The following is a 72,089-nucleotide window of genomic DNA, read 5'->3' on the forward strand; positions in this document are numbered from 1 at the left end:
AGCAATTTTTCCAGCTTTCAATGAGTTTCTAATTTCCTGGTAATCTGTTTGAATCTGTGTCATGTATTCTAGATTTTTTTATATTCTTCATCAAAGGTTTCCCTCCTTTTTCTGTGCTCCTCCATTCTTCCATCTGTGTCTTCTTGAGGAGGTGCTTAGCATTTCTTTTATTAATTTTCTTATATCTTGATTTACTTGTATAAGTATTTCTGTTAAAACTTCCCAAGCATAGGAAAAGGAAATGCTATTCAGATATATGAGGCATACAGAACTCTAGCCAGCTACAACCAAAACATATCTACACCCAGACATATAATAATCAAGATACCAGAAATTCCATACAATAACAGAATATTAAAAGCTGTCAGAGAAAAGAAACAGATCACCTGTAAAGGAAAACCCATGAAAATTATGACAAACTTCTCAACACAAATCATCAAATCAAGATGAGCTTGGAGCAAACTATTCCAAGCCCTGAAAGAAAATAACCTCCAACCCAGATTGATGTACCCTGAAAAACCATCTCTCAAAATTAATAGAGAAACATGACAAAGAGGACCTAGGGGAATTTGTGACTACTAATACAACCCTACAAAAAATACTGAAGGACATTCTACAAAGAAAAAAAAAAAAAAAAACATGGTTTCAGGAACAGTGGCAGAGAGACCTCAATGAACAGACAGACAGTGTAATGAAAAGGAAAAGGAGATAAGCAACAGCAGAAAAACAGCATAACAGAGATGAGATAAAAGAGGTTGGCTATAATCACTAACATAGACAGCCTTGATGCACTAACAAAAAGAAGCACAGGCAGAGTAGAACAAGAGATAGGGTCCATCAAGATGCTCTGTATAGGAAATATAAACAATCAAAGAGGGTTTAGGGATTGAAAGTCAAAGATGAGTAAATGCTCTATGTGACAAGGAATCAAAGAGGAATAGGGGCAGCTCGTCCAGCAGCTGCAGATAGGTTGGAAAGTCATGACACTTTTGTGCAGTGGAGAACTACTCAGCTATTAAGAGGGAAAACATTGAGGCTTTTGTAGGTGAAGGAATACTTACAAAAACATAGGATACCTATGTTTGATAGTATGAAGTCTGAGAGTATAGGCAACTACTCTAAAGATGGTAAGATTCACTAGGATACCTATTCTAGTTTGACTATTACCTGCTTTTGAAGTCCTATAATGTCTCCGACGTTTTGTTTTTATTGATATTGTTGTATACTGCTATTTTCAATTTTAATATGCCTAATGATATAGACAATTCTATGGAAGATAACGAGAGATATCATAGTAACCATTGTAGATCATCTTATATTGTGGCTTTCATCATGTGCTATGTCCATCCTTTTGCTTTGAATTACCCTATTTTGTTTTCTTCCTCATTTGGTTTTGTGCTTTTCAAAATAAAATTTAAATTTTTTTTCATAAAAATCATGTAATTCCAAACAGTGATCAAACTCTGAATGTTTCTAATCTAACAAGCATAAGATAAGATGTGACAATTTGAATTTCTGATAAAAGTGTTGGCTCTGCTAATGCTATGGTTCTGAGTTATAAGAATAGTTTAGATCTAACCCATATTCTTTGTGATTATTTCATTATCAGCTCTTGTCTCATATATTTCTTTTAAATGTAAGTAAAATGTGTGTCTCTATTTTAACTCATATAATGTTAAAAAGATAAATGGGATGTTATCAGAAACCCTTATTTGTGGTGCCATTTCTCAGGGCCTCCTACAGTGAATCCCTGATGTCCTGCCCAGAGTCATGGCCCATGACAAGGAAAAAAAGTGCAAGAGAAAAGAATTAAAGAAAATAGGGCTATGGGACAATCTTTGTTATCTGGGAACAAAACTAAAGACTCTCCAGCCCTTACTTTACTAGCCAGTGCAGTAGGAGTGATATGGTACGCTTCCTGGAACAGAATAAGTAAACAAGTTACGATTCATCCCCACATTTGACTTCATCCTGCTCTATGAGCTCCACAGCCTCATGAACCATCAAGAACTCAGCAAAGACTGAAACCAAACAAGATTTATGGGTTCCAAAATCATTCCACAAAGGTGGGGCAAGGAGACCTTCAGACAGATACTATGTCAATTTGCAATTCATAGCCCCCCCCACAGGTTGTTACTCTCATTGCTGTATTATCATATATATATATATATATATATATATATACACACACACACACACACACATATATATTTATACACACACACACACACACACACACACACACACACACACACACACACATATATATATATATATATATGACTCCTTGCTAGCTGAAAAGATAAAAATTCTTCTGTTGGCTTTGATCAAATGGACAGAATTGTTGTGAATCACCTATACAGAAGGCAATGGGACAGAGATGTGAGTGTGTCTCTAAAACCTGAAAGCAGTCTCCAACAATAGCTAGTTAAAAGCTGAGAATGTTGGTCATAAAACCTCAAGGAAATAATATTCTACCAACATGTTAAATGAACTTGAATAGCAGAGTTTTCTACAGTTGAGCATCCAGGTGAAGATAATTCCCAGAGAGCAGCACCTTCCTTGTAACCCTGGGAGATGTTGAGAAAAAGACCTTGTCATTAGTCTTGCCTGGAAGCCTAAAAAGCATGAGATAATAAATATGCATTGCTTAAAATTTCTGTTTGCAGTAAATTTTGCTGGATACAACATCATCTAAAAACCAATCTCCAAACTTCCATTGCATATCAGAATTAAATAATTTAGTAATACCTACATCCCTAAATATAAACGGAGTCCTGCTCCCTTTTGCCACTTCACATTTTTGTCCAATAATTGAAACTAGGTCATTTAGCTTTCCTTTTCAAACTTGGAACATGCTGTAGTAGATGTTCCTTTGAATTCTCATATATCTTTCTTAAGAAATTCTGAGTGCCTTTTCACACAAAATTCATTTTCTACTGTTTCTGTCTTCCAAGTGTATTTTTAATAATTTTCCTGTTTTTAATTCTTCATTGAAGGTTTCCTTCTTTCTTCTATACACCATTCCTCCATCTGTGTTCTCTTGGGAGGTGCTTAGCATTTTGTTTATTATTTTTCTTATATCTTCCTTTACTGTTATTAGTATTTCTGTTTTGAGTACTTCTATAATGTCACAAAGATATTTCTTTATGGCAGATACTGCTTCTTCAGATGCTGCAGGTGTGCAACCCCTAATGTCTTCTGTGTTTACCTCTCCTGGGCTAGTACTTTTTGGATTGAGGCTGGAAACTTCCTTTTGTTTCTTCTCTTGTCATGTTTCTGGTTTATTCCAGAGAAGTGGAAAGTAAGGGTCCCTGGCACTTTCTGTATTGGTTACAATTACTCTGAAGCAGGCTAGCTACAAATTGCTGCCCTCCCTTATCTGCTGGTGAACACTTAAGTACAAGTAGGGGCAGTGTATTCTGGCCCCTCCCTTCTAATCTGGTGAACCACTGGGCATCTTTACCATGTTACTGTGTGCCACACAGATTGGACTGGTTAGGGACAGCTTCAGAGAAACTTCAGATTGGATCATGCACGGGGTGGGACTCAGTGCAAGAAATTCTCACCAATCTGCTCTGCACTAGAAGTAGATGATTAAGCTCCTGCAGTTCTGGTTCTGGGATTATCCTGCCCGACTCCTAAATGTCACCCAGCCAATTGCCCACTCCAGCAGGAGGACTGAGTTCCCCACCTGAGCCCATGCTGCTCTCTGCTCCACCACTGCCCTCTGTGACTGCATCCTCCCACTGAGTCCCTTGGGCTTGTCAACCCCCAACTTCAATGCAACTGCACATCTTTGGATTCCATCAGCATTTAGTATACAGTGGGACCAGCTCTGGTGAGAGAGCATCTGGCAACAGCCTTCCATCCATGTCTTTCTTTTCTTTCTGTTCTTTTCTGTCTTTTTTTTTCCTTTAGCTTATTCCTGGGTCAAGAGAATCCAGCTCCTTCCATCTGGTCTTCTCCAGGATGTTACATTACAGCATTTGAGCTGTTTCTCTCAGAGAGTCTCTTTACTTTGCTGCTTATTGATCCACCGTCTTCCCAACTCCCTTGCTGTTCTGTCTCTTTATGGAGATCTCTGAATGTGGAACTCAAGCATAACCCACTTAACTTGAGTGTCAGATGACTACCATATACTATATATTCAAAGGTCCCATTAATACTGCATTTATTCAAATGTTATTGATAAAAATGTTAGAAGTGTTGCTGAGAGGAAAAACATGCAGTACATGAAATCATCACGATGTGACAACCCCTGAATGTGTATGAGAGATAAAGAATGATGAGAATGTGTGGTCCTGTTCTGTAGGGCAAACCCTGAGGTCTACATACTTTTCAGATACTCCATGATGCTAACCTACAATATGCTGTTTTTCCCTGATCTAGAGCCACATCTGCTATATACAGCTCCACTTGGATATACTTCTTGGTGAATCAACTGTTGTCATTACTTTTGATGGAAAATATTATTTTGATTACTAAATGAATAAATCATCATCAATTTAATAACAAACCATTTTAAAAGGTGCTACGGCATGAACACAGTACAGGTATTTCAAAAAAACCAATCATCTATAACATTTTCTAATTCATTACAATCTCTTTTTATAGTTTTTCCTCATTTTTTGAAGACATTAGTTTTAACCAATTTGATAGCATTTATGTTTATGTTCAGAGACAACTTGTGGAAAAAAGCTTTCATGTATAATTCTTTGCTCCTTTGGGATCAACATTTTCCTTTAAAGTTATCATTCTGCACAGTAGTCACATTAAAGTCTTTTTTCTTTTGTCCATTATGTTTTAGCAAAGTAAAAGCCTAAGTTAACATGATGTTCCTAATAAATACAATCTATAATTCATAAACAATTACACACAAATTATAAATCATTTACATAAAGTAGGTAATATAATCATAATTTAAATGAGAACCACTTGAATAAATCAAATCTATGTACATTTAAGATAATAATACCACAAAGACTCTTTCAACAAGATCTCCAAAACCTTTTTTCTTAAAAAAAAAAAAAAAAAAAAAAAAAAACAGAATTTATTGTAGTAATTCATTGCAAAACACAAGTGGAAAATGACCGCATGACTTGGGTTGAGCTACTGGCACTCTGTTACACAATGAGCTGTTAGCCAAATATTCATATATTGAAAATGACGTCTGTTGAAGAACTAGCTCTTAGCATCTCAGAAAGTCAAGATACTTTCTGATAGTACATTTACAGGAGTAATTCACTTAAAATAAAGTCTTTCAATTGTACAGTAATCTGTAAAAGAGGTCCAAAAGAGATTAGGATGTACAGAGAATTATTTGAGATACACTGAATAAAGGCTTTGTGAGGACAAATGAGAGCCTGGTCATCTGTGAAGCAGAGAGAGGTTTCAAGGGAAACCAAACTTGCCTTCACACAATCTTGGCAGGCATCTACTTTTCACAAGTGTGAGAAGATGAATATCAGTGGCATTTTGTTATAACAGTCATAGGAAACAAATAAAATGCCTACTTCTATTAACAAGGACATAGTGATAAAATAAAAAATAATTTAACACATTTTTACTCTTTAGAAAAAGAAATGAAAAAAAAAAACTTCTTGGGTGATACTTTAGGGAAGCAGTTTAAAAATGATTAACTAAAATTGATCCTTACTAATATTGGTGCTGTCCCCCCCTTTTTTTTTATTTTTTGCCTTTACCTAAATCTATCTTGCAGGAAAACTAATCTGAGTGTATTAAAATAAAATTATGTCAAAATTACAACCATATTTCAAATATTGTTAAGTACTTACTTTAGCAATAAAAGGGGAAGAGATAATTTAGTTGTAAAAATTATGCTCAGATATTATAAAACAAATAGACTACATAAGGTTTAAGATTATAAAAAAAATTCATTGTTAAACACAACTATAAAAACAACTTGACATTTGATCTTTATAATTAGAATGAAAGTACCAGATTAAGAAACTCCAAAGTACCTCCTTGTTTATAAACAGTTATGCAATTTAATACCTAAAAAATTCCTTTACCTTGGCAACCTTTATTATGCCTGCCATGATTTAATTATTGCAAAATGAAAAATACATGATTCTAGGTATTTTTACTGAATAGTTTTTTCTAGGCCTACAATTCAACTATAAAATTATGTAATTATTCAGATAAAAATGAACATATTGTTATCTATTAATACACCACAAACCTGAAGTCATTTGTTATATTTTTTTACTTTTTTATTCCCCTATGAACAAGAACAATTCACGATTTATCTTGTTATATCTCAATACAAAGCACCAGTATTTTGTGATCATTGTTAGAAGAAGATACCTACTCTATACAAAATTTGACTCTTCTAGGCACAGATCATTTTTAAGGTACTTAGGCTACTGTGGTAGCAGATATTATATTTTGGAGTCATTAAACACATACCAGCTGACAAGTTAACAGAAAATTGAAGGATAATTTTCAATATTATGCTCCAACTAAATGCCAATTTAGAAACTAAATATAACTCCTGGATTCTGTTTGCACTTTTAAAATTGCATTCCAAAGCTTAATGGTAGAATGAAATTTTCTGTAACTTCTACATTCACATTCTTCAACATTATGGCTTAGACAAAGCATGTTTCAAAAAGCATACACATTGTAATTTTAAATGCAAAATAAAAACAACCTTTATCTAAAGTTATACATAATTATAATACTTCTTAGATAAGATAAAATTTGAATTTCCTCAAAATTAGGGTAACTGGGAAGAGATTAGATTAAAAAAAAAAACTAGGACTTCTTAGCCAGCAGAGGCAGAAAGAAACAGCCAGGTATGCTCTGTACACCCACAGGCTGCCATTGGAGATGTTTGCTTCCTGAAGGCAACCTGGACAGGTGAGGAGACTCAGACAAACATCCCTGTGTGCCTACTGCCATCAGGGGAGTCCTGCTGTAGGGTGAGAGAAAAAGTAGCCCCACCACCAAGCACCCATGGCCATCAGGGAAGCCTCAATGTAGCTGCAAGGCTCTTGAGAAGCCTGATCCATGCCCCACTGCCTTTCTGGTTTAGAGAACCAGAGAAACATAAGTCTTTGGAGAAACTTAGGTGTCTGGTCCATAGCAATTGAAGCAAACAAAAAATTTCATGAAGCTATAGAAGTAATAAGTTCAGAAATAATATTTCAGGTAAAAGAAGAAATCAAAACTATAATGAAAGAATTACTGAGCATATCTAAAGAAGAGCAGCATCGGAAAATGATGGAAACATTGAATGAACAATATAGAAAGAAATTACAATTCATGAAACAGATTCAAAGAAATATCTGGGAAATTAAACCTCCATTGAGAGCTGGCAAAACTGCTTGAAAGAGACTGAAGACAAATTTTCAAACCTTGAAGACAACTTGCAATTGTGAAAAAAAATCTTAAAAATAACAAGAAAATGGGAAATAACAATTCAACTGCTGCAGGATGGCTCAAAAAATAATTGAAGAGTGATAGGTATCAGCAAAAAAGTGGGCACTAACACAAATGACATGGAAAGACTCTTTAAAGAAGTAACAGTACCTAACTTCCCAAGCATAAGAAAAGGACCTTGCATACTGATAGATGAGGGATATGTCCATAACCAAAATAAATCTACACCCGGACATATAATAGCCAAGATTCCAGAAATTCAGCACAAGAACAGAATATTAAAGGCTGTTAGTGAAAAGAAACAAATCATTTATAAAAGAAAACCCATCAGAATCATGGCAGAAGTCTCACAAACCACCAAGTCAAAACGAGTTTGTAGTGAAATGTTTCAAATCCTGAAAGAACACAACATCCAACCTAGATTGATGTACCCTGAAAAAGTATCTTTCAAAACTGATGGAAAAATAAGATACTTTCATGATAAGAACATGATAAGAAATTCATGACTACCACACCAACACTACAAAGAGTGCTGAAGGATATTCCAGAGAGAGATAAAGTTGAATATGGTTCCAGGAATAGGAGTGTGTGTGTGTGTGTGGGGGGGGGGTAATGTAGCAGGTTTGGCAATTAAATAAAAGGGAAAAGTGAGGGGCCAATATTAGGAGGATAGCATGACAGTTATAACCATTAATGTAGCTGGACTCAATTCACCAATAAAAACAAACACAGGGAGTGTTGATCAAGATCCATCAATCAAGTGAAAAGGACTCATCAATATGCTGTATACAGGAAACACATTTAATTCACAAAGGAAATTCATAGGACAAAAATCAAAGCAGAGAAAAATAAATGTTCCATGTGACAAGAAGCAAAAAAAAAAAAAAAAAGCAAGAGTAACTTACCCATCAACCCCAGAACGGATAAGAAAGATGTAGTATTTTCATACAATGGAAGGCTACACAGCTATAAAGAAGAATGATTCTGTGTCTCTTATAGGTAAATAGATACAAATTGAGATTGTGCTCACAGATGAAATGGTTTGGAGAGGTGAACATGCTGTTATCTGTTAGTGTAAAAAACATAAAGGAGTTAATGAGGTCCAAAATTATGAAAGTGATGGGGGAGGAAACGTCTAAAAAGTGAAGGTGATAACCACTGTTAATTTCCTATTATTTGTTTTGAATTCTTTTACTGTTTTCATAGTTTTGTTAGTCTTGGTTTAATTCCATGTTGTTCTGCTTGATTTTACTATTTTTGATGGTGTGAACAGCTATTTTGAAGGTAACAGGTTGTATTATAGAAGCCATTGTTGATTTCCTATTATCTGGTTTTGAAGTCCTATAGTTCTTTCATTATTTTGTTTTGATTGGTTTTATTCTGTTTTGTCATTTGATTTTATTATGTCTGATGCTATGGACAGCTATGTTGATGAAAACGAGACATTATGGTAGCCATTGTTGATCTCCTATTATATTGTTTTGAGATTCTGAATCATTTTCATTGTTCTGTTCTGATTAGCTTTATACTGTTTTTTTGTTTGGTTTGGTTTATATTTTCTTAAAATGAGTAATTTTTTAAAACCTGACTTCTCTTGTTAGCAAGAAATAAGTACTGTTTGCCACATAACTTTGGGTGATTCACTCCACAAACATTTACAGAGGTCAAGAAACAGTCAGTGAACTGGGATGTCTTATAAACTACAGGGAGGCAGTGAAACAAATGACAGCCCAGTGTAGCAAAAGATAAGCAAGGATGATTTGAAAAGTTATAAATAAAGATTCGTCACAGACAGTGCATTGTTACCATGAGTGGTGATGTCTCAGACAGATTCCTACATTGTCCTAGAGAAGAAGAAAGAATAGGACATGGGATGCCCAACGGTAAGGAAAGAACAGCAAAGTTTAATCAATCAGGAAACAGAATGGAGTAAGCCTACCCATGCAGGAGGAAAGGAAAATGCAGAAGCCCTGAGGGCAATGGATTGAAGGATTTAAAATGCTGCATTGGATCTAAGGCCCTTTCTGTATCAAGTGAACATGACCTTTCCCAGAATTCACTGTGTTAAAATTGAGTGTATGAGATGCAGTGCATATACATGAACTTTTTATGTGTAAGTTAATACCATAAAAGGAGTTTTACCCTGACAACCTCATCTAAATCTAATTACCTCCCAAATGGTCGCATTGAAGGGTGGGGCACAAACATTCATTCCATAGCAGGAAGTGAGAAAGTTTTGACTGAGTGTCTGAAAAGTAATAAGTTGTAGAGTGATTTGAAGACTGTTAAGCAGAAGTTACACAGCCTGATGACCTAATAAAATAAATGGGAATGGAAAGTGAAAGATTACTTCCAAATGTGTGCAGGTGTTATTCACTAGTAAGAAACACTGGAGGAAATAAGGAATTATGAGTTCAGTTTTAGAACTTGTTTTGCTTTAAGTAGCTGCAAAACTTAGGAACAACAGTTGGACTGGCATTTTAAAAATTAAATAACAATCAAATACTTCCAGGTTCTTTGAATTAATATAAATTCTTCCAGATTCCTTGAATTAATATTAATAAAAACATGATACAGCTTCCATTTAATGTATAGTTAAAAGGCTTTCCAAAATGTGCAGGATTATTTTCATATTGATGCCTTCTTATTAATTTTGATTCTAATGGATTGTTGACATGTATGCATTTCCCTCTATTTAATACCACGTTTTCACTAGTCATTTGGTCACTTTTTTTTTTTTCAATTCCCAAAGCTCCATCAACAAAACTTTGTGGTGTACCTACTTGTAATGAGTATGTTTGATAAATTGAACATAGATTCAATTTAGACATAAATTGAAGCAATCATATCACAATCTAAAATGAAATCAATTAGAACTTTAGTATCATTGTTTGAAATTATCTAACACATCTGTACCACAGGAAATGAGTTCACAACTATGTTTCTTCTTAGGTGTCACCATGTCACTGATTATCTGAATCAATTTTTTCTGTTTTAAAGATTTTTTTCCATTTTTCTTTTAATCTTACTCTTATAAGAATCTTAAATCATTCTTTTTAGTAGCTAAAATAACACAGGAAGAAATCTCCTATTTCACCACTTACAGAATGAGTCTATGCTCAATCCATTTCTTCTTTGCCTTTAGAGGAGTGGAATAAGAGTATAAACAGATTACCCCATTTTTCTAAAACAAAAATTTGATCTATCTTAGGGTTTCACTTTATGTAATACCCAATATCAAGAATACACTTTATTTGCCCTTGACTTCTCATAATTTGATTTCTTAAGAGGATCATTGTTCCCTAACAACTTGGATTTGTCTTGACACTAAAGTGTGCAGTTCAAGTCAGGGGAAGGAGAAAATGAAGAGTGACCTGGTGGATTAAAATTTTGCCCTGACATATTTAATGACAGAAAAAATAATTCATCAAATTCTGAGATATAGGAAGAAGTACTTCAGAAGAAAGAATCCCCACTAATGATATTTCTATGCCTTGTACAGGTAAACTTTTGCTTTGAAACTGGTCAATCTTTAGCTTCATGGAGAGTGGAGTTGCGAGTAGAGTATCAAGTGTCTGCCTAAGATTTCAGAGGTAATGAGATTTTAAACAAAGAAGTGAAATAAAAGGAAAACAGTAATGAAAGAATATCTTACATACCATTTTTTAATAACTGGACCTTTTCAGAAGAGCTCTAATTAAGGTCTAAGTCACCAGTATGACTGTGAACTTCTTGTAACAATAGTTAAAATCCCTTCAGAGATATAAATTTGTCATCATAGGCTGAGAAAACAGCTAGGATTAAATATGGAATATACCTGGCTGACTTGGTCATAAAGTTGTAGGTAAGAAAGAAAGACAATATAAGTGTTCATGGACTTTGTATTTTACTATAATTTAGAGGTTGATGCAATATGATGGAGAAAAAAAGAAAAGCATAGGAGGGATTTGGGGTTTTACGAAAGTACTGGTTATAAAATAGAAATTAAGCATCATAGAAGACATGAACTGATTTGCTGATAAGTCTTGAGGGTCAAAAAATACAAGACTTTTTTTACTATCACTAAATTGGCTGTATGTTTTTCCTCTGTCATAGACAAGAACATTAAACTGTGAAAGGTAAGAAAGAAAATGAATAAATTAATAGAGGTACAAAGATGTGCTCATGGTAGGAAATAAGAATAGAGAATTGATTTACTAGCAAGCATATTATCCCTAAGGAATAGTGTTCCTAAGAACTCCTAAGTGTGAAGGTACTTGTAATACTTCTAGAATCTCTTATTAATACCCTATCAAAGTTATATGTAAAGAGCTCCAGCTAATAATAATGCCATGAATTTTTTGTATTTGGACTATTTTCCATTATATTTCTGAGTGCTACATTAAAGCTAGAACCCAGGTAATATGGATATCTTTATAAAATTCCCTTGAGCACTGGTTTAATACTACTTGGAAAAGTATGGTAAGTCTAAGAAAGATAGGAAATTTTTGCTTCAAGTACTAAATATATCTTATTATTTTAGTGGTATTAATATGAAGCACTGTTCTATGTTTACCCATCTTTTTTGTGTTTAACATTTAATCCTCAGAACATACATAAGAAGTGCCTATATCACCAACATTATGATGATTTTCATCTTACAAACGAAGAAATTGAGATACAGGAGTATTAAAGATAATGCTTGCAGACACAGCACTAACAAATATTGTCAGTCCTATCTATTTTGCCCCTGACTTGAACTTGCTTATACATGTTTCTATTTGTAACGTGCTGTATTTGAAACTGTTCCTCTTCATTTTTCTTACTTTTATAGGCATATGTTTGAAGTGTGCAATGATGATATTTATTGTGGGTTAAATATATATATATATATATCACATCTTAATTCTTTTTTCATCTCCTTTTCCTTTCCCTTCTCAATTTCTCCACCTTTTGTTCCTCTTTCCCTTGTGCAAAATATTTCTGTAAAACTGGAGAAAATAGTTCTAATTTTACCTGAGTACCTATCGTTGTAGAGCAACCCTATAGCAATTATATAAAATAGTAGCAGTCATTTATTTTGCCCATGTCTTTTTTTCCCTAGAATTAGGTTGGAGAGTTTCTTAAATCATTCCCATTGCTGTATCCAGATGGTGGCTGAGAATTAATTTTATCTCAACATCTTCAACTGCTTATATGACTTTTATCTAAAATGGGAAGATTGAAACTGGTGAGTCTATAACAGCTGTTGAGCCTGACCTTGAGCCTGAGTAGGTCTCTATGCGGTGTGTGTGTGTGCACACATGCACGTGTGCTGTGTGTATATTCTCTAGGTAGCCTCCTCAGTATAATGACTTCAGTATAACCACATTGCTTAGGACTGCAAAATCAGAGACAGAAAAAACAAATAGAAACTGTCTTATCTCTTATAGGCTGTTAGAAAATCACATAGAGTCCTTCTATGGCATTCGCAAAGCAGATTGCTAACATCAATTGGGTTCAACAGGAGAGAAGTTAGACACAACATTTTGAGGAGCATGGTAAACTAAACCCCACCTCCACACTCACATATGTACACACAGATATAACATTTCCTAATCCCAGAGCCTTATGAATGCTACCTTGTAAAGCAAAGGAGATATAATTGAAGACAGTGAGATGAGATGATCATCTGAAATAATCCAGATTGGCTCAAAGTTATCATGAAGGCCTCCAAAAGAAGGATCAGAACAACTGAAGTCAGAGAAGTGAATGTGACTAGAAAGATGGATGTCAGAAAACAACATCCACACAGTGCCTAAAGGCTGAGAAAGACAAAGGGACAGACTATCAGCTACAGACTAGAAACTTGATTTTTGACATATTTTGAACTTTTGACATATTTTGGACTTTTGATCTCCAAAATTACAAGACAGTATATTTGTATTATTTTCAGTCATTAGTTTTGTGAAACTAGCTATAACCACAATGGAAAATTAATATAAGAACTGTCAAAACATCTGTGGCAGGCTTTAACACAACCATACTCATCACTTCTTTTCACTACTTGAGAAAGTCCAATGAGTTTATTAAAAATCCTCTGTTATATAACTACCATGTGCTAGAATACAGTTAGATGCAGATGATATAAACATGAATTAAACATGATTCTTTTCCCAAATAACCTCACAGATAGTATTCATGGAGGGACTCTATGAAACTCTAAAGCGCAATATACGTATAATATATTTGAGTCACTTCTGAAATTTAATATGAGCCCCAGCTGGTTATTACTTAATTTACTAAATCATAAATCAGAATCAATATTTTAACAGATTGGAATTATGCATGTATCATGAGTAAAATGCAAACTAATACAAGATAATTTTAAAATTAAATGTCAATAGGATTTGCAATAGACATTTAGCATCCCACAAAGTAAGAAAACCACTTAGAACAAGGATACTATGGGTAATCTCAGTATAAAAGTTGTATTAATGAGCCTCCAGTACACTAAAAGATGCCCCTAGGAATAGAAGTCCATGACTTCATTTTTTTCACTGAGTTCTTAATGGAACAAGCTAACAAGAGGCCGAACTGTGATTTGGACACATACTCAGTATAAAATAGATACTGTTGATTTATTTTGCACAGGTCACTGGAATGATTCCATCACATAACAACTAACACAAACATGAATACAAGTGTGAAGCAAAAAAAAAAAAAAAAAGAGAGAGAGAGAGAGAGAGAGAGAGAGAGAGAGAGAGAGAGTAAAAGGAAAGAGCATCTTAAACTGTCTCACCAGACAGAACACTAAGAAATAGTCAACTGAGATACTTATTTTTGTTATAATACTTACTTAATTACATCTTGTGACCTTTACATACCTGAGAATTCCAAAGAAAACACTACAATTCATAAACAAGTCAAATAGAATAAATCTAATATGAACTAAACATTTTAGAGAACAATGTTCTACTTCTGGAAGGAATTTGGTGGTTCGATAATAACTAACAATACTAAGAAATGCATGTTATAAAGGAAGCTTAACAGAGTAATAGTCAGTGACCTGCCTTGGGTACCAAAGAAGTGAGCTTTCCACAGACACAGCTGTTGGTAGCTGGCCAGCAGCACAGGCAGGCAGCTGGCAGGGGAAGAGTGGGTTCTGCCAGCTGGCACTAAAAAATTTAAATTAAAATTAAGGGGAAAAAACTCTAAGGTGCACATGCATAGCAATTGAGCCTTTAGTGTTTTGTGTTGAGGGAAACCCAGCACTGAGACTTCTCCTGTCTAGTCTCATCATTTTGGGCACTATTTTTTGGTGTTAGTTTCCTTCTGAAACGTTCTGCGTTCATTCACCCAAAACACAGTTCTTAAATCACAGTGTGTGCCAAGGAATGAGCTCAGAGTTGAGGACGAAGATAGAAATATTACACTAGAAATATGTTAATTATATAAATTAAAACGTTTAAAATGCATACAAATCACAAAGGAAAGTGAATTGCTCATATTGGTTACAAAATATAGGAGACAGCCTAGAACAGAAGAAAAAAATGAACCATGATTTAGAAAGACAAGAATAATTTAAGGATCTCTCCACTGGACCAAAGTAATCAACATGAAGAAATGAATGGAAGTAAAATATGGAAATTGAATTATAAAATGTGGATATATTCTTAGGGTACAGTATCAAATGTTGATATATTCTTAGGGTACAATATCAAAATGTACAGAGTTTTCAAAATATCATGTGTATCTCTTTTATAGTATATTTTAACAGAATGCAGCTTATAGAGGAGCTCTGCAATGCTTGATAAGCAGCTTCTAACTTCTGGATCTGAGGAAGTACATAGCTCTTGCTATTATCTCTCTATGTTGAGACAGAGATTTCTTTTTAAGGGGATTACATTGAAGTTGTTTCCATCATCTGCACTACACAGAGAGCTGCACTTAAGCCTGAGAACTGTAGTAATTTACAAAGTAGCCTCCCAAGAATGCAAAACTTAAGTTTTATGTTAAAAATAAAATCATATAATATTGGCAGAAAATAAGTATTAGCCAAGAAGAAGCAGTAAATCCATACAATAGATTCCTATTAGTGCAAAATTAGTTAGTGTACAAGTTAGTTATGATAGTATGCAATCAGTTTTACAAATTTCCCCATAAATGTCTTCATTTAATATCTATATTCCCTGTGATATTACTTTGATGAGAATGTGAATCACATTAAGAATAAGCTACAACAGAAATAAGTTAGTAGTAATGAGACATTTTTGGAAGTATTATACTGATAAAAACAAAAAAATAAAAAACTGATTGAGGGACTATAAGAAAGAAAGGATTTTTCAATAACAAAATATTTTCACAGCAAATAGAAGCAATGAACTCATAATATTGGAACCTATAGTGCAGTAGGTTGGTCATCAGCCTTCTTGATTGATGCATGATACTCACTTAAAATAGACATAAATCATTTATTCTCAAGTCAAAAACTGCAACTAAAAGTAATTTTGTTCTTCCAGCATTTTATCCTATCTCTCAATATAGCCATCTGATTTTCATCTGTGTGAGTCCTGAGGTAATACATTATTGTTCCTAGAATCATAGTATAGTCCATATATTCACATTTCATGCATAATGAAGATGGCAGTTGAACTACAAAAGATTTTATCAAGTCAAACAGGAATAGAAATGCTCCCTGAAGGCAATTTGTAGTGTTTCTTTAAAAGTGTAAAAAACAATCAGAAGTTTTTGGGTCAGTTCAGTTGTCTTTAGGGAAAATTATGTCACCTATTGACATCTTGAAGAAAGAAACTTTTTCTTTTTTCTAATTTTTTTTTATTTTAGAGAATTTAAGACAAAAAAAGGACCTACTAAAGCAGATCAGATCAGAACAATGCAAGTAACATATTTTACCACAAGACAACCCATAATTAACAGTAACTACCATAGTATCTCTTTCTTTGAAATAGTTGAGCATGGCTTCATATATGATAGTATCAAGCATAAAAAAAGGTATAAAACCATTCAAGAGAATGGAAGAATTACAGGGCTTTCAGAACCAAATAGCAGAGAAAGAACAATGGCTACTATATTATCTCATTTTCCATAGAAAATTTGTTTATATTATCACACATAATAGTATCCAATAAGATATAATAAGATAGAAACAAAGGCAAAAGAAAAACAAAAGTATTCTAGGACTTCAGAGTAGGATGATACTAAATCAGCTCTGGCTATTCTAAAGTCTTCTTTTCTTTAAAATAGTTGTTTATACTATCACAGATAATAAAATAAAAAAAAAAAACTAGGATAAAACCATCCCAACTAATGAATGCAGATATTATAAGGCTTCAGAGCAATGTAATGTGGAATCATGATTACTATATACTCTTATGTACTCTTACCATTTCTTAAACTAGGGAGACTATTTGGTATTTATGCATGTGAGTTTGACTTATTTCGCTAATGAGTATGGTCTCAAGTTGTGTCCATTTATTTATTAAATATCTTAATGTGATCATTCTTTATGGCTGAGTAGTACTCCATCATATGCAAATACCACAGCTTTTTTATCCATTCCTCAGTTGATAGACACTTACATTGTTTCCAAGATCTTGCTATTACAAATTGTGCTGCTATAAGCATGGGTGCTCATATATATCTGTGGTATGATGTTTTCCATTCTTCTGGGAATATGCCTAGAAGTAGAATAGCTGGAACAAATGGGACTTCCAATCCCAGATTTTGAGAAATCTCCAGACTGACCTCAACAATGGCTGCACCAGTCTACACTCCCACCAGCAGTGCAGGAGAGTTCCCTTTTCCCCACAGCCTCTCCAGCATTTGTTGCTGGTAGTTTCCTTGATGCTGGCCATTTTTCAGGAGTGTGATGGAATCTCAGTGTGGTTTTAATTTGCATTTCCCTAATGACTAATGATGATGAACATTTTTTCATGTATTTATTTGCCATTTGTATTTCTTCATCTGAGAAGTGTGTGTATTCATCTCAGATGCCCATTTTTGGATTGGATCTTTGACTTTTGGGGTTGGGTGTTTTTTAATTCTTTATATGTTTTAGACACAAGTCCTTTTTCTAAGGGATGGTTCACTAAGATTTTTTCCCAGTTCACTAAGATTTTTTCCCAGTTTGTGGGTTTTCTTTACACTATGCTGGAGATTTCTTTTGACATGCAGAAACTTTTCAATAAGACGTGATCCCAGCTATTGATTCTTTGAAGCATGTCCCGTGTGGATAGATTCCTGTTCATAAATTCCCTACCTACCCCTATGTCTTCAAGATTTTTACCTAATTGATCTTCCAACAGATTTAGTGTTTCTCTTTTAATGTTCAGATCTTTGATCTATTTAGATTTTAGCTTAGTATATTGTGATAGGCATGGGTCTAGTTTTAGTTTTCGGCATGTGGAAAGCCAGTTTTCTAGCACCATTTATTAAAGAGGCCGTCATTCTTCCACTGAACCTGTTTGGCTCCTTTATCAAAGATAAGGTGGTTGAGTGTGTTCATAGTTGTGATTTATCTTCTAATCTATTCCACTGATCTTCAGCTCTGCTTTTATTCCAGTACCATGTTGATTTTATTACACTTGCTTTGTAGTATGACTTCAAGTCAGGGATAGTGATGCCTCCTGCCTTGTCTTTGCTGCTTAGATCTGCTTTTGCTATTCTAGGTCTCTTGGTTCCAGATGAATTTTAAGAGTGATTTCTCTAGATCTATGAAGTATGTTGATGGTATTTTCAGTGAGATTGCATTGAATCTGTATAACAATTTTGGGAGAATGGCTATTTTTGTGATATTTATTCTTCCTATCCATGAGCAAGGGATGTCTTTCCATTTTCTAAGATTCTCTTCAATTTCTTTTTCAGGGTATTATAATTTTCACTGTATAGATCTTTTACTACTTTTGTGAGATTAATTCCCAGGTATTTCATTTTTTTTTTTGGATGTTAGTGTGAAGGGTGCCACTTCTTTTATTTCTTTCTCAGTGATTTTGTTGTTAGTGTATAGAAATGCTATTTATTTCCTGAAAGAATGGCTAAGATCAAGAAAACCAACAACAACAAATGCTGGAGAGGCTGTGGGGAAAAAGGAACTCTCCTGCACTGTTGGTGGGAGTGTAGACTAGTGCAACCATTGTGGAGATCAGTCTGGAGATTTCTCAGAAAGGTGGGACTGGAAGCCCCATTTGACCCAGCTATTCCACTTCTAGGCATATTCCCAGAAGAACTGAAAGCATCATACCACAGTGATATATGTGCACCCATGTTTATAGCAGCACAATTTGTAATTGCCAGATCTTGGGAACATCAACTGAGGAATGAATAAAAAAGTAGTGGTATTTTTATACAATGGAGTACTACTCAGCTATAAAAAGTGATCACATTGAGACATTTATAAATAAATGGACACGGCTTGAGACCATACTCATAAGTGAAATAAATCAAACTCACATGTATAAATACTGAATAGTTCCTCGAGTGTAAGAAATGATAAGAATACATAAAAGTAGGTGGTAATCATGATTCCCAATCACACTGGTTTGAAGCCATACAATATTTTCACTCATTAATTGGAATGGTTTTAATCTAGATTGTTTTATATTATTGTCTGTAATACTACAAATAGCTATTTTGAAGAAAATAAGAGCATAATAGCCAGTGCTCATTTAATATCATCCTGTTTTGAAGCCCCATCAAGTTTTGTTCATCTGTTTCCATTAGTTTTAACATGTTGTATCTTATTATATTTTAATGTATGCAATAGTATAAACAAAATTTTTTATAGGCAAAGAGATAACTTAGGAACCGATGTTCGGTTTCTGTTAGCTGGTTCTAAATACCCTGCAATACTTTCATTCTGTTGAATGGTTTCACACTGTCTTGATAAGTTTGATGCTATAGTATACAAAGACTCAAATATTTCAAGGAAAGAGACACTATGGTGACTACTATTAATGTCAGGCTATCTGGTGGTGAAACACAATGATGCTTAAATTGTTCGGTTCTGACCTGTGTTATTTTATTTATATGCTCTTTTTTATCTCAATCTCCCACTCTTTTTAAATTAATTTATTTCTTAGTATCTTTTAATTAAGGGGAAACTAAATTAAATATAGCCAGATATATTATAGTAACTTTTTTGTTTTCCTATTAACCTGACTTGAATCCTTGTATTGTTCTCCACATCTTATTCTGATTGATTTTATTATATTGTTTTGTTTAATAGTATCAAATTTGAGGGTATAAGCAACCACTTTGAAGCAACCAGATACTCTATGATGCCCATTATGGTTTGACTATTATCTTCTTTGGAAGTCCTGTAAGGTCTCCAATGTGGGTTTTATTGGTCTTGTTCCGTACTGTTTTGTTCAATTTTTTTATACCAGCTGATATAGGCACCTCTTTTTAGGTTAACAAGAGGCATAATGGTAACCATTGTTGATCACCTAGTAATCTCTTTTTGCATTACATACTATGTCCATCCTCCTGTTCTAACTGACTCTGTTTTGCTTTGTCGCATTAGGTTTTTTTGTTTGTTTGTTTGTTTGTTTGTTTGTTTTCTGTTGTTCTGTTTTGTTTTGTCTTGTTTCTTGTTTTATGTTTTTTTTTCTTTTCCTCTTCAAAGAAAAAGTTATAAGAACTGTGGGAGTAATGGAACCCAAAATGTGTGATTGTTAGCATAAAAAAGGGAGGAAAGAAAGTGATCTAAAGGATATAACTGCAAGTGTATTTAAGTGTGTAGGATAGAAAACCATATTACTGAGTTTTTGTTGGATCATTGAACAGAACTGTCTGCAATCTCACTGTATTAATGTCCACTTTGTACGCTTTAATTTTGTAACCTGGACAGCTGTTTCTGAGATGACAATATGTAATCTATTAACTAGTTAATTCTTACTGTATTTTTTCTCTTGAAATTATGTATCACTTGTAGCCTTTTACTGTCTTGCTTTGTTTTGTTTTGTTTTTCTCTTCAAATAAAAAAAAATGCTAGTGATTTTTGAGTATTGATTTTGTATCCAGCTACATTGTTGAATATATTTATTATATCTAGGAGTCTTTCAATGGAGTTTTGAGGGTCTTCTATGTAGAGTATCATGTCATTTGTAAATAATGATAATTTAACTTCCTCTTTTCCTATCTTTACCCCTTTTATTTCTCTCTATTGTCTTATTGCTCTGGCTATTTCCAGTACTATATTAAATAGGAGCAATGATAAGGGACATCCTTGTCTTGTCTGATTTTTAAGGTAAAGGCCTTCAGTTTTTGGCCATTTAGTATAATACTGGCTATAGGTTTGTCATAGATGGCCTTTATCATATTGAGATAAAACCATCTATTCCAATTTTCTGTAACGTTCTTATCATGAATGAGTGTTGGATCTTATCAAAAGCTTTTTCTGCATCTAGAGAGATGATCCTGTAATTCTTACTTTTGGCTTTATTGATATGGTGGATTACATTTATTGACTTACTTCTCTGCATGCCTGCAATGAATCCCATTTGGTCTTAATGTATAATCTTCTTAATGACTTGCTGCATTCTGTTTGCCAATGTTTTATTGAGTATTTTTACATCTATGGTCATTATGGAGATTGGCCTGTAGTTCTGTTTTTTAGTTGGTCTTTTTAAGATTTTGGTGCTTGAGTAATATTTGCTTCCAGGAATGACTTATGAAGAATTGCTTCCTTTTGAGTTCATTGAAAAGTCTGAGAAGCGCCAGCATTGTCTTCTTTGTATTTCTTGTAGAATTCTGCAGTGAACCCATCTGGGTCTGGGCTCTTCTTTGTAGGTAAGGACATAATTACATTTTCAATTTAATTAATATAAATTGAGTATTCAGCAATTTTGCATCTTCTTGACCCAGCTTTGGTACTTCATGTGTTTCTAGGAATCTGTCCATTTCTTCTGTGCTATTGGACCTATGAGAGTAGAGGTTTTTGAAATAGGTTTTGATGATCTTATGTATTTCCACAGAGTCTGTAGTGATATAGCCTCTTTCATTCTTTATTGCATGAATTAGAGCTGTTTCTTTCCTCTTTTTAATAAGGTTGTCTAGGGACTTATCAATTTTATTCTTTCAAAGAAGCAACTCTTTGATTCATTGAATCTTTGATTTGTTTTGTTAGTCTCTATTGCATTAATTTCTGCTCTGATTTTTTATAATTTCCTCCCTTCTTTTGGCTTTGGGCTTTACTTGCTCTTCTTTTTCTAGATGTTTGAGGTGTAGCAACAGGTTGTTTATTTGTATTTGTTCTGTTTTCCTGATGTGGGAACTCAGTGCAATAAATTTTCCTCTGAGGACTGCTTTCATTGTATCCCACTAATTCCAATAACTTGTATTTGTTTTTTCATTTGTTGTAGGTATTGTTTAATTTATTTAATTTCTTCTGTGGCCCACTGGTTGCTCAAGACTTTATTATTCCATTTCCATGTGTTTGTAGGGTTTTTGCAATTTCTTTTATCATTGATTTCTAGTTTCATGGCACTGTGATCTGATAACATGCATGGGATAATTTCAGTTATTTTGCATTGATTTAAATATGTCCTGTGAGCTAGTATCTGGTCTATTTTAGGGAATGTCCCATGTGTTGCCGAGGAGAATGTGTATTCTGCTGTTGTTGGATGGAACACTCTGTACATAGGAGGAAAATTTTTCACTTTAAAGGGTTTTAAGATTCATGTGACTTTATGTATATTTTCTGTGTCCCAGTATGTATGATTTTGTGTCCCAGTATGAATGCTTCATAATTCAAATAAATACAGAAGAATAATTTTTTATAAATATTTTCTGGTTTGATAATTGATTTCCTGCTTTGTGGAAAGTATTTTGGTAGATAATGGGACACAAAATCATATAAATCACTTACTTACTGAGGGTAATTTTCATCTACACATAAAATAGTCATCGAAAATCCATCAAATTAAGAATGTGTTTCTACCAGTAATATGAAGGAAACTAATGTCTGCACAAATTCAAAGCCAATTCTTTTCCTGTGAAACAGTTTCACTAATGCCTTCTTTTCCTTATCTGGAAGTATGTTCTCTGCAGGCAAATCCTCATGTTGGTCCTTCACATTCTATACAACTCATACCTGGCATCCTTGGTAAAACTTTTTTTTAAATTTTATAAAGTGTGAGCAATTGTCATGTTTATACATTAATGGGCTTAAATAAGGAAGTGCAATGTAGTACCAATTAACACCAACTCAAATATCCAACTATTGGGTACAGATGTAGACTCCTCCATCACTTTCTAGTCATATAATCTTGAGGAGAACACTTACAATTCCTGTGCCCACATTTGCCTTAGTGAAAAAGAGAGATAATAAAGTTATATGTCAAAACATTGAGAAGTATAAATCCTTATAAAAGGTTTAGCACAGAGCAGGGCACACATAAGTGTTAAATCAAGCTTGGTTGTTAAACAGACTGTATCTATACTCAGAATAACCACCTAAAGTCAATGAATTTAGCAAAAATTGCACAATTTTCTTGAGCAATTTTCAAAACAAGTATTGTAAATATTTTATTCCTTTACAAACTACAATGGATTTATTTTCATACAAGTGTAAGTGCACACAAGTATGTGTAAGTTGCAATGTGTTTACTAATATATTTTAGTAATCTTCCTTAGAAGTACTATGTTAAACATTAATTTATTCAAATTTTTCATTACTTAGAATTCTTCCACAAAATTACCAATATTTCTGTGTTTTTTGGTTCATTGTTTTGCACTTGTCTCTCACCTAAAACCTACTTTTGTTTAGGCAATGTTTTCTTTTTGGACCTTAACTAATTTTTCAATGGTTTTCTCCAGGCGGTCCAGGAAATCTATAGCAACTGCTTCCAATCAGTCCTTCTAAATGCTCTCAATATCTTTCTCTCAAATGTAGTTGAATTACCATAACTTGAAAACATATGTGCTGTTATAGTGCTGTCCAATTTATGTACAAAGAGGTTCTGGTACAAAAATACCATATAAATCACATACAAGTTGAGTGACATTATTATGTATTTATAAAGTGCAGATAATTAAATCTTAGAATGTTTAGATCACTTTTTCCACATTATTACTCATAAATGGTATTGAAATAGGTTACACATTGTGATTTTTGAAGTGTCAGATACTTAAATTTTAAATCAGAGACTGTCCAGGGAGTTGCACCAAAAACAGAAGCAGTCCAAAAATGGTATGGAAAATTCCTGATTTTATTATAAACAAAATGATGCTAATGGTATTTAGTATGCAGAAACCTGGGATTTGAATCTACCACCATGAGCAAGAAAAGTTGTCCAAGAAAAATTTTACCAGAAAAGAGATATAGGCAAGAGTGACTTTATTCAAGACTTATTCAGCGGGAGTAGAGATACTGCAGTGAAACAAAAGATTGCAAGCTCAGAGCTCAACACCTCAGTATTTTTAATGTTCTGAGGTAAAAATAGAAGAAAAGCACTGAAGGTCATTAAAAGGATGTTTCCTGGATGTAATTACACCTTGTGAGTTTGTTAGTTGTCCCTGTTACATTAGGCCCTACCCTTTCACAGAGCTTAAGGAAAAGGGGCATTTTCTTCTCTTTTATAGTTTTTAAAGTGGTTACCAGATCATTGAGAAAGACATTCTTGGGTTGTAAAACTGGCCAGGGGCTGGGAGAAGATTTATACCTCAAAGAGTCAGAAGAACTAAGGGAAATTTTTCTAAAGTAAATTCCTTAAGGAAAGGGAAGTTAAGTGCTTGAATCCTGAGGAAGCCTTCCTAAAATTTAACCAATCTTAGAGGATTGTTAAAACCATCTTGCTCAAACTCTCCATAAAAAAAGAAAAACTTTCCCCCACCTGTCACTCTTCTGCAGGTTTTTCTTCATACTTGTGTAAGCTTGACAACTGCACTATTTTACATACGGACATATATTTTCTCCATGATTTTTATTTTGTTTTTGTTTTTGAGTTACTGGCAATTTAACTGAGAGCTTTCAGTGAGCAACATTCCAAGCCTTTTTAAAATTATTTTAAATTTTGTGACAGAGTTTCTCTAAATCGTCCCTTAATTGCTCCAAAACTGGGCTTGAATGTGCAGTGCTTTTGCTTCTACCTTCCAGACTGCTGGAAGTGCAGGCTTGCCCTGCCAGCATGCTCAAGTTTCATAACTTTAATATTCTTTTTCTATAAATACAACATTTTTTAAAATGTAGGTAATATTTTTGACTTTGGAATCCTATCAGGATTTGTTCATTACACAAAATCATAGTTGTAATGGCTGCACTGATCACAGATTTTGAGTAATCAAAGAAATAAGTGTTTAAGTCAGTTTTTTGTAACTATACCTTTCTGTGTAATTCTGTGTAGATATAGAATAATGTCATACTGTAACTGTAAAGTGCCACCATACTATTCTGTATGCACTGTCACCCTGGTAACCTGTTTGCTGTGTTAACCTTTGTTTCTTTTGCAAAAGACAATTGTCAGTCAACCTCGAGTTACCTATATTCCTCTCAACTTTTGTTCCCCTTTTGTGAACAACAGTTGATCCTGAAATTAGCAGACAAAGGGCTGTAAATTCTTGTAAAGAAAGAAATGGCTGATCACCAACTGCAAAACTTCTCTGCGTCAAGCAAAGGGAAACAAAATCTTCCTCATTACTTAGCAGACCAAGGACTGTAAATTCCTGCGAAACTTCTCTGTCCTCAAGAAAAGGGAAACAAAGGTCTTCTTCATTTACTTTGTGACTATTCTTTCTACAAAAGTCTGTCAAAATTTTAAGCCAGTTACACAGGTTTGCAAACTCCAACTGCACTGTGTCACTGGTGCCAGGATAAATAAAAGCACCCCTTTTTCTTTAAAAAGACATCTTGCCCCATTTTTAGACAACATTTTGGGGTCTCATTTTTGGGGTACAAAAACAATTTCATGTTTCATATTTCTGTGCTTTTTGGTTCATTGTTTTGCACTTGTCTCTCACCTACAACCTACTTTTTATGTTTCATGCACTTTCATGCACTTCATGTTTTAGGTATATTTTATCTAACTGTAATTTATGTTATATTTAAATTTTTCCTTTGCATGAAGTTATAACACTGTTTTAAAATTATAAGTAATAATTAAATCATGTAACACTTTCTAATGTCCTTTTACTTAACTATGGAGATGCCAAAGACTATCAACATTTCCATTTTTGCCTCATTATTAATTATCTGTCCGAGAAACTTTCCTTCTCTTGGGAATAAATACAAACCTTCACAATCTAAAGAAATTATTTTGTCTCACAATTACAGCCCACTTTGATCATCTGGTTTTAAGATAGAAACCGGGATGGCCCAGGGTAATCCAAGAGGAAAAGTTATTCAGTTCTTTGCAGAAAGGAAGAGGAAAGACACAAAAAGTCAGGGAGGGAGATACTCTAGGCATGGTTCTGTTACTTTCCATAAACCTCACCCATGAGCTCATGAGGCCTTTGGGAGCACCTCATAGATAATATTAAACCATAATATTAGCTGAGCTGTTGTATCCACTGGCCAGCCACAACATACCATTTCTCCAAACTTCTGTTAAGGTTAGGTAACACTCCTTCCTTCCCTCAAATCTGCCTTTGCCAGAGCCAATATGCTGATATTCCAGAAAATGTACTCTTTTACACTAATATATTCTTTGAATTACCATCTTGTTGATGTAGGGGAATGAAACTTCCAACCTACTAGATGGCTGGTATGGATTTGTGTTCTCTAAAGTTGAAGAATGAATTTTAGAAACAACAGAAGTAAAGAGCAGAATATATTTATTGAGGGAAAGAAAACTTCTTCCTGAGAGAAAAAAAGGGTCCTAAGTGACTTGCCAAAGACTTTGTCTTTCTAAGGACTTTTATGGAGCAAAAAGTGAGGCAGGTCTAAGGTGGGGAAAATATGGGAACTCTCAAGGTGGGCATGAGGTGGGACAGTTAATCTTATCGCTTGGCCCAATTAACTGCTCAGGTAAAATGGATTAAATCAGAGACAAATGGGGAAGTAAGTCACATAACCAGCAGGCTTGCATAGAGAGCAGAGACTTTTCTTATAAGGGTTGAGGAGGTGGCTCCTGGCTTCCTCAGGGTGACAGAGGCTATTTAGATTATCAGTGCCTGACATTTACCAGTCGGAAGTATGTGAGTGCACTTATTTTATCTTTTGTCTTGAGGTCTGGCCCGCAGCAGAGGTCTCTGTGTCCCCCACAGTTGCAAGGTGTCTGGTCTTTTGCACTGGCTCCTTGGAGGTCCTATCCCTGTTTGATTGCCTGTTACATTTCTATCTAACTCAGCTTCCTGTAACACTACCTCACACTTTCTAGCCTTGCACCCTCATTTCTCCACAGTCAATTTTTCCAGCCTTGTTTACTCCGCTCTATAAATGAAAAAACAAAACAAAATAAAGCCTTTTTTGTTTAACCTTGCAGACAGGTCTCAGAATGAGTTCTCCTTATTTTGTCATAGTCACCTGTGTCCTAATGCCATGTCCTCCCCTCCACCTCGTAATAACTCTTTCTAGCTAAATCTCTACTTAGTTAATTGAGTTGTCTTTACTTGACAAATTATTATGTAACTAAATTAAATATGCTGGCTAAAATATTGTCAAAATCAATAAGTACCATAGAATTTAAACATACACATTTCATAAAATTTCTAGGGAAGATTAAAATAATTTTAAAAACTGGTAGATTTCTTCTGTTCATTAATGTGATTCCTTAGCATTGTTAGATTGTTCTTTCAGTGAGAAGATTAGTGTGCTTCTTTGTTTCTTTTATTTATTATTTTTCAACTAATCTATCCCTAATATGTGGCAAAGCTGGTTAATCCCTAAACTGAGCTCTCACTGGTGGCAGTATAGCAAGTTTGTTTGGGTTTGGGGAAGGTCATACAAAGTCTTAACAAAGAAAGAAGGAAGTATGAATGTCAGTGGTAGTGACTGTTAAACAGACTGTGGAAAATGGAGAAAAGATTAAGGCAAGTTTAGATGACCTCGGTGTGCATTTGAGTCATTATGGTCCTAAGTTGCCTGTAGCCAAGCTATTCTTCACAGAGCACTAAGCCAGACAGTAATTTACTAACACATCTGCCCTCCTTCCTCAGGATGAAATAGTTTAAGGCTGGTAAAAGGATAAACAGTCAACTAACAGCATCAATCACATTTTTAACCCTTTTATTGGCTTGAACACTTACTACCTTTTTTTACTGATGCATAAAAGAAAAAAAGTAAAAAGAAAGTAATGTGAAATGATATTGAAAACTTATTTATGTATAAACCAAAACTTAACTGTGTGCATCACCAACAAAAATAAAATATGATCTCACAGTTAATTTTCAAACCACCTTGACCTGTAATATCACATCATATTGTCAAGATTCAACACTGTATTTATGCATATGTCTCTTTTTTTTTTTTTCAAATATGCAGACATAAGCACTGTGCTTAGTTTTTCTGTCAGTTCTGGAGATCCCTGCTGTGGCAAGAGGCTGTGTGACAAGAGAGGAAGTGAGAGTGTCACACAGCAGTACCCCTGTAGGGAGCAGAGGTTCACAACTGTGATCACTGCTGGAAGAAAAATAAATGAAAGTCAAACTTCATTTTCCAATTAATAAAATCTTAATTGCTTAGAGGTTGAAGATCACATTTTCTGACTACATTTTTATAAAAAATATAGTAATCTGTTACCACAATTATTGAGTTTCCTAGGTTTATATAAAGAATACATGTTTCTTTATGAATCCAAAATCTGTACATTAACTGTTGGCTTGTATATGACTAAAATGTTGAATTCCCTCATAATTTACAGCTTAAAATAAATCTCCACTACAAAATTACAGGATTTGGATTACTCAAATTGAAAGTTAATCACAGGAGATCAATGCCATGTTCAAACTTAGGACTCTGGGAAGCCAAGCAAGCACCTCCCCTCCCTGGTAAGCAGTGATGGTCTGGCCGACTGCAACCCTTCCAGGGGGAGAACCAGCACCAGCTCCTGAGATTTGCGCCATGTTGGAACTGAGGACGCTGTGAAAAGAAATGACCATCCTGCTTCCCTGCTAAGCAATAGTGAACCTACTGCTACATGGCCTAGAGTCAAATATCCCACTTCCCCTATCCTCCTCCCCCCCCCCCACCGCCCATTAGCAAATGGGAATCAGATATCTGAGCATCTCCTGGGAGATTGACCATAGCAAATAAGTGGGACTTCCTTCTACCATTTCATTGAAGGCAAATATTTTTATTACTGTTGGCTCTTTTCTGATTAATGGTACTGCTCTATTCAATATTTTATTCTGTTTTGATAAGTTCTATAGTGTTCTATATTTCATCTCATTTTGATATACGTGATTAAAGAACAACTATTATAAAAATAATAAGATATATTGTGATACCTATTACTGTTATCCCATAACCTAATGTGAAGTTCTGTACCAATTTCACTGTATGATCTTAGTTGGCTTTATGCTGACTTGTTCTGCTGTATACTTTAAAAATAAAATTAAAAAAAAAAGAAAGTTAATCACAACAGAACTTAGTGTAAACATTATGTAATTTTCTTATCCTCATGTTGAAAAAGTAAATTTCAGAGACACATTTTTTATTTATTTCTTCTAATATACAAAATTTATCCAAAATTTTATTTGTATTTTCTGATACTACATCTCATTATGTGAATTTAGAGGAATGTGCTTTCAATTACATAGTAACCAATAATCTACATTGTTGTAAATCAAAAACGAGGCATTATCCAAAAAGAAAAAGAAGCACTTTATTTAAGCTGGTACCCAGTGACACAGACATGGTGGAAATTCAAGGCTATGCAGTGTGGGAGGTTTGTGGAAAATTTATAAAGGGAAAAACAACCAGGGTGTGGGCTTGTATGAACAGGTAGTTAATCATTGGAAATGTTTTACAATCAGTGATCAGCCAATTCTGGGAACATGTGTCTTTCTTGGAAAAGGGGAATTTTATGGGAAACAGAAATCAAAACAAAGATCAGGGTAATGACACATACAGAACAGGATGGCAGCACTTTGGTTAGGTTACAACATATATTTCAATTTTTTTATCTAACATGAAAAAAGAATTTCTTGTTTCTGAATATGAAACAGGGAAAAACAAACTAGATACAACAAGCAAGAAATATATACATATCTAGTTGAATGACTTAAAACTATGAGAGCTATGAAGGCAACAGAAGCCCACCATCATGACTACCTCAATGTTTTTCTCCTGTGAATATGGCATCCATTACTTCATGAGAATTGAAGGCAAAAGAAAAAATAACCAAATTTTCTTCTGATGTTCAAGGTGCATAAGTTCAGGGACACAGGTCTGTTCAGCAGAAAAGGGGTAATCAACCACTGAGCAGTGATGATTTGAGTCAGTTTATAGCACATCATACTGTAAACCCAAATAGCGAGTTCAGTCATTAAAATATTGCAATTCTTTTTCTAGTATTACTCAAAATTCAAAAAGTTATATTTGTGATCCCATTGAGATGCTATTGGAATCCTAGGAAGTTAATACCAATCTAACACCACCAATGTAACCCACAGTGAGAGTAAAAACACCAAGACATATTCCAAGTTTAGGGCAGCCAATGTGTCATAAGTCTAATCCCCTTGAGGAATGTAGACAAAGGCCTTGATCCTAGACCTCTCCAGAATTGATTACCTTGTGAAGAAGTGGGTGGCTCGGGGATGAGTGATTGTGAGGATGGCAGGAATTATGTGAGTAACTTGAGCTGGCTGGCCAGGTGCAAGATTGGCATCTCTGTAAATTGCAGAGATAAACAGATGCAGAAGGATCAATATACATAATCCAGTTAAGGTAACAGTGGATTTATTTTGGGGGACTATGCTTTGTTTCTGATATGCAAATTATTGTGTCCTGGGGAGTCACAGCCTCCTGTCTTGAGGCTCCTACCCAGTTGACATTCCCAGAGCTATTTGCTCTAACATCTCCCATGCTTAATGCTATATTGTGGAGACCACTATGTGAGGAAACAGGACTGACTGATGGCAATAGACTTTGCACATTAGCACCTCAGCTAACTTTATTTGCAATGCTCAGAGTCAATTGAAGAGGTAAGAAAATACCCCAGCCATCCTTTCACATATAAATATAAGAAAATGAGTCTCCAAGTAATCAAAATCACAGTAATTGTTTTGGGTATAAAGGGAGTCACTGGAGTTGTCTCCCACACCTCTACCTTAGGAAATTCCAGAATGATGGACTCACATCCTTTTCAAAGCAAAGCAGGATGAAGCCCTTCATTTCACTCTTGAACACTTTTATAAATGTTAAAAACTCATTATTTTGGGACAGAGTCATGTACTCGCTTCTTTTAAATTTGTTCCTATTATTAACACTGCTAGGTTTCCCAATCTTCAATGATAGTTTGTTTAATTTGTTTAGGATTACTAAAAATTTTGTCTTTATTATTATCCCTATAAATTTCACTTTATTTCATACTTTAACCTGCTGTATATTCTTCAGTGCTGTGAGGCTTTGTGTGTGCATGTGTGTGTGTGTGTGTGTGTGTGTGTTTATGTGTTTGTGTGTTTATTTGTGTGTGTTTACATATGTACATTTCCTAACCTATGGAACACTGGGCAGCGAAGCAGTACCTGACATATAAGTGTGCTATCCTCAAATATGAGTTGTGGAGATGTAATAGGCCTGGACATTCCATCACATATCTATTACAAGAGTCTTACTTTTAAAACTTTTTTTCAGATACTCTGTTCACTATTCTTGCCATGAGGTCCAATATTATCATTACTTATGGTTTTATTATTTTCCATAAAATGTACCAAAGGTATAGCTGCAATAGCCCAAGAAAAAAGAAATCCTTTGGTTCTCAGTCAATAGCTAAAGTTTTGCTCTTGATAATGTTTCATGATCAGAAAATAACACAAATGCAATTGCTTCTTGTTCAGTAGGGAGAAATTTCTAAAGCTTGTGCTCAGAGTCTTGCCACATGGATTCTAACCAATCTCAAAATTGCAGTTCTTAGGGTCTAACTTACAATAAATTTCTTCCACCTATTTCCGTTGACCTGTTTACTCTCTAATATAGTGATAACAAACAATATTATTTCTGTAGATTCAATAATCTTCATATCCCTTGCCCACAAACTAGGAGATTTCAATGTCCTTAGTTCTGAAGGAAATTTCCATCTCATCTTTTGATAAACTTGGAGCAGAGGTTGCAAAATAGTAAAGTAAGTATTAAAACTCAGCTTGTAGAGGTATTGTGATAAGGTCTAAGGCACATACTGACAATTAGGTAACTTTATACCAAATACCTAAATTTCACTCTGATCTTGAAATACAAAGAGTATTATGGCTAACAAATTCATAATTATGAGAAAAATATATTTGACTGAAAAAATCAGAATGTATTTCTTTATATACATTTCACATCAAAAAGTTAACTTCACAAATATAAGTTTTTTCTCCTATATAGTAGATGTTGTGCACCAACAAAAGCACCTCTATTCTGTTCTGTATGTGTCATTACCCTAGTAACCTTATACTCTGCCTCAACCTTTGCCCCCTTTTGTGAAAGACAGTTGTTTCTGAAATTAGCAAACCACAAGGTGCAAATTCCTGTAAAGGAGAAACTTGTTGACCACCAACTGCGAAACTTCCTGTAAAAACTCTGTCCTCAAGCAAAAAGGGAGCAAAGGTCTTCCTCAACCTTATTCTCCTCCCACCTCTTACTTTGTGGTTTTTCCCTTTGTAAGCCTGACAAAATTTTAACCTGGTTACACAGCTTTGCAAACTCCAGCTGCACTTTTTCGCTGGATACCAACTTAAATAAAGCCCTTCTTTTTCTTTTAAAAGATGTCTTGCCCCATTTTTGGACAACATCTCGGGGTCTCATTTTTGGTATACAACAGTGGACATTTGTTAATTATGACAATATGGTACAAGTTTTCATTAGCTATAAACATTCTAATTTCTTATATCATTCTACATTAGTCTTTTCTAATGAAATTAAATATATCTCCTAGCTGCAAGATGGGTTTGTTTCCTAGTGATTGTCATACAGAGATAAAGTTATCAAATATATATGTATCTTTGAGTACCAGTAAAACCAGTATTACTGTTTTATTTTTGTTAAGATGATGATAATTTATTCCACAATTGGCTGGAGGCAATAAAATGAGAGACTCTAAGAGTAAAGGTAACAGGAAAAAAAGTTCCTTATTCATTGACAAAGAAATGGTCAGAAATCATAATACTCCCTTAGCCCTGTTTTCCTCCATACATGAAGCCAAAAGTCCCAGGATATCATAGATCTATATGCCATAAGTTCTTAGAATTCAGGGTTAAGATTCTCTCCCTTGATATCAAGGTTCCAAAAATAAAAATTTCAGGAAAACTGCTTTTGATGTTTTACACTTTCCAGTTGATTGGATTTGTTATATTTTGAAAAATATATTCATATTCAGCTTGGGTAATGACATTACAGGTAACCAAGAACAAAACTTTCACCCCAATCCATTACACAAGGAAAAAATACTTCTCTTATTTTGTAAGTCATTGAAATGTAGGGAAGACATACCCTACAACCAATAATGTCAATATATTTTAAATTTAAAGTTAGTTTATACCATGTTATTATTCACACAGAAAATGAAAATTCTTATAGAACAATTATAATTGTAATGCAAGGTCTCTCTCCACTTGTCTAAAGTGGAGATTGAAAGTATCTATTAGATTTTACATATTGAAGACTGTGGCTTTAACCCTTAAAATATGTGTATAAAAGGATATGAGAAGACAAAATATATAGAAAATGAATTGTTATTTTAATATTAATTCAACTAATTATAAATTCCTTCATTTAAAATGGTAGTAAGGATGCTAATAAGCAAAATCAGTTGCTTTTATGTGTTAAAAAGAAATCACACAACAAACAAAGTGAAGAAAATAGAGGACAGTGAGGTTACCATTAAAGCAAAATCACGTTTCTCTTTTCAATAACTCAAAATTTCACCCTTGTAATATTTGACCAGTATTCATAAAATTCTTCCCCAGGACTAAAATCATTAGTAAATTGTTGGAAACTGCAGTGAGCAGGCATTTAGCAATTGTTCAATGGTCTGTAAAATGAATTTCTGATCTCAGTCCAGTCGTAAAAGCTATCATCACTATTGATGCAAATCAATGCCTTTTCTATCAGTTTAATCAGGGAAATTCGGGGCCCCCATGCACACAGAAGCAGAAATGTCTCCTGGAGAGCCAAAATCTGTAAGTCAAAATCAAGGATCACTGGTAAGGGAGTTCCTGTCTGTGCTTGAATCATCCTGGACTTAAGAGCAAGGTTTAAAGATGATTCTGGTTCCTTTAGGGAGATTTAAATTCTCTCTAAAGGTAGAGTAGGAGAGATACCATGAAAATCCTGCATACTACAGAAAAGAAATTAAAGATGAGGAACTGACTCATTCCATAGGGTAAGAAGGCTGAAGACTGCCTCGGGCACTGCTCAATGCAACTGAGACTCTGGCTCAGAAGGGGTAAGGGGGGGCTTTTTGTGTGTAAGCAGGCCAGTGGGATTCAGGTCACTTTAGAGGAATGAAACTCCACATGTGTTTAAATTAAATGGTTTTATGCCTTTTTGAAATGACTCGACAATATTACATTTGCAAAATTCTGGGTGTCCCTTAGGGCTTTTTCATAAACCTTAAAACAACTTTTCTCTATCAATCAACATCACCTTTTTTTCCTTGACAATTCTTAACTTCCAGCCTCTCTCATACAGTTATATATTTTTTTTTCTTTCTATTACATTTGGTTTAAGTGGAGCTTTGAGGAACAATCAAAAAGATTTAAAATGAGCTCTACCTGACACCCAGTGACAAATTCTGCAGTTCAATCAAAATTGGCCCTTGCTTCTTTTCTTCTTGATTCCCCAATAACTCTATGCTCCACTGACAACCTGAGTGCTCTTTTACTTTGGCACATTAATGTGATTATAGTATTAGATAAGCTGAGATGTTTATAATCTTTGTAATAACCTGGTCATAGATACTGGAAAGGTAACATTGTGAAGTCACTATTCATCTGCCTTATTTCTTGGACTTGAAGCAAAGAGGTGCCATGTGTAGCAAGATTCTAAAAACTTACAAGATTTATATCAAGTCATCAAATGAGAACAAATCTAAGGTTACCTTGATTACAGATGCCTCTAAAGTAAATATGAAACTCTCAAACATAAGCCCTTTTCACTTTTTGCTGTCCTTGTTAAACATCCCTCTTTGAATTTTATGCACTACACTTAATAAATGAGGAGAGTGTCATGGTAGGAGAAAATTTCTTAACTCATAAAGACAGTAAAATCTCCACAAATATTAATGAAGATTTAAGCCTTTGATGTAGACATAGTATAACATATAGCTTAATGGCAGCAATTGTCATGAACATTTCAATTGAGTCCTTGAAGTTTAACATGTATTCATGACTAGTCTCTTTTTACCTTACTGTTTATGCCTGGCTTCCTGCATAGTCTTGTTTGAGGATAAGTGTCAAAAGTATTAAGTGTTTCAATTAGAAAATTACTCTAAACTTTACAATTAGAATTCAATTAGAAAATAACTTTAAACATGAAAATTCCTAAATTGCATATAAAATACTGCCCTGGATTGTGTGATGTTAGTTGGCAAAAGGCTGGGAATTGTTTTCCCAAAAATGTATCTCTTTATGAGACCCTAAATTATAACTGGCTGACAGAGGAACTGTGAGATGCTTGGGAGGTGAAAGGGAAGCAGAAAGCCTTTCTCTCAGATAGCCATTGCAATTAGAGATGCTGACCAAAAGGGAGTTACAGAGGGACTCAGCTGGTCCCTGCTTTTCTCTGCACCTCTGCACACAAAGGAAGCAGCTTCTCTGGAGCCTAACACTTCTATACACTTTTCTAGGACGTTTTTTTTCATGGTCTGAGTTTAATTGTCCAATATCTTTGGCTTTTCAGAGTCCTTTGGAAACTCTACAGGCCCATGCACAGAAATTTTATTATGACTCATATATATATGTATATATATATATATATATATATATATATATATATAATTTTCTGTATGTCAGGCAAGTGATCACAAAATCTATAAAGCGTAGGTGGAGTTAGCCTCTCAGTTATTCAAACCCTACGCAGAGTATTCCAGTTTTATTGACCAAAATTTGTCACTTGGTTCATACATGAGACACTAACATGTACTCAAATTGAGGCCTCCATTATTAGAGTTTCTCAAGGTTAATGTGGGAAAGAAAAAAAAAACCTTCAGTAAATAGGGAAGGGACTGATAAAGAAATCATACAGATTACATTGTTCTAACACACTCGACCTGTTATGAGAAATCTTGTGCCCCAGTCAGCCTTGTAAGTATAATCTCTGATTATGCATCTTCTGTTGCCTCTGATGGTGATTCTTTTCAATGCCAGTGAGTTTGTTCCTGCCTTCCTTTAGGGTGTTCTCAGTTGCGCCAAGATATGTATAGACATTGAAGAGGTAACATTGCATTTCCGGTTGCAAATTTTTTCCTTATATTGGTAGAAGATTCAATGACACATTGTTTATTGTTACTGTTTTATTCAATAACTGTTTGGGACAGGAGACAAAGCTTGACAACATTAAGCCTACCAGTAGTAATAAGGTCTATCTATCATCTACATACACCAAACTTAATAGCTAAAATCAGTGTTCATTTTTTTTTTTATGTTCATGATTGGAAAGGCTACAAAAATTTAGTCCTAACTTAGCTAGGTCACATCTCTCTTCTTTATGATATTTAATGGGTTTATTGGGCCAAGAGACATAGTTCAGTGGCACAGCACCTGCCTGACAAGTGTGAGGTCTTGAGCTCAATTCCTGGTATCAATAATAACAATAAATATATTGAGTTATATTCAGATGGTATCTGATCTGTCAGGAGTATTATATATGATTTCACTGTATCCCAGGTACTTTAGCAGAAATAGCTGAATGGCTGTGGCTAGTAGTGCTAATATCTCTCCCAATGCATTTTCAGAGCCTATACTGCGAATACAGCAGGCTATTGAAACTTTTTCATGATCCAAAAAGGGTTCTCTTAGAAACCACGTGTAACACAATGTCACTTCTGATACATTCTATTGGCTAAAGTATTTAAAGATTCAAGAAACAGAGAATATACCCAACACTTCAGTGCATAGAACATCAAATACTTTCTGACTGTATTTCACTACATAACTAGAATTAGTTTGGTGCATATGGACATGAAACCTAGTAATGTAGGAAAGCCGGGCGAGTACTCAGCAGTCAGCATTCTTCATTAAAAAATGGTACAACTGGGGACTGGGATTAGCTCAGTGGCATAAGCACCTGCCTTGCAAGCAGGTGGTCATGAGTTCGATCCCTGGTACTGATAAAAAAAAAAAAAAATGGTACAACTAAGATTTAGTGATACTAAGAGAATTATTCAGGATAAAAATTGATCAGATTTATAGCAGAGGCTAGAAAACTGAGCTCTTAACAAAGTATCCCTTGAGAAATTGCTGCTAATAACTAATATTTTCAGGTACGTATTTTATGATATTATTATCCATACCACCATAAATTATTGTAATACCAAGTATTGTGTACAGTAATCCAAGTATTGTAATCCCCATACTAGTCTTCCTCAAAATCCAAAAAATTATATTTGTAATCCATTAAGACGTTATTGGAATCCCAACAAGGTAATTCCAATCTACCACCTCCAATACAACCCACGGAGAGAATAAGACACCAAGACACATTACAAGTTAAGGGCAGCCAAGGGATCCTAAATCCTACCCTCATGAGGATGTGTGGACAAAGGCCCTGATCCCAGGCCAGAATTTGTTATCTTGTGAAGAAAGGGGTGGCTCAAGGATGAGTGAAAGGTGAGGATGGCTGCAATTACTTGAGTAATTTGAGCTGGACAGCCAGGTAGGGAGAAAAAAGCACCTCTGCAAAATATGGAGATAAGGATATGCAGAAGGATCAATTTTCATAATTCAAATAAGGTAGCAAATACATTGTTTTAGAAGGCTATTGCTTCAGTTTCTCATATGTATACTTTTTTGCCCTAAGGAGTCATAGCCTCTTTGTCTTGAGCCTCATAACCAGTTGACATTCCTGGAGCTGACTAGGTCTCCCATCCAACTGTGCTTATACCTTTTAGAGAGAGCACTTTGCAAGGAAAAAGGAAAGTGTCTGATTGCTTTAGAGATTACATACCAGTATCTGGCTAGTACTGAAATGCTTAGAGACAATTGAAGAGAGAAGGAAATACCATAGTCAGCTCTGTGCCTATCAGTATAAGGAAATAAGTCTCTATATAATTAAATTTGCAGTAAATGTTCTGCATTCAAGAGGAGTCACTCAAGTTGTCTCACACAATAAGATGTGATATAGTAAAGAGCAGTTATTGAGGAGATTCTGCAATACACACACACACACACACACACACTACATTTCAGTTTATAGTCTGGAAGCAAACACCATTATTTCAGTGGTATGAACTCCAGAGTTAACAACCTGGATTTAATGCCAGCTTCCAGTTTAACCTCAGCCACATACTAAACCTCTTTGTTCTATGTCATCATTTACAATAATAGAAAACATTTGGTAGGTTTATGGTTAAGGGTCAAATGATATCAACTGTGAAATGCTAGGCATACAGTCAGTGGCAGGCATCTCTCAGGTATTGTTTCAGTTTGGTTAGGAAGAGTATAATCCTTTTCTAAAGACATTTACTGTCTCACTGTTTTCTGGATAAGGTTATCAGTGGAAAGTAATATATGGAGGGAATATAGTAGTGCTAAACAAAAGGGAGAAGCTGTGAAACTCTGTCTGCAGAAATAGAAAAATATATCAAATGTTAGAAGAATTTAGTGCCCTTTTTAAGGTTGTGCCAATGAATTTAAAGTGGAATCAAGCAACCAGGCAATGTATTTCTCCAGAAATATTCAGTTGTTTGGATAACATTGTTAAGAAAGAAAAATAAGCATCAAATTAAATTCTAAATTTGTATGGAATATATGCAAGAGGCAAGGGCTTAAGGGTTTTTGCAAGAAAATGATAATGATGGACTTTAGAAACCAAACAGAATTAAAGGAAAATTTGTATGATTTTTCTAGCACAATAATTTCTTTAAAAAGCATATCATTTGCAGAGGTTTAAAAAGTTTTATTAATTGTAAGATGCAGTTGCATCTGTGAGAGATTAAAAATGTGGAAACAAAAGTCATTCAAGTTGAGATCAAACAATGGTTCTGTTGAATCATGAATTCCAGCACCAGAGAAGAAAGATGGTGGGTTTGAAACTTTAGAAGAATAACAAAAAGTGACTGAGGAGGAAGATAACAGTAATGATGAGGAGAAGGCCTGATTGAACAGGCAATATTGTAAGTCTCAAAGGACCAGGGGCTTTCTGTAACACTGAAAGATTAATTTTCTAAAGATCATATCTTGGAGCAAAAAGTAGTTAAATTAATCCCCATGATTCTGTAGTATACCAAGTAGAGAAGAACCAATTGTAGGGAAAGTATGTTGTAGAGGACCCCTGAATGACTTCTTGAAAGAAGAGCAATTATCTCCATTTGGCTATACCTGGCCCTATTTCCATATATTAATGTGCACAGAGTTGGCTAGCACTTTTTCTTATCCTTTCAATTGACTTTAAGCAATGCAAATGGGTCTAGCTGAGTCTTGTAGCAAGTCAACAGGTCAGTGTTACTCTAGCCCCATAACTCCCCAAAAATATGTGTGAATGGGTGGAAGGGAGGGCTACACTCCACTAGGGTAAGCTGGGATCAAGCTTTGAGATAAGAGGCTCTCACTTCTCAAGGCATAAAAGATTACACATCAGAGCTGAAGCACTGATCTCAAAATATTAGATGTTGTCTCAAATTATACTTTGCAGATTACTCCTTCTGCATATCCTCTCTCTGCATATTGCAGAGGTGATTTCAGGCCTCCTACCTAGCCCAGTTTACAACACTCATGTACTTCTTACTGTTCTCTCAGTCACGCATCCTCGAGCTACTTTCTGTTTCATGAATGAATAAAACCTGCATTTTGCCCTGGGTTGAAGCCTTTGTTCTGGTTAACTGTCACTCTTGCTGGACTTAGGATCTCCTTGGTTCCCCAAAACTATAAATAATGCCTTAGGGTCTTTATTCTTGCCATGAGTTACTCTGGTAGTGGTAGATTGGAATTAATTCACTAAAATTCCAATAACTTTTCCATGGAATTACCAATATATACTTCATGATACACAATGAGGATCAGGAAGGGCTCTCTATAGTATGTCATGTTGGAAGGACAGGAAGCTGTCTTATAAACTACAGATATGGGACAAAACATTCTATCATCACCATCATCATCATTTTATTACTTAATTACCATTATCAATTTGACCAGTACCCCACGGACAAGATTGAAAATGAGAGTGCAGGGATGGATAGCTCAGAGAAGACTCACAAAGCAGTGAAGGGTTGAGAGGGGCAGAAGAGTTATAAGGTTAGCTAGAAGCATAAAGGTTCTTACCCAGTGTTTGATGAACAAGAATAACAGGATTGAGAACAATGATGGTCAGTGTCTACTAGAAATGGTCCAATTAGTACCGGTGTGAATGAACCATATCTTACAGTGTTTCTCAAAATTAAATATACATATACATCTCTTAATGAAAGATATAGGTTCTGATTTATTAGGTACCAGTGAAACCACAATTTCTGCTTTGAACAAGCTTTTTGGTGCTAGCAAATTTTCCTTCATGTTAACTCAAGCAGCACTGTCCAGATTTCTAGGCCAGAAAACAAGTGATTGGACTAAATGAAAACACATTACTCTTTAATTACTAGAGAATCATAAAAAATAATCAAAGCATAAAATTTAAGTGGTTTAGAAAAAAGTATTACCAATTCAATAAGTTAATATTTGTTACCTGTTTTCTACAATAACCTCACACATCTTTTAAAAAGTGTGTTACTAAGAATGTGGTTAAATTATACTTCACAAATATCTGTGCTTTTTAAAAGATGAGCTTAAGTTTCGAGTGGAAAAAGTAATGACTAAAAGGTGGAAGTCTGACTTAGAAACACAGTTCTATGAAGTTAAATAACTAGTTTTTTAAAGTTAGATTGTATACATCCTCTCAAAATTGTAAGCTGTCCGTAGATAGGGATTTTGGAAGGTGAGTGGCCCACAGGGTGCTGGACTCATCCATGCATGCCCCAATGAGTTCAGTGGCTGTGTGTGCAGTTGGAAGTTGGGGCCAAAGATATTCCTTCCTTTGCTTTCTGACTGCTATCAAAGGAGCAGCTTTCCTTTAACCAAGCCCCTCAACTATGCCATTCTGCCTTGGATCCAGCTGACCATGGACTGAAACACTCAGGGACTAAATCTCTGCTCCAGTAAGTTGTGGGTGTTAGTATCTATCCCAGAAATAAAGGAATTTACTAAGACATTCATAATTCAAAGAAGTTTCATACCATAAGTATATGCAATTTGTATTTCTCCATAAAAATGAGAAATGCTGAACTGACATAGGCATTATAGTACAGATTGTAGGGCTTTCTGTCAGCTTTGTTGATGTGACTACATGGAAAGGTCCTAGTCTGATATTCTGTGTATTAAAAAGTCTGATCAATTCAGTATATTTCTGGACACATTTTACAAATTAACTAAATTAAGAAATTAAGCCTAGAAATCAAACATAAGTATTTTCTTAGATTATTTGTGAAAATGTCTATAAAATTTGGAGAAAATATTTATATTGAAAAGTCAATCTCCAGTGAATCTCATTAATAATAGATCAGGAAAAAACATTTAAATTTTCTGACAGAAAAGATGGGAAGCCACCCAAAGATTAATAATACTTCTTTAAGACTGACAGATACACATTTAATATGTATCTTGATTTGAAATGACTTTTTTATATATTCAAGAGGAGACAGAAGAGATGTGATTGATTTCATTGCTTAATTTTCTTGGCACTCTTTTATATCATTTGGATCAAGAATGCCTCCTGTCTTTGTTCCCACTTCAAGGTGTTTTAAAGTACTTCAGCATGATCCTTGAAATATGTAGGTATACTTATTCATTTATGGTTGTTGTAAAGTGGGCCCCATTTGGCTTCTTAAGTGTTTTAGGGTAATATGGGAACTCAAACTAGGGCAGGGGTTAGAGTTTGGTGTGGAGACTCACAGCATGGTCAGCCTTGAATTCATGGTTATATTTCTAGAAATGTAGAAGAGAGCATCTTGAGTTCCAGGCAATATTGCTTGCAGACCACAGGAACATCCAAGACCATGGTTCAGTCTCTGCTCAGGCATAGACCCTTGTCTTTTGGGTGATTCTTTGTAAACTAGTTGTCAAGGACATTTTTATCATGATAGATAAAAAAGGAACCTCACTCAGAGGTGGAGTGAAGGCAACTAAACCTGAGACATAGTGCTTAGGTGTGCAGAACTATAGTCTGAGATCCACCAACAAAACAGTGAGTGGAATTCTGACAGCCTTTATTGACACATTCAATAGGCTAATACTTGCAATAGTGATAAAGAGAAGCTAAAATTACAAATCTGTTATTTATCTAACTGTAAGATTTCTGTTGCTTGGTTAAAATTACATGAACTTATTACCTTGTGTTTCTGTGGAATTCTGGCCCTGGGTTAAAACTGAAGCATATCAGGGCCATGTTCCCTTTGGAGAAGTATGGAGGAATATGTCTCTTTGTGGTTCTAGCTTCTAAAGGAAATGCATATTTCTTGCCCCAGTTATATCACTTCTTCTTGGTCATCCTTTTGCAGTCGTACTGATATAAGCTCTCCAAATGCCATAGAAAAATACTTCAACTCCCATATGAATGCCACAAAAAATGTGTTCCCCAAACTCAAAGAATAAATTCTGAGGAACAATAATGGTTAAGATCAGAACATTTTATTGCAGCAGAGACAGTTCCTGCCTAAGAGAGATTGGAGGGGACCTGCAGTGGATGATTCATGAGCCCACTTCTCAAAGGAAGTTTTATAGAGCAAAATCCCATGAGGTAGGTACAAAATCATGAGGTGGAGAAAAGTAGGACAAAGCTATGATAACAAATAAGATTACAAGTACAGTCACTCAGGTGATATTGATGCAGTGGGAAAGCAGGTTGTGGAGCAATGTATATGGAAAGAACAAGGACCTCTTTAGGAAGAGAACAATAAGGAGGATGACCTCCCCACTCAGCTGACTGATGGTATTTACAATATCCATCATTATTGTTTGTCTCCCAGGGAGGTAGGTGGGTATAATTCATTTCCATCTTTATCTTGAGGCCTGACTTTCAATGAATGCGCCTCCATCCACAGTTGTAATGTGTTCCTATCTTCTACACTAACCCCTACAGAGGCTACCCCTGTCTGCCCATAATATAGCTACCTAACTTAGCTATCTACAATAATATCATCTGCTGACTACACTTGAGAATATTTCTCTAGTTTTTCAGGGGCCTTTGTGATTAGATTGGGCCCACTGAGATAATTTAGGTTCATTTCTTCATCTCAAGTCCTTAGGTTAATCACATCTCCAAATCCTCACAAATTCCAGGGACTTGGGCCACACTATCCTTATGGGGCTATTATTCTGTTCACCACATCCATTTTGCACTCTTCATGTCCTTTTAAAACTTGATAAGAATCTTTTAGAGATTCCCTTGAAATCTTTTCTTAATCAACTCAAAGGCCCTCATCTCTAATGAGTAGTTGCAAATCTCAGTGAAACTGCCAGTTCAATTATTGCGGCAGGGATCATTACAGCCCTGTTACAAACATCTCACACCATATTTATCTCCCTGTCTATAAGAGTGAGTGTTAGGGAGTGGACTCAGACTTACCATTTCTCTTTAGAGTGCATCCTTGTTTTACCAGATCCATAAGAGGGTTTTTTGGAGGAAAAGGACACCATCAACATGACATAAAAAGGCATTGAGAGGAAAATGCTAAAGTAATTTAGGATAACTCATATAACCGAAGCCTAGCCCAAGCAATCTGAGACATGAATCCATTTTTATTATTTACAGAACAAATTAGAAGGTTTTTTTTTTTTTTCACCAGGAATCAATCTCGTGACCTCCTGCTTACCAGGCAGATACTTATGCCACTATGAGCTAAATCCCCAGTCCTCAGGTGATAAGTTTTACTTTTATTTTATTGTCTTTTAATCTAACAGCTTCTATAAACCTATGATACTGGCACACATGTGGAACATAAATTGTGAAGGAGAAAGAAAAAAAAAAGCAATGAAAATAGAACATAGGCCAAAAGAAAAGAACAGAGATATAAACAAATAGTTACATATAAACTGCACACTGTAATAGTCATGACTGACCTTAAAGGTGCATTTAAGAAAAAAGAGAAGTTAAGCCTGACTACACGGACACTGACCAAAAAAAAAAAGGCAGTCAAGTTGTTATCTGACTGATTCAGGATAAAAATGTTGGTGTCCTGGGCAAGAATAATTCACTTCGGAATTCTTATTTCAGAATTATCATCATGTGACAAATATTTAATGTCTTCTTATTGAGTCACTTAGCTTGAACATAGAGTAGAGGAGGATGACACTAGGATTAGTTTCAACTACATACAGTGTCAAAAAGAAGAGGAAGTACATGCATAAGAGGAGAAAAATGGCCTGTGTGGAAAACAAATATTCCAGCAGCAGGGAGGTTTTAACAGAACTCTGCTACTTTGAATTTAGAGTCACATTGAGAAGCAATCGTGGGATGACAGTTTGAGTACATCAGTGTGTGGTAAATATTCCTCAGTAGTTTAGTAAGGACAAAATCTCAACTGGATACTGAACAAAAGTGAATCAGATATGAGTAAGTGGTTAACACAAAGTGAAGCAGAATAACTATTAGTGCTCTTCTAAAGATAGCAATAACAGTGGTTACAAGATTTCTACTTCATTTCGGTCTTTATCTTCCATAGTTTGTTCTGGTTCTAATCCCTGTGTACCCCAAACTAAGCGATGTGCATCAGAGATGACTGTCTTTCTAGCTATCTGGGCCATGACAAGTTACTCAACCTCTCTGCCCTTAAGTTCTCATCTTTAAAATGGGTGAAAAGAAGAGTACAATTCAGTTACTGAAAAAATTAAATTTGAGGATACATATAAAATGCTTAGAATAGAAATGATCTCCTTAGTGCTTTGTTATAATTATTACAACTCAGAATATCATAGTACTTGTTTGTCTTATCTTCAGGCTAAGATAGGTCCCATTTTAAGAATATAATGGCAAATATCCTCTTGTTCTTCTTTATAAAGGAAAAAATGTGTTCTAAAACAGGAAAAAACAGCCTTAGTAATGTTACTGAATGTTATATTTCCGTTTATAAAATTTTACGTGTCATCTCTAATTCTAAAAACAGAAATTACTAGCTTAAATATTTCTTTGTATTTGCTTTTAAAACCAAGCATAGGCAAGCTCACTCAGGAATTTGTACCAAGTAATTGAACAAGAGTAGCTACCACCTATTGAAGGCCCATTCTGTGTCAAGAGCTGAGTAGGCAGCTTTTCCTGTGTAAGTATGAATAAATCTGTTTTTAAAGTTGAAAGAGCAGAAGCCTGGATAGTATATTAACTTCCCTGAGGCCATTAAGATAGTACAGAGCCAAACAAGGTTTAATGGACTCTGTATTTTCTTTTTCTGTTTCATCAAAATGGCTCAATTATACAGTATGCATAATAGACATTTTGAAAAAAAAAATTATCTGACCATAGTGCAAAGAAATTGGAAATTAATGGCAAAAGAAAGTTTAAAAAATTTGTAAACACTTGGAAATTAATATCCTCCTAAACAACCAGAGTTACAGATGAAATTAAAGAAGCAATTAAAAAATATCTACAACCAAATGACAATCCACACAATATATTGGAACCTGTGAGATGCAAGGAAAGCAATTATAAGAAGAAAATATATATTGCAGTGAATTCTCTACATCAGGAAAATAGAATGAGCAACAAATAAAGGACCTAATGCTGCAGCTCAAAGTTCTAGGAAAAGAAGAGCAAGTCAAGCCCACAGCTCACCGAAGGGAAGCAATTATAAAGATCAGAACACAAGTTAATGCAATTGAGAGTAAGAAAGCAATGCAGAGAATTGGTGAATCAGAGAGTGGGTTATTTGAAAGAATAAACAAAATTGATAAACCCTAGACAACCTTATCAAGAAAAGAGAAGAAAAACAAATTCATGCAAGGAAGACGGAAAGGGCTGAAATCACTACAGATCCTGTGGAAATTCAGAAGATCATCAATAACCAAGTGCCCACCAGCTGAGGAATGGATAACATAGATGTGATAGTTTTATAAAATGTAACACTACTAGACTACAAGGATAAATTAGAGGCTTTTATGGGTAAATGTGTGCAACTTGAGACCATACTCAGAAGTGAAATAAATCAGACTTGCATGTGTAAACATCATATTGTCTTGCTAGTGTAAAAAACTGAATGAGTAAATAAGATCCAAAATAGTCAATAGCTAGTGTTAACAACAAAAAGGGAAAAAATCTTAAAAAAAATAATAATTGGACAATAAGAAGGAGAAAAAGAAGGGAGAAAAAACTATATGTATACAAGATAGATAATTATACTACTAATTCTTGTTAGGTTGTCAGAAGAAAACACTTTCACTGTTTGATCATTTGTTTATGACTATATCTTGAAATCTGAGCATCAGCCTGGAAGGTAACAGTACCCAATATGCCAACCATTGGTAATGTCATATTATGTTGTTATTACTTTCTTTTAAAAAAATCTCCATGTAAAGGGGAAAATGCAAAGTTTCACCCCCACTCCATTTACCCACCAGCTCCTCCCAACTCCTCTGCCAACTCTGTGGAAGTCTCTCCACATGCATGAGACTGAAAATAAAACTGCACATGTTCTTAGTTCAAAATTTAAAAAGAAAGATTCAGGTTATTTTGTAGAATGGGTTTAGATCATCAGTTATAAAATTATACAAACTGGATGCAGAAATTCCAATAGAGAATGGTCAGTTTTTCAAGAATACACTATTTGAGGGGTTATAAACTGAATTTAAACTTAGTTTTTCAAACTTTGGGTCAGAGTTTTTTTTTGTTTGTTTGGCTTTTTTTTTTTTGGTTTGTTTTGTTTTTTTGTTTGTTTTTTTACCAGTAAAACTTCTCATAGGTTTGGTTGTATCATTTACAAAAATGAAAAGTTGAATATAGAATCAAGTGAGACAATTTTGTTTTTGTTTCAACGTTATTATTATGTAAAATGCTACACTAACATCTCAAAATTTGAAAGAAAGAATATGCATTGGAAACTTGAATGTTAGAGCTGGCTATATTTCTCACATAGTAGTCTAAAGTTTAGCTCAAGTATTTTGTATTTGATTTGTACCTTTTTAAAAATATTGACTTAGTGTTCTAATAATATGTCTTAGCAAATATAACTAATTTACAGTAAAATGTTTTATTCTCAACTTATGTACTACAAAAGTCACACCTTTTCTTAAAAAATTATTTAAAGACAAAAAAACAGAAAAAGGGTAGAACTAATACATAATTTCAAAAAAAAGTAAGAAATCACTAGTTGATAAATTACATATTGTCCTCTTAGAAATAGTTGTTCAACTTACAAAAGTAAAGCATAAAAAGTAGACATTCAAACAGCAAGACTACAAACAGTTCTGTCCAACTATGCAACAAAAACTTAGTAATATGGTTATCAGTTCTACACACTTAAACATTCATGCAGTTATATCCTTTAGAGCATTTTCTTATCACCTTTTTTTTAAATAGCAATGACACATTTTGAGTTTCATTACTCCTATAGTTCTTACTACTTTTAACACTAGAGACACAATGTGGTATTTATAAATATGATTCTTATTTATTTCACTAATGAAGATAGTCTCAAGTTGTCTCCATTTGCCTATGCAGGCCTCAAGATCATTCTTTTTTATAGCTGAGTAATATTCCATTGTATAAAAGTATCACATCTTTTTCATCCACTCTGTGGTTGATGGGCATCTTGGTTGTTTCCAAAATTTGGCTATTACAAATTGTGCTGCTATGAACATAGATGAACATATATCACTGAAATATGACTTTTTGAGTATATCTGAGAAAATACCTAGGAGGGAAATAGCTGGATTGAATCCAACTTCCAACTCTAATCTTATGAGAATTCTCCATACCGATTTCTATAGTGTTTGTACCAGTGTAGACTCCCACCAAAAATGGACATATGTTCCTTTTTCCCCCTACAGCCTCGTCAACATTTCTAATCAGCTGATTTCTTAATGGCAGCTCTTCTCCAGAGTGAGATGATATCTCAATGCTGTTTTAATCGCATTTCTTGAATGACCAGTGATGGTGAAGATTTTTTCATGTATTTATTTGCCATTTGTATATCTTCATCCAAGAACTGTGTGTTCATCTCAGATGTTCATTTTTGGAGATGGTCTTTCAATTTAGGGGGCTTGATGTTTTTCAATTCTTTATATGTTCTGGATATAAGTGCTTTGTCTGGGAGTTGTTAGCTAAAATTCTTTCCCATTCTGTAGGTATTCTTTTCACTCTGTTGGTGATTTCTTTTGAAGTGCAGAAACTTTTCAATAATATAAGATCCCAGTTTTTGATTCTTTGAAGGGTTTCTGATGCAGTTTGCATTTTGTTCATTAATTCTCTGCCTACACCTATGTCTCCAAGACTCCTATCTACCTTGTCTTCCAATAGATTTAGTGTTTCTCTTTTAATATTTTGGTATTTGATCGATTAAGACTTTAGTTTTGTGCATGATGATAGGCATGTGTTATGGATTAAGAACTAGTGGTCAACTTAATGCTAGCTGGATTAAAACAGCATGGCATTGAGTGAAGATGGTCCACCTGAGGAAAGTTGCCAAAATAAATAGGTGGAGAAGAAGGAGGCGTGGAGGGTTGAGGCATTAAGGAGGCATTGAGTGTTCTCCTATGAGTTGCTGTCTGAGCTGTTGGTTCTCCTGGAGAAGATTTGGCCCTCACATCGAGGACCTGGCTTGTGGAGGGGAAGACATGTGCTGCTTCGTCTCCAGGATGAACTCATCACGCTGCTTCTTGGCATGTACCCAACTGTGCTTGGAGGAGGAGAAGCTCGGGGCCTCCATGTCACTAAGGATGGCTGTGGTGCCTTTCAGGGTAGCCCTGGTCTTTGTTGTGAGTGTGACTTCTCGGATCCAGTGTAGAATCCTCATCCCACTAGCACAGCTCCTTCATCCTGCTGGCATAGACTTTCTGGCTTCCACCGCTGACCCTGGGGTCTTCCCGGCATGGATCCGTAAAAGAGACTGGCATGAGTTCTTGTGGACTCTGGGCCTCTAGTTGGACTAGTGGGAGGCATTGTTCTGAGCTCTGGGTTTTTATCTGGACTCATGTGGGACGTGTGCTGTGGGATTTAGGCTCTTGACTAAATAATCTGTGTATTTGGTGTTATGGATAGATTTCCTGCATTTTCCTGTATTAACTCCCGGTGACCATTATCAAAATATTATAAACTCCATGTCTTGATCCTGATTGTTCTCTGTGTACACCCCCTGAGTACAACAGCATGGATCTAGTTTCAGTCTTCAGCGTGTGGAGAGCCAATTTTTGCAACACCATTTATTAAAGAGGCTATCCTTCTTCCAGTGAACATGTTTAGCCCCTTTGTCAAATATCAGGTGGCTGAGTGTCTTTATAATTGTGCTTGCATCTTCTACTCTGTTCCATTGATCCTCAGGTCTATTCCTTTGCCAGTATCATGCTGATTTTAACAGTGTGGCTTTGTAGTATAGTTTTAAGTCAGGATTGAGATGCCTCCTGCCTTGCCTTTGTTGCCCAGAACTGCCCTTGCTATGCTAGGTTTCATCTGTTTCCAAATGAATTTTATGAGTGTGTTTTCTAGATCTGTGAGGTAGATTAATGGTATTTTGATTGGGATTGTGTTAAATGTGTGTTACAGTTTTGTGAGTATGGCCATTTTCACAATGTTGGGTCTTCCTAGACAAAAGCAAGGAATATCCTTCCATTTTCTAATATCCTCTTCAAATCTCCTTTTTTAGTGTAGGTTAATTTTCAGCATGTAGGTCTTTGACATTTTTAGGTTGATTCCTAAGTATTTCATTTTTTAAGATGCTATTGTGAAGGGAGATAATTCCATAATTTCTCTCTCAGTGAATTTTTTGTTTGTATACAGAAATCCTATTGATTTTTGAGCATTGCCTTAGTATCCAGATACACGGCTGAATTTACTATTATCTCTTAGTAGTCTTTTAATGGAGCTTTTTGGGTCTTCTATATAGAGTATCATTGTCATCTACAAATAGTGATAACTTCATTTCTTCCTTTCTTATTTTTATTCCTTTTATTTCTCTATCTTGTCTGATTATTCTGGCTAGTGTTTCCAGAACTATTTTTATAGGAGTCATGATAGTGGACAACTATGTCTTGCTCCTGATTTAAAAGTGAAAGCTTTCAGTATTTGTCCATTTACTATAATTTTGGCTGTTGGTTTGTCATAGATGGCCTTTATAAGATTGAGGTAGACACCATGTATTCTGAGTTACTGAAGGGCTTTTATCATGAACATGTGCTGGATTTTATCAAAACCTTTTTCTGCATCTATTGAGATGATCATGTGGTTTTTGTTTTGGCTCTGTTGATGTGATGTATTACATATATTAATTTGTATATGTCAAACCTGGAATGAATCCCACTTGGTCATTATGGATAGTCTTCTTGATTTGCTGCTTTCTATCTGCCAGTGTTTTATTGAGACTCTTTGCATCAATGTTCATTAGTGAGATTGGCCTATATGTCTCCATTTTGCTTAGGTGTTTCTCTGGTTTTGGTATCAGAGTAGTACTTCCCTCCAGGAATGATTTAGGAAGGATTGCTCCCTTTTCAATTTCATTGAAGAGTTTAAGGAGTATGGGCATCAAATCTTCTCTAAATTTCTTGTAGGATTCAGCCAAGAATCCATCAGGACCTGGGCTTTTCTTTGTTGTAAGTTTTTAATTACATTTTCAATTTCAATAGCTGATACTGGGTTATTCAAAATTGCTGCATCTTGTTAGTTGAACTTTGATAATTCATATGTTTCCAGAAATCTGTCCATTTCCTCTGTGTTTTACATTCTAGGTGAGTAGAGATTTTCAGTAAGTATTCAGGATCTTTTGAATTTCCACGGGATGTGTAGTAGTTATCCACTTTTCAGTCCTTATTGAATGAATTTGGGTTTTTTGTTTCTGTTCCTTTACAAGGTTAGCAAGAGGTTTGTCAATTTGTTTATTTTCTTTAAAAAGCTGTTTATGAATTCTTTAATTCCTTGTATTATTTTTTAGTTTCAATTGCATTAATTTCTGCTCTAATCTTTACAATTTCCTCTCTTTTATGAGCTTTGGTTTTAACTTGTTCTTTTTCTAGAAGCTTGAGATGAAGCATTATATTATTTGTGCTTGTTCTGTTTTCTTGATATGACATTTTATTGCTATATATTTCCTTGTTAAGACCACTTTCATTGCATCCCACAGATTACATATGGTGTTTCCTCATTTTCATTGAATTGTACATATTGCTTTATTTCTTTAATTTCATCTATAGCCCACTGATTGTTCAAAAGATTGTTATTTAGGTTCCACATATTTATGCAGGTTTTGCAATTTCTTTTGCCATTAATATCCAATTTCAGTGTGCTATGGTCACATATGATGCATGAGATAACTTCAGTATATTTTCAGTTACTTAAGAATGTTTTATGGGATAATATATGGTCTATTTTGGAGAATGTCCCATGTGCAGCTGACAAGAATGTGTATTCTGATGTTGGGTGGAACACTCTATAAACATCTACTAAGTCCAATTGCTCACAGGTATGATTCAGTTCTATTATTTCTTTGCTGACTTTTTGTCTAGTTGATCTATTTCTTTGTGACAACGGGGTGTTAAGGTCCCCTGTTATAATTGTGTTCTTGTATATTTGGTTTTTCATGTCCATTAGTTTCTCTCTTATATAGTTGGGTGCTCCTGTATCTGGTGCATATATACTTATAATTGTTAGTTCTTCCTCTTAAATTTTTCCCTAATGAATGTGTAGTGACTTTCTTTATCTCTTTTAATCATTTTAGATTTCAAGTTCATTTTGTCTGCAAATAAAATAGGTACCCCTGATTTTTTCTGGGTTCCTGTTACATGAAATACTGTTTTCCATCCTTTGACTTTTAATCTATGAGTTTCCTTATGGGCCACGTGTTTTTCTTGTATACAGCATATTGTGTGATCTTGTTTCTTTATCCATTTTGTTAACCTATTTCTTTTGATAAGTGAATTGAGGCCATTTACATTTATGGATATCACTGATATGTACTGGCTCCACTTTGCCATGTTATCTTCCAGTTGTTTGCTTTCTGCTTTTCCTCAATTATTTAATTGCTTATTCTACCTGGTGGTTTCTTTCTGTTCTTGTTCTGGTGATTGTGGTCATTTTTATCTCTATCAATACTCTTTCTAGGGTTGGTTTGGTGGACATGAATTTCTTCAGTTGTGCTTTGTCATAGAAGTATCTTGCTTCTCCATTAAATTTGAATGAAAGTTTTTCTGAGTACATCATTTTGGGTTGAAAGTTGTTTTCTTTCAGGGCTTGAAATACTTCACTCCAAGTTCATCTTGACTTGTGGGTTTGTGCTGAAAAGTCTGCTGTAATTCTAATGGGCTTTCCTTGATTGGTGAGTTGTATCTTTTCTTTAACAGCTTTTAGTATTTTTATGCTGTTTTTCTGAGATCTTAATTATTAAATGTCTGGGGTAAACTGTTTGATATTCTGTGTGCCTCACTTGTCCATATATCAGATTTTTCCCCATGTTTGGGAAATTTTCTTCTCTTACTTCTGTGAATATTTTAGTTTTGTCATTTGCATTGACTCCTGCATCTTCACTGATGCCTATTAATCTTATATTTTTACTCTTGACATCAACTTGAAGCTGCTTGATTGTCACTTTATGCTGCTTTGTTTTTTTTAAAAGTTCTATCCTGTCATGATCACTGATTTTGATTCTGTCCTCCAAGTCTAAAATCTTATCCTCTACTTTATTTAAACAGTTTTGTTGGCTTTGAATATTTTTTTTTGTTTATGGATATCTCTTTGAGATTGTTTCATGTATTTTGCTTGTTTTCTGTATTGTTCATTAAAGATTTCAATCAGTTTCTCATGCTCCTGTACTTTTTCTCTATTTCTTCTTTAACTCTGCTCAGCAACTCCTTTACTAAGGTTGTTATTTCTGTCTTTACATGACAGAATACTTCTAATTTGATTTCCTCTGTAGCCTCATGGTGTTGTTTTTTTTATTTCACTCTGTATCTTTTGAGAGATTTCCATTGTGCTACTTTTGAAGTCCTTTATTTCCATGTGTCCTATACTTGCTCCTGCTGGACTAAATGTTTGAGATTGCATGTTGTTTTTTCATTTTGCCATTTTCCCCTTTCAAGTTAATATTTGGTCCTTCAATCCCACTAGTGTGAACAGTTGGTAATGTATGTCTAGGATCCTAATGTAAGGTTAATGTTTCTCTAATTGCTGGGTCCCACAATGAATGCGTGGACCAGTCACCTGCCTTCCCACTGTACAGCCTGTTGGATAAGTCCTATATTCTTCCTGGGCTGACAAGCCTGGTAGTATTGATGCAGGTTGACTTTTAGTTCCTGCTATTACTTTATCTTTAGGTTATCCCAGATCACCAAATCTCCCTTTTTATAGTGTTTGTGTTGGCTGATGCCCTACTGTGTCCCTGCTGTGTGTCTGTATCTCCCATAAAACCTTTTGATATTTCTCCAAGTTGGGGGAGTCCTTATTGGCACAATCCCTCACCCTGTCTGATGTTTTCTGTGTGCAGGAAAGAATCACCCATACTGTTGTCAGACTTAACAAGGTCTTACAGTTAGTTGGAGGGAACTTTACCACTGGCCATATTTACCCACTTTACACCTCTATTTTAGGGGATATACTCACCAAACTGACTGGAGCATGCTGAGAATTTCTGTTTGAGTGAGGCAGTTACTGAATCTCCCTTCAAGCTAGTACAGTTAATCCACTGTAGTCCAAGGTTCTGGGAGAAAGGCTGGGAATAGAAGATCAATAGCAATATTAGGTCCAGGTGGTAGGGAGTGTTCCCAAGGGGCCAACAGATGTCCTGGGTATGGGCATTTGCTGGGTCCAAGCCAAGGTCCCAGAGTGGCATGGCATTCATCAGTGCCAGTGGAGGTCACATAGGAGGCACACAGCTGCGTGGGCCAAGGTCCAAGGGCAGCACGTGTTCCCCAGGACAAGTGCAAGTCATGCAGGGAACATGTGGCTGCCAATGTCATATCTTTTTACATCTCTTTCTTGTAATATCAAGGAGCCACTTATTGAACTACTCCAAAGTATCATTTCAGTGAATAATTATTTTTCTTTTATTTTCTTTTCTTTTCTTCTTCTTCTTCTTTTTTTTTTTTTTTTTTTTTTTTTTTTTTTTGTATTTTGAGACAGGATCTTCTGATGTAACTCAAACTGGCCTTAAAATCATACTACATAGTCTAGTCTGGCTTTGAACTTGCAGCAATCCTCCTGCCTCAGCCTCCTGAGTACTGGGGCTATAGGTATGCACCACCAGGCTGGGATAATATTTTACATTTATATGTATTTTAGTAATAATACTGTCTTTATATTACTTTCCTGTTCTTATACCCAAGTCTTTACAGACTTCATATGTTTTAAGGTCACCTTTCATATTACTGGAATTTAGATTCATCTTATTACATATTCAGATATATGATACCTTCAGATATATGATATTTAAAGTGTTCCATAATAATACAGACTGGACTCTTGATATTTATACCTCTATCATTTCTTTTATGAATTCTCTAAGAAATGGGTATTTCTTAGTCTTTACAAGTCAACATCCAGGGATTTTAAAAATAATTCTGAAATTTGAAATCACTTTATCAATTCCTAAAAATCACCTGTATTTATAATTCACTTGCTTTCCTAAAGCACATACCAACTTGTAGTGATGTCACACACTGTAAATCAGTTTCTCTTACTCTGGCAGCATGTTAAAGTACATATTTTCCTCCCTTGAATATCAGTAGTGGAAACTAGCAATTAAGGATAATTTTTATTTTATAACCTGTGATACAAATAGCAAATACTATTGAATGGCTATTTCTTGTCTTTTAAATGAGTTATTTTAATGATTTTAACAGTGCTACTCAGTAGATATAGTATCCATTTTTACACATAAAAAACGGAATCACCTAGGGAATAAAAACAACTTTGTATAACTTCTTAGCAAATTGTTCAACATGATCCGCCTGCCCGTTCCAGCTGTGCTTGGAGAACTGTGGAGATCTAAGCAAGCAGGTGAGCACCCACTTTCCCTGGAGTCCAGCTTGTTTGGAACCCTCACACTTTCTGGGTGCACTGGAACAGCGAGATGGGTCGGGGGCACCTGCATCCACCTCCCCAATCTGGCTGTGCTTGGAGAACTGTGGAGTTCTAAGCAAGCAGGCAGGTGCCCACTTTCCCTGGACCCCAGCTTGTTTCAGACTGTGAAGTTTGAAGCAAGCAGGTGAGTGCCACTGGTTCGAGAGGCCCGCAGCCTGGGGAAACTGGGTGCCAGAGTCCCAGGAGCTGAGGGCATAGAAGTGGATTTCCAACAGACCCAGAGGAAGCTTTCAAATAACATTTGAAACACTTGAAACACAGAGATATGGGGAAATGCAAAATAAAAGACCAAATTACAATCTCAAACCTCCAGCCCATGCCAAGAAACCTTAGGAGCGATGTATATAGAAGAAAATATATATGCCATACACCTCAAATATAGGACACAATAGCAACTGAAATAAACAAGCAACTCTGGGAAGCTTTAAAGGAATTCAAACTAGAAATATCTCCCAGGTAAAACAAGAAATGATAAAAGAAATGAAAGAGATGCTGAACATATCTAAAGAAAAAACAGTTTAAAAATTGGAGGAACTAAACAAAAAGATAGAATCCCTAGATGAGCAATATAACCAACAAACAGAATACATAAAACAGATAAACAGAGATATACAGGAAATCAAAAATTCCACTGAAAGCTGTAAAAGCCCACTCAAAGAAAGTGAAGATAGAATTTCAGACCTTGAAGACAAGATTGCAGCTAGTGAACAGGAAAGGAAAGATCTTTGAAAAATTACAAAGAATCAGGAAATAACAATTCAACAACTTCAAGATGACTCAAAGAAAAACAACGTAAGATTGATAGGGATTAATGAAAAAGAAGGGGATGACATAAAGGACATCATGAGGATATTTAGAGAACTAATAGGTGAAATTTCCCAATCACGAGATCAGACACTGACATCAGGATCAGTGAAGCGTATAGAACTCCAAATAGTCATAACCAAAATAAAACTACAACAAGACATATAATAATCACCATCCCAGGAATCCAACATAAGAATAGATTATTAAAAGCTGTCAGAGAGAAAAGACAGATCACTTATAAAGGAAAACCTATCAGAATCACAGCAGATATCTCAGCACAAAAAATAAAGTCAAGAAGAGCATGGAGTGAACTATTCCAGATCCTAAAGGAAAGTGATTTCCAACCTAGACTGATGTACTCTGCAAAACTATCCTTCAAAATCAATGGTGAAATAAGATACTTCCATGACAAAGAGCAGCTGAAGAACTTCATGATCACTAAGACAACCCTGCAAAAAATACTGAAAGACAGTTTAGATAGAGTTAGGAAAAAATTACTAAGCAAAGCAGATAATTAAACAGAACAGAAAGATAAAGATACAAGAGCGGAAAGATAACATGTCAACAATAAACCAACATATAACAGTTAAGACCATTAATGTAAATGGTCTCAATGCACCAATTAAAAAAAAAAAAAACAGACTGGCAGAATGGATCAAGAAACAAAATCCAACCATATGCTGTCTACAAAAACCCACCTAACCCAGAAGGATATTCATAGACTGAAAGTCAAAGGATAGAAAACAATACTTCATGCAACAAGAACTCAAAAAAAAAAAAAAAAAAAAAAAAAAGCAGGAGTAGCCATTCTGTTTGCAAACAATGTGAACTTTAAACCAATAATGATCAGAAGGGAAAAAAAAGGTCATTACATACTTGTTAGGGGAAAACTTCAAGAGGAAGAGATAACTATCTTAAATATACATGCACAAAATTCCAGAGCACCCAGTTATATAAAACAATTATTGACAGAAATGAAAATCAAATTATCAGTAACACAATTGTAACAGAAGACCTTAATACACCATTGACACCAAGGGACAGATCAACCAGACAGAAAATCAGCAAAGAAATAACAGAACTGAATCACACATGTGAACAGATGGGCTTGATAGACATATACAGTGTGTTCCATCCAACAACATCAGAATACACATTCTTCTCAGCAGTACATGGGACATTCTCTAAAATAGACCATATATTAGTTCACAGAACATATTTAAATAAATGCAAAAGAGTTGAAATTATCACTTTCATGTTATTGGATCATAGCGCTTTGAAATTAGATATTAGTGATAAAAGATACTGCAAAAATCCCACAAACACATGGAAACAGAATAACACACTCAAGTAATCAGTGGGGCACAGGGGAAAGTAAAGAAGAAATTAAACAATACCTACAACAAATGAAAAAACAAATACAACTCACTGGAATCTGTGGGATGCAATGAAAGCCGTCCTCAAAGGAAAATTTATTGCACTGAGTTCCCACATCAGGAAAAAAGAATGAATACAAATAAATAACCTGATTCTACACCTCACACAGCTAGATAAAGAAGAACAAGTCAAAGCCGAAAGAAGAGAGGAAATTACAAAGATCAGGGCAGAAATCAAGGTGAAATAGAGACTAAGAAAACAATCCAAAGAATCAACGAATCAAAGACTTGGTTCTTTGAAAGAAGAAATAAAATCGATAAGCCCCTAGCCAACCTTATAAAAAAAGGGAAGAAAAAGCTCAAATTCATGCAATAAGAAATGAAAAAGGTGAAATCACTACAGACTCTATAGAAATGCAGAAGATTATCAACAAATATTTTGAAAACTTGTACTCTCAAATCTTTGGTAATACAGAAGAAATAGACAGATTCCTAGAAACATATGAAGTACCAAAGCTAGGTCAAGAGGATGTAAAACTGATGAATAACCCAATCTTTATCAATGAAATTGAAAATGTAATTAAGTTCTTACATACAAAGAAGAGCCCAGGCAGAGATGGTTTCACTGCAGAGTTCTACAAGAAATACAAAGAAGACTTAATGCTGACACTCCTCAAACCCTCAATGAAATTGAAAGGGAAGCAATTCTTCCAAAGTCATTCCTGGAAGCAAATATTACTCTATTACCAAAACCTGAAAAAGACCCAACTAAAAAAGAAAACTATAGACTAATCTCCCTAATGAAGAGAGATGCAAAAATCCACATAAAATATTGGCAAATAGCATGCAGCAAATCAAGAAAATTATACACCTTGACCAAGTGGGATTCATCCCAGGCATGCAGGGATGGTTCAACACACATAAATCAATAAATGTAATCCACCATATCAATAAAGCCAAAAGTAAGACTCACATGATCATTTCTATAAATGCAGAAAAAGCTTTCAATAAGGTCCAGCATTCATTCATGATAAGAACTTTACAGAAAATTGGAATATATGGTATTTACCTCAATATAATAAAGGCCATCTATGACAAACCAACAGCCATTATCATACTAAATGCCCAAAAATTGAAGGCCTTTATTTTAAAACCAGGCACAAGACAGGGAAGTCCTTTATCACCACTTCTATTTAGTATAGTACTGGAAATACTAGCCAGAGCAATTAGACAAGAGAGAGAAATAAAAGAAGTAAAGATAGGAAAACAAAAAGTTAAATTACCATTGTTTGCAGATCACATGATACTCTACATAGAAACCCCCTATTTTCCTATGAAAGACTCTTAGATATAATAAATAAATTCAGTAATTTAGCTGGATGCAAAATCAATACTCAAAAATCAATTGCAGTCCTATATACTAACAACAAAATCACAGAAAGAGAAACAAGAGAACCCACAACCTTCACACTAACAACCAAAAAAATGAAATATTTAGGGATTACTCTTATGAAAGAAGTGAAAGACCTATACAGGGAAAATTATAATACACTGAAAAAAGAAATTAATGAGGACTTCAGAAAATGGAAAGACACCCTTTGCTCATGCATAGGAAGAATATTGTGAAAATTGCCATTCTTCCAAAACTCTTATACAGATTCAATGCAATCGAAATAAAAATACCATCAAGATACCTCATAGATCTAGAAAAATCACTCCTAAAGTGCATCTGAAGAAAGCAGAGACCTAGAATAGCAGACAGTTCTAAGTAACAAAGGCAATGCAGGAGGCATCACAATCCCTGGCTTAAAGTTATACTACAAGGCTACCGTATTAAAATCAACATGATACTGGAATCAAAACAGAGTCGAAGATCAATGGAATAGATTAGAAGATACAACCACAACTACAAACACACTCAACCACCTTATCTTTGATAAAGAAGCCAAACAGGTTCACTGGAAGAATGACAGTCTCTTCAATAAATGGTGTTGGAAAAACTGGCTCTCCATTTGCCGTAAACTAAAAATAGACCCATGCCTATCACCATGTACTAAATTAAAATCTAATTTGATCAAAGATCTGAATATTAAAACAGAAATACTAAATCTATTGGAAGACAAATTGTGTAGAAACATAGACATAGAGGTAGGTAGAGAATTCATGAACAGAACTCAAACCGCACGGGAAATACTTCCCAGAATCAGTAACTGGGACCACCTCTTATTAAAAAGTTTCTGCATGTCAAAAGAAATCTCCAGCCTAGTGAAAAGAAAACCTACAAACTGGGAAAAAAATCTTAGTGAACTCCCTCTCAGACAAAGTACTTCTGTCTAAAAGATATAGAGAATTAAAAAAAAAAAAAAAAAAAAAACAGACCCCTAAAATTTAAAGATCCCATCCAAAAATGGGCATCTGAAATGAATACACAATTCTCAGATGAAGAAATACAAATGGCAAATAAATACATGAAAAAAATGTTCATCATCATTAGTCATTAGAGAATTACAAATTAAAACCACACTGAGATTCCATCTCACTCCTGAAAGAATGGCCACGATCAAGAAAACCAACAATAACAAATGCTGGAGAGGCTGTGGGGAAAAAGGAACTCTCCTGCACTGTTGGTGGGAAGTGTACACTGGTGCAACCATTGTGGAGGTCAGTCTGGAGATTTCTCAAAAAGCTGGGTTTGGAAGTCCCATTTGTTCCAGCTATTCCACTTCTAGGCATATTCCCAGAAGAACTGAAAGCATCATACTACAGTGATATATGCGCACCTATGTTTATAGCAGCACAATTTGTAATCGCCAGATCTTGTAAACAACCCAAGTGTCCATCAACTAAGGAATGGATAAAAAAGTTGTGGTATTTTTATACAATGGAGTACTACTCAGCTGTAAAGATGGATCACACTGAGATATTTATAAATAAATGGATGCGGCTTGAGACCATACTCATAAGTGAAATAAATCAAACTCACATGTATGAATACCGAATAGTTTCCCTATTGTAAGAAATGATTCAAATATATAAAAGTATGTGGTAATCATGATTCCCCATCATGTGGCTTTGAAGCCTTATAAAGTTTTCACTCATTAATTGGAATGGCTTTATTCTGGGCTGTTTGATATCATTGACTTTGATGAAATGAACAGCTGTTTTGAAGATAACAAGACACCATAATAGCTAGCACGGATTTAATCCCATCTTGTTTTGAAGTCCCTCCAAACTGTTGCTCTTCTGTCTCCATTGGTTTTATCATGGTGTATCTTACTACATTTTATTATATGTTATAGCATAAATAAAAAAATTTATAGGCAAAGAGATAATATAGAAACCATTGTTCATTCTCCGTTAGCTGATTCTAAATACCCTGTAATACTTTCATCCACTTGAATGGTTTCACACTGTCTTGATATGTTTGATGCTATAGTATATGAAGTTATATTCAAATATTTCAAGGAAAGAGACACTATGGTAACTACTATTATGTCGGGTTATCGTGGTAAAGCACTAGGTTGCTGAAATTGTCATGCTTTGACCTGTATTGTTATGTTGTTTTGTCCTCTTTTACCTCAATCTCCCCCTTATTCATAAAAAAATTATTTATTTATTTATTTATTTATTTATTTATTATTTTTTAATTAAAGGAAAAAAATAAAAAAAAATAGCAGGATATATTATCGTAACATTTTGATTTCCTGTTAACTTGATTTGAAGCCCTGTATTTCTCCCACTATCTTGTTTTGACTGATTTTACTCTGTTCTGTTCTGTTTGATAGTATCAATTTTGGGGGTATAGGCAACTACTTTGAAGGCAATAAGATTCACTATGATGCCCATTCTGGTTTGACTATTGTCTTCTTTAGAAGTCCTGTAATGTTTCCAATGTTTAGGTTTTATTGGTCTTGTTCTGTACTGTTTTGTTCAATTTTATTATACCCAATAATATAGGCAATTCTTTTTAAAGAAGCAAGAGGCATTATGGTAACCATTGTTGATAACCTTGTATTCTGTTTATACATCATGTGCTATGTCTATCCTTTGTTTTGACTGACTGCTTTGTTTTGTCATATTTGGTTTTATTCTCTTCCAAAAAAAAAAAGTAATAAGAACTATGGGAGTAATAAAACCCAAAATGTGTAAATTTTGTTGTAAAAAAGAGAGGAAAAAAAGTGCTCTAAAGGATACAACTGCAAGTGTGTTTAGGTGTGTTAAGATAGATGACCATATTACTGAGTTTTTGTCAGATCATTGAACACAACTGTTAGCAGTCTCACTGTTTGAATGTCCACTTTGTATGCTTTAATCCTGTAACTTGAACAACTATATTTAAGATGACAATATGTAATCTATTAACTAGTGATTTCTTACCTTTTTTTTTTTTTGTAATTCTGTATTAGTTGCAACCTTTTACTCTTTTGAGTTTTTTTTCCTTTAAATGAAAAAAAAAAGAAAGTGTTGAACATGAGTTTCCAGTCAGCTAAGGCATCAAGAAAATAACTAACACTTTCTATTTCCTTCAATGAGTAAAGATCAGATTATAAGGCAATTCTAAATTCTAAAGTTCCGGATTCTATGCTGGGAGAGTCACTAGGTGAGATTTTCTTTTTACTTGTCTCACAGAATGTTTTGAGACTAAAACAAAACTTACTTGGAAATACACTTTAAGGATGGAAATTACTTTGTTAATATAATTTAAAATAGTAAATGCTCTCATAAAAATCATTATTTTTGAATTGTTATTATTAAGTTCATTATTTGTATTCTGCTTGTTACATATTGAAACGTATTTTGAGCATTTTGAATAAAATAGTGCTTAAAGGTTTGTAATTTACTTTCAAAATAAAGTTTGTTATTTATTTTTTTATTTTCCTGTGAATATCTAGGTACTTTTTAAGGCTATAAGTGTGAAAATAGAGAATCATCGAGGCAGAAGAAAAAGAAAAATCAAAGTAATATAAAAATGTTTTAGTTTTATTTATTCTTACTGTAATAAAATACCCAGCATCCAAAGATAAAGGAGGAAAGTTTATTTTTATCAGTTTGTAGTAGTTTCAATTCATAGCTGGCTAGTTCCCAGGCAAGTTGGCATGGCAAAGAAGAAACAGTTCATATCATGCAGATGTCAGAAGGCAGCAAGGCATTAGTCAGCAAAGTAACAAAGCAACCAAATAAAGAAGCAAAAAGTGATGACTGTGGAGACCACTATGAAGCAGCTCTGAGCAGGATTTAAATTTTACTAACTGGCTTTCTATGTTTATCTGTGAGTCTGCCCTAGGCCCTGGCCCCTTGCCTGGTGACAGGAGCTGATTCATAGTGAGTGAACCTCTCTGAATCACTGGTCCTGGCTGAGGCTTGTAGTGGCCTGTGAGGCTAGAGATACCTCAAAGGGCAAGATAAGGCCACAGCTGAGGGCACTTGGCTCCAGCACTAATTAACAAGATAGAAATTGCAGCTGCAAAAATCACTCCTGCAGTCTCAATTCTACCTTAAATGTCATCTTAGAGATAAGATGGTTTTCCTAAATTGGTATAATTTACTAACTCAAGAAGTCTTTGAAGTGACTCCCAAGGTCCTACTCATTTCCCACACTTTCCTCAGTTTCCTTGCCTTTTCTCCTTGGTCCTAATAAAAGTGGTTTGATCCAGAGAAGTCTTTGTCATGGTCTTCAGAGTCTCAAGCTCAACTGAAGTGTTTTGACCCTCCTGAAGCCCTAAAACCATACAATTTTCTCTTTTTATTTAAATCTTCACTGTACACTCATTTGGGAGATCAGGGCTCTAGATCAGGACCCGATAGATGAGAACAGCCCTCTTTTTGTCTCTTATATTCTATCCAGGCTACATGCCTCTATGGCAGGTAGCACTTCACATTATCTATGCCCAAAATTAAGTCAAGCCAATCAATGGGCCAATTTACTAATCACAATCCTTGATCCCAGCAGCACACACTTAATCTTAGCATCATACACTTAAATTCAGCATCACATACTCAAACCTAGTATCACAAACTCTAGATCCAATAACCTTTGAAAAGTCCCACATATCACTGCATGAGACTTTGGGGACACATTTAGACACAAATCATAACAATAAATTTAAAAAAAATAAGTTTGTGAAAGAAATGTAGTCATGATTATTATACCTAACTTTGGTTGCAAGTTCTGATGTTTTTGGAAGTCCAGGGTGATATAATTTATTTTAGGTGAGAAATATTCCATTTTAAAGACTAGTACCAATTCAAAACACTATATTATGAAATGAATTTTTTGTATCATTGCCTTTATGAATATTAAGATGCAAAATAAATAATTTTCCTTTTTAGTTAAAAAGTGTTCTGCCTGTATATATTATGCACAATATACAAAATGAAAGGGAAAGCAAGAGTAGACTTTTGATCCTTTATTTTCTGAGAAAGGAACAAAAGATTTGGAAAGCTAGAAGAGGACTATATTTTAATCAAGTTATGTACAACTCAGAAACCTGCTGATTTATTTTGAAGAAGAAATTGATCTTTCTGCATAAAATAATTATAATTAAGTAATTAGAATTTTTGTCATGAATCTAACTTTAATGGCATTTAATGTCTTGCTCTATTTACAAATATATATCATATGATTTAAAATGTTTTGAAAATGTACAACACTTGTTTATGAAATTCTTTGCTAATAAACATGATTTTCAAGTAGTTCTAAGGTGTGTCAAGTAGGTTTTTTTTAAATCATTCTTTTGCAAAGGTGAATGAATTTAATACCTATGTTAAGTGTGTAAAAGAATACACCTTTTATGACATTTATAAAGGAACATATTAAAGCAGTTGTTACCTCTTCTCTTCTCTTCTCATTTCCTGAGAACTCACCTTGCTCCTAAGACCAATTGTGACCTTCTTAAATTAGACGATGATCATTGGAATCTAGACCTCACAAAGGTATGAAGAACGTCTTCAGAAATATATATTCTCTACTTAAAGTGCAGCATGATGGTGACCTAAGGCTCACCTCAATTCTATAGCATCTGAATCCCAATATTGTATCCTCCTCCCAGCCACTCTCCACACACACACACACCATACCCTTTCCAGGATTCTCCTGTGACACATGGGCAGTTTATTTCACGTATTAGTCAGCTTTCCCATTACTGGAAAAATATTCAACACCCACAACTTAAGAGATGAGATACTTCTTTGGCTCAAGGTTCAGTACATGGCTAGCTGTCTTCAAGACAGAAACATAGTGGTGACTAGGAAGCAGAGAAAAAGATGCCACAGATCACACATAGATTCCTTCCTTATACACCCACCAAAACATACTCAGAAGTTTGCTCCACTAATCCTGCAGGTGGTGCCCAAACCAATCCAGCTGTCAATGCAGTGACAGTCACATGCCAACCCTTACAAACTTGATATCCAAACCTATCTCCTTAAATCATATTTAATCTTCAAATAAATAATGATCACAATTCTACCTGATGTCATAAAGCTATCTCATGTGTAACTGAAAAAGGAATTTCATCCTCCAAATCTCAGCATTGCTAAAAACTCCAAGTTACCTGTAACGTCTCAGAACACTGGTAGCAAAGTGTAGACACTTTGGTTTCGTTTGATTTGTATGTTGTTGCCAGAGTGGAATATAATTGACTTCTAATCCAACCACCAGTGATTGTCTTTTAACTGACAGAAATATCTTGTGCCAAAGATTACAGTTCACACTATTAGTATTCTGATTTTCTTTATTCTTTGCATGTCTTTCTTCATTTTAAAACAATTTAATTAATTCTTTGGACACAAGATCTTGCTATGTAGTGCAAACTGGCTTTAAACTTCCTTATGTAGCCAGCTGAGATTGGACTTCAGCTCTCAGAGGTCCTCCTGCTTCAGTCTTCCTAATGCTGGGATTGCAGGCAAGTGCCACCACACTCAGTCATTCTAATTTTGTGAGCTCTGACCCAAGTGTCTCTTCAGAGTCTGCTTATACCATTTTTAGAGATTCAATAGACTGAGTTGCCAAAATTTTGAAAACACTGCCTGCAAGTGAGTTTTAAATCACTCGATTAGGTACAGTCACAGCAATTACCCCACATCTCTGGTACCAGTATTCTGTATTCATCAGCTTTCTCCTTAGTAGAAAAATATAGAACACTCAAAATTTAACAGAGGGGAAATTTATTTGACTTTTAAGTTTCATCAGATTCAGTCCATGGTTAGTGGACTCCATGACAGAAATATCCTAGCTGAAAGCCATGTCATCACAGAGTTTCTCAGTTCATGGAAGTTAGGAAACAAGGTAAGGAAATAGCACCACAGAAGAATTGGGAAGGAGCAGATATAGACCCTAATGTCAACTCTGTGACACAATTAAGTACACTGAGATGTGTGTTTTTACTAATCACGTGGGGGAGCTACCAAAACAATCAAGTTGACAGACCATTTTAACCATCACAGCTCAACTGTGCTTGATGTGTTTTCTATAGTTATTTCCATTTTTCTCTTCAAATCCAAGATACTGCATTTCACTCATGGCTTTCATTATTTACATATTGCTCTCATCTCTTTGCAACTGTCCTATTTTGATGTACAGTTGTAGGCCACAGCTTGGTTAGCATATTCTTTAAAACTGAGCAATGTCAGTGGAGAAGTACTTGGCACAGTTATGAGATTTGTGGCTTGTTATAGCCAGTTCTTACCTTTTTTGTGTCCTTCCTCACTTTTTATAGCTCTATGAGTACTGATCTGATTTAGGCTGCATTCCATTTTATCCTCTATGGGTTCTCCCATTTGCAATTTCAGTATATGGATTGTATACCAGTAGTCTCACTCTTTAGAAGCTGGACATAAAGTCAATTTCTGTACATAAAGCATGAATTTCCTTTGAGGAATATTTCAGGTGAGAAGATGCTTTCATTTTGAGAAAAGTCTGTCTTCTCAATAACTATTGGAGAACATGCATAATCTTATGAATAGCCTATGAGATATTTTAGTTGGTCTGTGTTTACATATGTCAGAGAGTTCAGATTCTGTGTTCTTTGACTATTTTGGTGTTTTAGAAAATAATATCACATCTTGTCCTGCGACTGTGCATTCTAACACAAATTTGTTTCCCAGAAAAATATATTAATTTCTTAATATTATGTGTTAGATTCATGCAAAATAATAATTTGTCAGTTCTACAATTCTCTATCTGTATAAACAATGTATTTAAATACATAGGATATGCATGTGGGGAATTTCCAATATGGGCAAACTTTGCTCCCCACTAAGTTTTTAACAATCAGATCAAAACTTATATTTAGAAAGTTTTTTATGCATTTACAAAGCAATTAAAGGAGCTAATGCTCATGCCCTCCATTCAAATGTTGAAAGTAAAACAGAGGACATAAGGATGATTTATTCGTCAGTGTTGGTAGAAGAGCTCATAATATGCTTTTGCACACTAAATGACCACACTCTTAATTGAAGAGAAAAATATGGGAGGGGGTAACATATTTCAGTAGAATAACGAAATATATATTAACTCTAAATCATCCCTTGATTGTTCGTATTTATTTTCCCTTCGAGTTTTCAAGTATCACCAAAGATATTGATATTAATTGTTCTGCAGCAAAGCTTCATTTTTCTCCCAGATATGTAGGATGCTTCATGAACACAAATTAAAACATTACAAATATATTTATGTTAATCAGCAAGCACTTTGGAACCTATCCATTGCTATTAGACTTTGATTTAGAGGAGTACTAAGAAGAGGAAAATAAGCTTGTATGATCCAGCTTTACCTTCCTGCTCCTTTTTACTTTGAAACAATGTCTTTCAAACACCATTGAAGGTACATATTGTGTCTCTATCCTTTTTAGCTGGGGTATTTTTCAGACTTGGATTTCTACATTTGAAGAATGCATGGAGCCAACCATTCCTGACAGCTTCCCTGCTTGCATGAGCAGTTATTGTGGTGGGATAACAATCACAGTGTGAGAGGCTATGCAGGAAAAACAGTTGTTGAGAACATAAAAAAGGAATGAGCTAATGTTTTAAGGACTGGCTGCATCTTTCCATGTAAATCTCCCTCCAGCTACCCTGAGAGTCTTTGAAAAGCATCTCTCTCAAACAATGTACCACACAGGCAGACACTAGGTCAGGTAGTATCTCTACAGGTTAAAGAAAACACATTCTTTGGAAATAGCACTTGGGTTGAATGTGTTTTCTGTGTCAGCCTGTGAGTGGCCCGAGCATGCCTGCATGACAGTCTGGTGGTAACGGTTCTGAGAAAAGAAAATTGTATAGCTGCTCCTCCTGACAGTCACGCAGAGAGACTCTGCAGGCAAACTTCTGGACTAACTCCAGTCATTACATATTTGGAAAAGATTTTGCACAAAGGTATTTTGTGCATGAATGGTCTAGAGGAATAGGTTTCTGGACCAACTGGTGTGTAGCTAATTCTAAAAAGTCAGTTTACCATAACAATTATTTTATGGGCTGTAGAGCAGATCTCATTAAAGAAGGAAAGGAATCATAAATTAGAGAAGAAGCAAACACATTACTGTGCCTAAAGCTGCTGCTCTTAACATGACCATTAAAAATGGGATTACAGATACAACTCTATCTTTTCTTTCTTCTCTCTGCATTTAAAAATAAAAATTAAAAATAAATGTTAGTAGAGATTTTTAAATATGATATCAAACATATACTCAAATGTGATTTTTTCGTGTGTTTCCAATCTAATATTTATAGCATGCCTACTAATCTATTCAAAATCTTTCCAAAGGCATCATAATTGTTTTATTGGCTTACTCAGTTATCATTGCCTTTTTTCATTTTACAGAAATATTTTGAAATTTATGTCTCAGTATTTTATTTCTCCAATGGCCACCCACTTCCCTACAAAATCGGCTTAGGAATTAAAAATAATTGCTTGAGGCTGTTCTTAATAGCTATTAGAAAAAAATATGTATGTCTCATTGTCTATTCTGTTTTTAAGAAAAGCTTGATAATTTCAAGCTTGTTTATTTTGATGGGATTTTATTTATTTATTTTAATGAGTCAAAACAACTATTCATACTTGTTGATCATATATTTATTCAATTGCAAACTTTCTCCAAATATTAATATATTTCTCCAAATATTAATATATATTATTTGTCCTTTATTTTCATTTCAAGAAAACATTGTGGTTATCAGTGCAGTATATGGAGGAGATGAATATTTATAAGTCTTTTACGAAGATTACCAATAAATCTTATTTTATCCATTCTTTGGTCCCACCAATATTAACTGATTGTTAATCTTTTAAAATTTAGGAAATGATAGATTACAATATGCAGGAGCCTGAGCTCATGTAACTTTAAAGGTAGTTAATAAAATTATAGAATGAAACACTTTAAAATATTCTAGTGTTTGATAAGAAATACATGAACTTGACTACTATTTGCTTGAGGTTCCTTCCAAAGTCTTGGAAGGGACCTACATGGAAAGACCCCTAAAGTTTAAGCTTCACTGCCTTCATGGGAAATTTGCCACTAGCTTCAGGCACTGTGACTTGTAATGGGAATACATAAATGCAGAAGATTCATTAGGATCATTCATGAAGTTTGTGGTATATAGGAAAGGTTTATTACTTGTTTCACCCATATTTTAAAAATTTAATACATACTTAAAAACATAAAATATACAGATTTATATGTGCCATGTGATCTTTTTCTCTTCTTCTCTTTTTCTTCTCCTTCTCCTTCTCTTCCTCCCTCCCTCCTCCTCCTCCTCCTCCTCCTCCTCCTCCTCCTCCTCCTCCTCCTCCTTCTCCTTCTTCTTCTTTTTGTAATGATAATCCAACTCAGGCCTTGTGCTTACCAGGCAGGTGCTACACCACTGAGCTATATGCCCAGCTCACATGTGATGTTTTGATGCATATATAATTTGTATAGTGACTAGATTGGCCAAAGCATCTATTTCTTCAAAATTTATCATTTTATGGTGAAAATATTCAATTTCTTTTCTTCTAGCTTAAATAAATTATATGGTATATTATTATTATCTACTATCAATCTATTATTAAATAGACCCAAGAACTTATTTTCATCTCACTAAAACTCAGGACCTGTTGATCAACCATTGACCACTCATATCTTTTTCTCTACTTTCAACTTATGGGATCAATTTTCAGTGGCTACATAACAATGAGAATACATGATATTTGACTTTCTGCATCTGACTTCTCTTTCTAGAACTCTTTCTGTTCTATCCATGTTGGTGCAAATGATGAGATTCCATCTATTTTTATGGTTAAATAGAATTAGAATTGTGTATACGTATAACATTTAAAAGTTCATTCACTGTTTGTGGCACTTTTGTGGTCTCCATTTAATAGTACTATAATGAACATGAGAATATAGTTTCTCTTAAACACAGTAATGTTACCTCCTTTAGGCATATACCCAGGAATGTGTAATCAGATGGTAATTGTACCTTTAATTTTTTAGTAAGCTCCATATTCTTTTTCAGACTGGTTGCACTAATACATATTCAAGAAGAAAACATGGGAAAAGCTGTGTATCCCATCAACATTTCTGTTTCTCTTCTACTCTGGTCATCTGTCTCTTTATTCAGATTTCCCTCTGAAATCCTGTCCAGTTATGGACATTGTGGTTTCTGATAGGTGGCTCATTTTGTTCAAGTGCGTTACTTTTCCATCCTGTTACATATTGTTCTCTCCTCCCTTAGCCTTGTTTAGAATTTGGCTTAAGCCAGTGTGGTTTCTTGTGAGTGGTCCATTATTCCACTGCCTGTTGCAGACTCTTAAGAAGCACAACTATGAGCATTCTTCCAACTCCATAGCTATTTTAAGAGTTTTTTTGAAATAAGCTCTAACAGGATGACATGTATAATCATAAGTTAGAAGTTTTTAAATTTCTTTTTCAACTCTGCAGTAAGTCTAGATAGTACTGGAATATTCCCTATCATTTGAATGTCTTCAATGGCATGTAACAAAATGTTCCCCAGGGTAACCAACTGGTTCCTTGGATAGTTCCACTCCAATTCTGATTTGCTGTTATCATGTTTGCAACTGTCTTCATTTTCAAAGGCCACAGCCTCACTTAAAGTTCCACTGGAGCTGTGATGTTTAATGAAATCTACAGTGGGCCTATAATGCTCAAGATCAAAGAACCTAACCTGAGCCAAAGAAAATATCCAGCACCTTGACATACCAGCTTCAACTACTTCCAAAACTGAAAGAATAATACTAATAGACCAATTCCATGAATAGGCAATGCTTCAAAAAGTCTGTGCTGCCCTGGAGCAAACAAGGAAATACACATCTGTGTTATCACTTTTTATTTTTGTTTGCTTTATATTTTTTTCAACATAATATAAAAAATTTTTGCAAGCATTCAGAAAAGTTGGAAGAAGTTTTAGTAAATACCTTGATGTTCCTACCACCCTTTTAATTATATTTGCATAACAACTTTTCTATTCATTTATCTATCTATAATTATATTAGATATTTTATTTTATTATTTTTTTGCAAGGCATGTGCTTATGCCACTGAACTAAATCCATGGCTTTATCTTTTATTTTAATACAAATTTTTCTAAATACTTCACCATGCATATCACTAAAACTACAGAAAATATGTGTGCTTGGAGGGGAAGTATTGTTAAAATAGCAACTTTCTCTTTTATGTCTTGTGCAATACAAATCTTTCGGGTTTTTTTTTTGTTTTGTTTTTTGTTTTTTTTGTTGTTGTTGTTGTTTGTTTGTTTGTTTGTTTCTGGTGCTAGAAACAGGACCCAGAACCTAGTATATTCCAGATAAATGCCCTACCATTGAGCTGCACTCCCATCCCCAATTCTCTTTTCCCCTAAGTAAAGGTTACTATACTTCTTTTTTTCTGGGATTTTATTATTTACTTTCAAATTAAAATTTTTCCATACAACTAGAAAAAAGACTTGATAATCTTATTCTGAGGCTACACTTTACTCAGATTTTGTTATGATGGCTAACAATATTAGCAACTAATTTTTACTCCTAAAATAATAATTGTGAAACTTTTGAAAGGAAATACTCTAATTGCAACAATATCAGGAGACATTGTTATATATTATTTTGACCTCAGTTGTCGAAGATCATTGAATTGTAAAATGACCTTAACACCTCTCTCTTTCCCTGTTTAAAGGACAAACTGGTTTCCTCATCAATACAAAAAAAGAATACCTTCCTTTCTAAAAATATTCCATTGTCTTCTTCTCTCAGAGATTTGCTTCCATACCATTGTAATAAATTGTTGATTGCCCTGAAAGCAAACCTTGAGACAGAATCAGTACAATTCTTGTTTGTATTTGAGTTTTCAGTGCTGTGTTTATGTACCTACCTGTGTCCATCATCACCTGTACTTCCTCAGCTACACTCACTCTACTCTGACCCCACCAAATCATACTCCCTGTGTAATCCACTCTCATGTTTCTGTGTTTTCCCTCATGTCTCTGACGTTAATTTATCTATTCTATTAGTTTTATCTTAAAATTCATTAAATATTTTGTTCACCATTCATTGTGGCTCATTCTATCAATACCCTATCAAATTCCACAAGCTGATGTTTCTACTCTTGTACTTTTGCTTTTGAAATTTGCAGGTAAAAAGGGGAGAAGTAACATTAACATACATACAAATCAATTTAACTCATGGAGTGCAGAGCTGAATGTGCTATTTTAGGTGGTGAGGGTCAATCAGAAAAATCAAGTCATAGGGCTCTGACAAGGGGACTATACCTGGTCTCTTATTTCTTACACTAAGGATTTTCTCTTACTCTCTGTTTTCTAGATGTTTTGAGTAAAACGATCTTCCTTAGCCATGCCTTATTTCTTTTTTTTTTTTTTAAGAGAATAAAACAAAAAAGAACAGAAGAAAACAGACCAGAACAAAACAATGCAAGCAACATTGGATTTCAAGACAAAACGACCTGAAGTCAACAGTGGCTACCACAATGTCTCCTGTTCTCCTCAAAA

The sequence above is a fragment of the Cavia porcellus genome, unplaced genomic scaffold, assembly GCF_034190915.1.
Source record: "Cavia porcellus strain 051 isolate PalLab524CR breed Dunkin Hartley unplaced genomic scaffold, mCavPor4.1 scaffold_4, whole genome shotgun sequence".
Taxonomy (NCBI): domain Eukaryota; kingdom Metazoa; phylum Chordata; class Mammalia; order Rodentia; family Caviidae; genus Cavia; species Cavia porcellus.